This window comes from Rhinolophus hipposideros (assembly GCF_964194185.1).
Source record: "Rhinolophus hipposideros genome assembly, chromosome: 5".
Taxonomy (NCBI): Eukaryota; Metazoa; Chordata; class Mammalia; order Chiroptera; family Rhinolophidae; genus Rhinolophus; species Rhinolophus hipposideros.
The window spans coordinates 29,612,780-29,684,868 of record NC_138051.1 but is presented as its reverse complement, the minus strand read 5'-3'; the positions used below and the strand labels follow the sequence as shown (position 1 = coordinate 29,684,868).

Below are 72,089 nucleotides of genomic sequence, written 5' to 3'. Positions count from 1 at the left end.
CATCGAAGGAGCCCCAGTGCAAGTGAAGTGCAACTACTCATATTCTGGGAGTCCTGACCTCTTCTGGTATGTCCAGTACCCCAAACAAGGCCTCCAGTTACTCCTGAAACATTTCTCAAAAGAGAGCACCAAAGGTTTTACGGCTAACCTTGATAAGAGTGGGGCTTCCTTCCATCTAAAGAAACAAGCAGCTCAAGAAGAAGACTCAGCCATGTATTACTGTGTTCTGAGGGCCACAGTAACTGGTTTTACAAAGGAAGCAGAGCACAAACCCCTTGAGAGTTACAGCAAATACTTCATTGTAAGTTCTCTATGTCGCCCACAGGGGGGCATTCTCTCTCTAGACATTGGGTTTACCTCTTAGGTGCAATATCATCAGTTGTCAGTTAGCTAGAGATTAACCTCAAAAATTTGTCCAAGAAAATTCTCATAACCTATTTTGCCTAAATTAATTATTAAAACTGTAAGTATATTTATTCTGTCTAGTAGTCCCTGGAAAAATACTTTTGAAATAAAAAACTAGCACAGCATAAGAAGGCATTCTTTTCTGGGCCCAGAGGGACTCTCCAGGTTTAAGTGCTGCAGTCCCACCTCTCCAAGATTTATTTTCGCACACATCCAACCCAAATCATCTAGACTTATCTCCTAGCACTCTCTAATCCTTACATTGCTCCAGCCTACACTCTATTCCCTTTTTCTTTTTGTCAAAGGAAGAAACAAAAGTTTCTTCCTTGCTTCCCCACCTCTGGCTCTATTTTATGCCCAAAATATCTTAAAATCAATTTTTGAAGACCCTTATAAGATACCCTAGAGGATGTTTGCCCTTCATTTTGACTGCTCAGCATCAGGGGGCATTTTCTTGTAACAATAATAATTTTTGAGTCATTAGTAAACGTCAGGCCCTAAATAGCATTTTATTGTCTTGTCTATAACTTCAACAACTCTAGAAAGGTAGTATTATTATTACTCATCATCCATATTTTACAGTCTAGAGAGTACAGGCACAGAGGACATAAACAGCTACTGAATGGGTAGATCTGAACTTGATTGATGGCCTGACTGCAAAGTTTGTTCTCTCCCTGTACCCTCCTTTCTCCTGCTATAGAAACTGAAAATATCAGACACTCATTGTTAGGGGATAAATTGTGTTTCCTCCAAACTTATATGTTGAAGTTCTATCTCCCAGTACCTCAGAATGTGGCTGTATTTGGAGATAGTAGGGCCTTTACCGAGGTAATTAAGTTATAATGGGGTCATTAGGGTGGGTCCTAATTCAATACGACTGGTGCTCTTATAAGAGGAGGAGATTAGGTTATAAGGAGCACACATTCACAGAGACAACCATGTGAGGACATGGCCAGAAAATGGCCCTCTGTACGCCACAGAGAGAGAGAGGCCTCAGAAGAAATTAAATTTGCCATCATTTTGATCTTGTACATCTAGACTCCAGAATTGTGAGTGAGAAAATAAATTTTTGTTATTTGAGCTACCTAGTCTGTGATGTTTTGTCATGGCAGCTGTAGAAAACTAATACACTCATATATCCATCCTATTGTGCATATTAGTGGGACACATGATTTGGGCTCCAACAATTAGATATATCCTTCCCAAACTTTGACTCAGGAGTTACTTACACAAAATGACAGATTAACAGTTTCCATTTTGGGATTGGTGGTAATTGCAAAAAGCTGAAGATTACAGTTTCCAGGGCAGCACGGGCAGTGGGTTTGCAGCTGTTTACAATGCCTTATACTAGCAGCCTTGAAGGCACATCCTGCAGCATCGGGAGCTCAGAAGAGTCATTTTCTGGATTGTTCCTGACTCAATAGCTTTTGAGTCCAGTTCTCTGACCCTATTGGAAAATCTGAGGCAAACCAATATTAATTAATTTATTCCTTTTCTGCTTAATTCAACCAGAGTCAGTTTATGTTGTTCCCCGGTAACAACGACTTGTATATAATCTCATTGCAGCATAGCAATTTTAGGTGATTTTCTCATTCTTTTTCCTTTTCCTAAGATTCTTCTCCTCCCTTCAAAAGAGTAAAAATCAGTAAATGCCTGCTCATTCTGTACATCTGACCAAGAGTCAGTAACTAAAGAACGTTCAATGGCATGCTTAACTGCTTAACATCATCTGTTTTCACTACTGCTCTGTGAGCTTCTTAATGGCAGGAAACAAATCTGTGTTTCTCACCCTTGAATCCTCACATCAAAGTATCTTAGGCATTAGGATAATCAAATCTTCTTCCTCCTTTTTATCCATTAATTTATTCGATATACTTCCTATATTTTAAACCTCCTTAAAGAGCTATGATAATATTGTAGAAAGAGCAAAAAGAAAATATAGCTGATTTTGTTAGAGTGTAGTCCATGGATCTTTGGAGGTTTATGGATACATTTTTGGGGTATTGGAGGCGTTGGCAAACTATGACCCACAGGTCAAAGCTGCCTGTCACCTGTTTTTGTAAATAAAGTTTTACTGGAAAACATCCATGCCCATTTATTTATGCATTAACTATGGATGCTTTGTGATGTAAGAGCAGGGTTGAGTAGTTTCAATGGAGATCAAATGACTTCAAAACCTATTTACTATTTGACCCTTTATAGAAAAAAGTCTGCCAACCCCTGGGGGATAAGAATTACATGAGAAGTTTTAGATTTGGAGTTTTAGGTTTAATGACAACAAAATAAAACAATAAATGGAAGCCATGTTTTCATGGAAGAGGGTGTATTAATCATATTTATTGTTTCATTGTATCTACGTGCAATTCAGTCGTTGTAAGAGCAGCAGTAAATGTAATATATATATAATATATGAACTTTATATATATATGAACTTCATTAAATAATACAATTGTATAATGGTGACTTAAATGGGTATTTTTTAATAGGAAAAGTAAAAATACTAGTAACCACTAGTTACAATAATTCAGACAGTAATACATTAAGCTCCAAATCATCTCAATCAAGTGAATTACTGAACTACACACATCTATAGCTTTCTTATTGTTTTATCATAAAGTTTAACTATGGTTCAGAAAAAAATTGAGTGAATAACTTTCTCTGAAAAAATATATTGACTGTGTAGACTGCAGTTATTTTGGGGGGAGGCTTGTAAGTTAAATTACCCCACTTTCTATTCTGAAAATGACAAAAAGTCCTATTTCCAGTCTGATTATAGAGATGCATGTGCCCAAAATGGCTGAGAATAAACACAAGAAAGGCAAAAGCTGCAAAGCTAGGGCATGCTATAAGTTCTAAGAGAAAGTCTCAAAGTGGTGACAAGGAACGATTGGCTGGAATTTGGAATTCTTTTCAGTCATCTTTGTCTTGCTTCATGTTTAAGGATGCACATGAACTCAAGGTAATTGAAATTTCCCTTTTTGTCAATAGGTGTTTCTCTGTACAGCTTATCCACTTCTTTATCTGTAAACTGATCTCCCACTTTTGTCAGCAGCTCTCTCAGGTAATCTTCCTGAATGGTGCCAGTTGCTTCTTCATCAAAGCAAGCAAAAGCATTTCTGATGACATCTGGATCTGTGCCATTTAACTTCTCACCAAGCATCGTGAGGAACATGGTGAAATTGATGGGACCCGGAGCCTCATTCATCATGGCGTCTAAATACACATCGGTTGGATTTTTCCCCAGGGAGGCAAGCGTATCATACAAATCTTCTTTGTCAATGAAACCATCTCTGTTTTGATCAATCATGTTAAAGGCCTCTTTGAACTCCTGAATCTGTGACTGGTCAAACACGGTGAACACATTGGATGTTGCGTGCTGGGGGCGCTTCTTTGTGGTCTTGGTCTTTGCTCTTTTGCTCCACATGGTGAGGGTTAGATCCTTCTCTTTGCGCTCACTGCCGCTATCACCATCCCACTATAGCTTTCTTCTAATAAACCTACACTGACTTTCTAGTTTCTGCAAAAGACCATCCCTTATGTGAATATTTTAATTTGAATTTTATTGATTTTATGTTTTGTTTGCATTTCTGTTTGATTTGGTAATTATGTAAGACCTGTGAGCCGAAACAGTTTATATATTTAACTTAATTTTTGTGTTTATAAGGCATCATATTTTAAAAAACAGTCACAATGAGAATTGTCCCTTATAGGAACATCTGTATTTTGAGAAACACTGAATGCACCTGTTATCCAGGCCCTGGATCTGCCTCTGGAAGAAACTGGTGATGCCAGGGACCTAGGACATATGCTCTCATTTAGACTGTACTTCTTAAAAAGATAACTGTACCTACCTGACATGTCCACTCATTCATGTACTCAGTCATTCTTCAGATATTTTTTGAACATTTACTATGAACTAAGGGACTATATACAAGTATTTTCAGAAGTTGGCTACTGAGATTCATAAGATTAAGTTCCTGATCTCTGGGACACCAACTCTAGTTTGACAAACAGGATACAGTTGACTCTAATATGATGTAGTAGTGATAGAGATGATATGTATACAGGCATAGTAGGAAAAGAAATGGGCACTAACACAGCCTGAAGAGCTGAGTGAGTGCTTTCACAAGGAAGTGGCACGTAAATTGGTTCTTAAAGAATAAATAGAAGTTACCTAGGCAAAAAGGGAGAACATTCTAGCAGAGGGACTCTTTCTCTGCTTCCAGGGAACCAATGGGAGAATATGTCAAGAAGAGAACGCAGACCATGCTTTTTTACACTCTTAGTATACCCTAACTTAATACTTGGTATGAACAGACATTGGATGCTGAGACTAGGGAGACCTAAGGGAGCCATACTGCGCCGGATCTTACAGAGGGTGGCGGAGAAATTGCCCACTGTCTCAGCCTCAAGCACCATTGTGAAGTCTGCAGAAGATGTTTGATGCTTCATTCCTGGAGCTCTAGTCCTCACCCCAGACACCTATTTCCCTTCTATGTCTGTAATTTAAGCTCCATTCCAGGGTAAATATCAAACTCAGATGTAAAACAGGCTGCAGGACAGAGGGGAAAACACAAGAGGGCGCTGCTCACCTTGGGCGGTGGTTTGACACACATTTATCTTCCATTTCTGAATACATCTCTCTTTTTTTACATCCTGTGACATAATCTTTCAGGGTAGTTTGTCTTGCTTAGCACATGAGCCGAGATTTTCTAGAAGATTCCACCAAAGGATCAAGAAAGCAGAGGAGCAGTGCTCTCAGCTTTGGTTATTCCCAACCAAAACCTGCTGCTGCTTCTCCGCCAGCCATGCTGTCTGCTTCCTGCTTGGGACTTGCGATCTTGTTGATATTGAGTAAGTAACATTTATGGAAGATTTCTAAGGTGTTTTATTCCTTGGCTTTAGGATGACTTTTAACCCCTGCTCCCCCACACTGTTTTTTAGGGGACAGCTGTGGGGATTCAGTGAAACAGACAGAAGGCCCCGTTATCCTCCCCGAAGGGGCATTTCTGACCCTGAATTGCACTTACCAGACCAGTTATTCAGCTGTTCTTTACTGGTATGTCCAGTATCAAAACAAAGAGCCTAAGCTCCTCCTGAAAAGCTCATCGGATAAGAAGGTGAACATCAGTGGTTTTCACGCCGATCTTGTTAAGAAAGACAGCTCTTTTCACCTGCAGAAACCCGCAGTGGAAACGAGGGACTCAGCGGTGTACTACTGTGCCCTGGCAGACACAGTGAGGGAAGCTGCAGGGGGAGCTGAGCACAAACCCAGAGGGGCTCAGTGGGGCGGAAGGGGAGCAGTCGGGCTATATTAGGAGCCATCGCTGAGCCTCAGTGGCTATTATCAGGATACATATAGGTAGAATTTGCCAAGGAAGTAGGGACTATATGTTCCCAATACAAACAAAAATACTTGATAGGTCAAATATGTTGACCTATCAACATATTTGAGAGCGTAGGATACAGCATTTTCTGTTCTGCTACAGTATATATCTCATTAAAACAAATTCTGTTTTTACACAATTAGTAAATAAAGGTATGATGTCAACATGATGTGAAAGTGTCATTGATTCTCTGTGATTTTTCTAAGCACATTAATAGTTTGTGTCAAATCAAAGAACTGCCAGGGGCGAGTTTCTCATTAAAAAAAAAAAAAAAAAAAAAAAGCTTTAACTCTATTTTAGTGTAAGGAGAGTTTGTTTTTGGCTTCAAGAATTTCCAGGGTTTTCAAGGTAAGCTGCCTGGTGAAGTTGAGAGCAAGGATGAAAAGACTGTAGGGCCATTCCCATCTCTAGTCTTAAAAAATATTGATATATGAAGGACAATTACATTTAAATGTTTGATGAGTGTGGTCTTATTGGAAATACATGTATTCATGGACCTATATGTAGAGAGGTGAAACACAAAACCCAATGTTTAAGGCTGCAAAGAGTTTACTGGCTATAATGCAAGGGACAAATACCAATGGAGATTGAACTCTGCTGGTATTTTTAATAAGAGTTGTACTGTTTTTGATAATGCTCTGGTTACAAAGTTGTATATTTTAAGGGTGTTCCCTACCCCAGTTTCTACCATAATTATTGTGTGTGGTTTGGAAGAGCAGGAGGATTTTCAGAAATCCACGTATTTCTGTGTAGTTAGTTACAACAGAAATTCCTGTTTTTAGGCACTGAGTAGATTTTTTTCTGAATTTTTTGTTGTCACACACACACATTTTATGTGTATGTTTTCTCCCCACTGTTACTTAACATGGCACAGGCATTTGACAGATTTTGTGACTCAGGTGGCACGATGTGAAATCATTCATTAACAACAAAGTACTTCTCGTAACTTTACTGGATTCCATGCATGTTAGGAACAAAGATTGAGACTAAAAGTTTTGCCTTCGTATTAGAGAGTTAAAACTCGATGAATACTTTTCACCTTGATTCTCCTGGGAGAAAAGGAGGCATCTGTAAGATCAAAAGGTGCATGACTATGTTATCCCATATATTTACCATAGTGCATAATAAACTGTATTCTACAAGAGTCCCACATTTTCCATCAGAGAGGAATTAACTGAACAGAATTCCATTTCCCCCACTGTTTATTTCTAGTACTATAAGTTATAATTAGACAAAATAGGTGCTCAGAAGTCTAGCATTCCCTATCTTATCTATAGAGGAAGCATGTGACATGACAGGCAAGCTTGTCCTATATCTGCTAACTCTATTTCCTGTATGGGGGCAGAGCATCACACAGCCCATACCTCTTGAGCATGGGGTACAGAATTACGATCTGGATTTGAAATAGAATAGAGGACATTTCACTCAAGGGCAGAGCTACCAATATGCTGATTGCCAACGTGCTGAGGATAGTCGTAGCCTTTATCTGTCTTGGTAAGGATGGCCACAAACACAGGTCTTAAGCTCCTCTCAGTCCCAAAGGTTGTGGGGAGAAGCAGATAATTATTGTCTGATGAGGCTTAAAAGGGAGAATAATGGGCAATAGAACGGGAGTGCTGAGTCCTAAGCCACTTTATCACTTATACCCTCATGAGTACAAATAAGGGGTCAGTTTATTTCTTTTTCTCTTTCTGCAGGATCCAGCACGACCCAGAGTGTAAATCAAACCCAGTCTGCAATTTCTGTGGTGGAGAAGGAGGCTGCAACTTTGGGCTGTGTATATGAAGCTAAAAGTTACACTTATTATTTATTTTGGTACAAACAACCACCAAGTGGGGAAATGACCTTCCTTATTCATCAGGAGTCTTACAATGAGCAAAAGAAAACAGAGGGTCGATATTCTCTGAATTTCCAGAAATCAGCCAATTCCATCAACCTCACCATCACAGCCTCTCAGGTTGGAGACTCAGCAGTGTACTTCTGTGCTCTGAGAGACCACAATGATGTGGGTATATGTAGGAGCCCCCACAAAATCATCAACATGAGATAGGGCCCCAGGGGACTCTCTCACAGACAGGATGAAGCAGGGGCTGTGTCAGCACAGGTGGGGGTTTGGCATGGAAACCTTAGTTCAGTTCATATTTAATGTCTAGATATATCATTCATTAAAATCATACGAGGTCAGACAGTTAAGTTCATGAACTTTCCACTGTGTAAGTGTATCTTCTATTCTTTAGAATAGATTAAGATAGAATATGTAGCACATTAAAAATTATAAAATAAATGACCAAGACAAACAAACAATCAAAAAACTCATAGACAAAGACAACAATTTTACCATTTACCAGAGGGAAAGGAGGGAATGGGGAGGTAGAAAAAGGTAGGAAAGGGGGGGGTCAAATATATGGTGACGGAATAGAATTGACTTTGGGTGGTGAACACACAATGCTTTATATAGATGGTATATCATAGAATTGTACACCTGAAACCTATATAATTTTATTAACCAATGTCACTCCAATAAATTTAATTTAAAAATTATAAAACAAGAAAGGGCAACAGGAAAATCTATTCATCTTCTGTTGTTTTTATTGAGGTGGAAGAAATATCTCAGTAGACCAAATATCTCATTAGACTCCATTGATATGTTGTTAAATCTTCAGAATCATTCATACATTTATGATTCATTATTACGTGTATATCGAATACTTTAATCTACCTGCAATAAAAATGGCTATCATCGGGACCGGCCCGATGGCTCAGGCGGTTGGAACTCCATGCTCCTAACTCCGAAGGCTGCCAGTTCGATTCCCACATGGGCCAGTGGGCTCTCAACCACAAGGTTGCTGGTTCAACTCCTCAAGTCCCCAAAGGGATGGTAGGCTGTGCCCCCTGCAACTAGATATGGCAACTGGACCTGGAGCTGAGCTGCGCCCTCCACAACTAAGACTGAAAGGACAACAACTTGACATGGAAAAAAGTCCTGGAAGTACACACTGTTCTCCAATAAAGTCCTGTTCCCTTTCCTCAATAAAATCTTTATTTTTAAAAAATGGCTATCATTGATTTTTCTAAAAAATTAGTGTCATTACTCAATAAGGTAGAATAAAGTATTTAATTTATATTTCTTTCCATAATCATGCTAATGATCTCTTGCACAACAGAGTAGATTTGAAATGTTCCTCAAACTACCTCTCTGTCTGCTCTGTTTTTGTGACATGATCATGATTTTTAAAAAGCATCTAAATGTATTGCTCTCATCTAGAGGCTGCCTACAGAGGGAGATGTTTTAAGTGAGAATTTCTCTTAATCTGTTGAGACTTTTGTTTTTCCTTCTGCCCTCTCCTCCACACGCAGCAGCCAGGGCCAGAGTGACAGTTGCATGGCAACTAGGAACCAATTAGTATTGTCCAGTGTCTACTTCCTGTCCAAACATGTATTTTTTTCACAGATGTTACAATAGGTGCTCAGAAGCAAGTATTTTAATTTTTGTTTCGGTGTTTAAAAACCTCTGAGTTAGCTGTCAACATCTAAAAATCAGACATCACATTAAACACTGGATTTCTAGGTTCTCTATAAAAAACAGAACATCTGGGAACACAAGATCCTCTGGGATAGAGGTCAAAAGTTCTGTTTGAATACATAATGACTTTAACGTAGTCTCATTTTATTTAAAAAATCTATGCAATATGCAATAATTCACAATATGAATTAACCTAAAATTTAAAATTATTAGTTATAATATATTAGCTAAGCCACAAGACACACAAATCCGAATTAACATCTCACTTAACTACGGGTATTTTTACCCAGTGATTTCATCTATCACAGCATGTGTCTGACTTTGATAAACTCAAGTATCATTTCTTCATTAGTTCAAAACACAGGTTTACGGTAAGCATTGGGGAAACATTAGTTAGCAAGACAGACATGGTGTCTGCCTTTATTGGAGATAGCATTTTCCAGTGGTGTCCAGTATAGAATAGTAGGCAGAAAGAGCATTGCACTGAAGTTTTAAAGTTTAGTACACAAACAACCTGTGACCTTATCCAGAGAAGTTGTTAACTTCTCAGAATCTGTTTCCTCAACTGTAACGTGTAAAGGTTTAATTAGGAAGTTGCTGTTGAATAGCCCTTTCCAAAAATTTACTCGCCTCCTAGGAGCACTTAGTCCACTGTTTCTAAAACTTACTACCTCTCCTCCCACCTTTATTTAGGAAAGGACTATTGTTATAGAAATTGCTGTCATGCTCCACACATTGCATGATAACGTCCCAGTAGTAACAAGAAGCGAAAGGGGGCAGGCAGATAGGGGAGTGACTTGGGCAGTCACCTGTTTTCAACACGGAGCTACTACCGTTCTATGTAGCTGGGCAGGAAAGGGACATGAAGAAGGAGTGAAGAAAGGAGGTGGGAGGAGAGAACAGGTGCAGCCTCCTAAGTGAAAACGTCTTTATTTGAATTTGATGTTATGGTTTCTTTCACAAGGCATTAGACATGCTTTCTCTCCTCAGTTTTGCAGAATCAGGAAAATGCAGAAGATGCCCTTTTGGCAAGCATAAGGTCACATTGGACTTTGACTAGCTGGCTGGACCTCCAGAGGACACAGCTCCTCCTGTGAAGTTCTAAGGCAGGCTGAGAGACAGAATTTCTAGTCACAGGGATGCCCAAGTTCCCTTGTAAAATGAAGACAATTCACCGAGCACTAGAGAAACTAAGAACATTGTAACTGGGTGAGGTCCTTTGATATTATAGAGCTCTATCTAAAGTGGGGTTGCAAATGCCAAGGCTCAAAGGTACCAGGCACAGAATGTAAATGAGTAGGGGCGTCCAAATGTTTTTTAGAAAAGGTCTTAATCAGCACTGAGTCTCGGTATCAGAAGGATGAGAGAAAGTGAAGTTGTAAAACCAAAGTGTGGGGACAGAGCCCCAGAGAGCAGTTTCCAGGCTCTCGGCCTCACGTGGAGGGGTGCTGGCTCAGGTAGTAGATGGCCGTCAGCTGTGATTGGATGGCCATGTGGGGACAGAGCCCCAGAAAGCAGTTTCCAGGCTCTCGGCCTCATGTGGAGAGGTGCTGGCTCAGATAGTGGATGGCCGTCAGCTGTGGCTGGTTGGCCATCAGCTGTAGCCATTATGCCACTGGTCACTGATATAACTGCCGCGGTTACGGAGGGGAGCCGAGGAGAGTGAAGGAGGAGACTGAAGGAGAGTAAGGAGAGTCGAGGACAGTTGGTCGGTTGGCAGCAAAGCGGACAGCAGATCGCACGTCGTGTAAACCCAGCCTCCAGTGAGACCATAGTGGTATGACTTTCCTACCTATGGCTTTGTGGGTGTTCCTTTTTGGCCTCACCATGTCCTGCGTTCTTATGTGGGGAGCGGGAACAGAGACCCCGCAGGCCGCCCCGCCGGACACCCCGCACGACAGCCATCAGCTGTAACCAGTGAGCCATTGGCCACTAATATAACTGCTGTGGCTATGCTAGCAGCAAATGGGGGCTAGCAAGAAGATAGTGGCCGAGCTAGCAAGAGCGGATTATGGTTAGCACAGAAGATTGCAGCTAGGAAGTGAGGTGGGTTGGCAGAGAGAAGTGGACAGCAGGCTGCGGATAGGATGGCTCCTGCTTCCTGTGTTTCCAACCTAGCTGCTAGCAAGACTATAGTGGTATGACTCCCCTACCTATGGCTCTGTGGGTGTTCCTTTTTGGCCTCCCCATGTCCTGCGTTCTTATGTGGGGAGCGGGAGCTAAGACCCTGCAGACCGCCCCGCACGACACAAGGTCTCTCCCACGTACAGTGGGAGTTCTGCAAAGTTATTCAAAGATTAAAGCTTTGTCCTTGAGTCTCATCTAAGTCAGCCTGCAAGCTCATTAAATATGGACAGGCCAACACAGAAGCTATAATACAGGGAACCTCTGGCTAAGGGTGCTGGGAATGTGAAGCTGTCACAGTCTGCAGGACAGCTGGGACCCTGTGTATGAGGTGACGGATTGCGGCCATCACACTCCCACCCCTCATACTTCTTCACACTTCTTCTCCCTCGTTAGGTGTTCCTTGCAATTTGGTCACCCTCATACCCCACATCTCTGAACCTCTGATTTTGCACAGTCTCTCTACTGCAAAATTGCTCTAGTGCCCCTGGGTTAGAGTTTTGACTTAAATCAAGCAAAGCAAAGTAACACACATTTTGAAATTTTAAATAAATAAATAAAAAGCTACTGTTTGCTCAATGCACTGTACAGTTTCCTGAAGCACTTAAATTATACGACTTGTGTTCTGGACCTGATCCACTGTATTTTTTTTTAAAAGAGGAAATGAGCCTAGACATTAGGTATATATGACATGCAATACAAATAAACTCTGAGCCTGACCCTTATCTCACTTGACGGCTGCATGGAGCCGTTGCCTTTTGTCGGCCCCTAGTGCAAGCTGCCCACTGCCTACATCCTTCGCTGTGTTTGCCTTCAGTCTCAGCTTCTCCCAGACACTGGGACGCAGGTTCAACAGCTTAGTGCCCACCTACCACCCCCATGTTATCTTTAAAAACCTTTGCATTGGATTTCATAATGAAAGTTTCCTTTTCTTTGAAAAAGAGCAAAATTGCCCATCTGTGTCAGAAGTCCTTGGGGTGAACAGTACCCTCCTCTGAAATAGAGTGGAACCCCCTGTGTTTTAACACCATCATTACTCTGCAGTCCGCGTCAGCATTTCCAACAGAGAGAGCAAGATTAGCTGGAAGTGAAACAGTAACTCCATCAAAAGGGCTACACCTAAAGAAGCAAAAAAATCTTTGTGGTTTACAAGATTTGCAAAGATACTGCCCTTGTACTGCAATCATAAATTTACAGGTAGCATAAATGATGGAGGAACATATTAAGCTCATCAGAAGTATACAATAAGCAAAATCCATAGTATAGAAAAGTCTTCTATAGGACAAACCTCAATTTTTTTTTTAACAATAGACTACAAGGAATGAAATGGAATGAGAGGACCTATAGAATAAAAGAGGCTTAAAAAACATATCAGCCAATCACAATGTGTGGCTTTTAGGTGGATTCTGAATTGAATAAACTAAAATAATTGGCATTTGATGACATCTTAGATACTTGATTGTATTAAGAAGTTGTTAATTTTAAGTGTGATGATGGCATTGTGACTGTTTTTAAAAATCAAAATGTAGAGATATATACTAAAATAATCACAGACAAAATGAAATATCTGGGATTTAAAAAAATATATATGTATATATATATATACACATATATTTCTGAGGAAATGTAGGTGGGGGGGTATAAATGATACAAGATTGACCATAGATTGATAATTGATGAAACTGAGTGATGGATTTCATGTTCTATACTGTATACTTTGTAAACATTTGACATTATCCTTAATAAAACTAAAAATTTGAAATTGGCTAGATTCAAATCCTGTCATCTACACTGCAGATTGACTTTTGATGTATATTTTAACCTCTCTTAAATTTAGCACAAGTATGTAGCATATCATCTTGACATAGCAGGGACTCAGTGCATGATGACCGTTATTAATAGAAAAGATAGAGTTGGGTCTAGAGACTACATCAGATTTTCAATTATGTATTCTTTTTATAACACCAAACTACTCCTTGATATGTTTTTTTTTCAAGAAGGGAACCAAAGGTCACATACTGAAAAGGCAGGGACATCTTGATGCTGTTAGAAAAGTCATCTCATGCAGGGGACCTAGATGCCTTCTGGTAAATATCCCCATTTCAGCTGGACTCCACCCCATACTCACTCTCCTGATAAGCCCCAGGTCCTGACAGAGAAAGAGCAGATGACTGATGTTTAACATAAAAGTGTTGTTCTGGGGTGGGGGTGGGAGGAGAGTGGGGGTGGACAGGCAGGGCCACTTCAATTCTCCAATATATTGGAGATAAATTTCCCAATATATTTTTGAAAGTATTGCAGTTGTATCACTTGATTTTACAATGCACTTTCATAAGCATTATCTCACTGGTTCCTCACAGTAACATTGTGAGCAAGACAAGGTGCAGAGAATTAATCTAATTTTATAGATTAAAAACCAACAACAACTAAGGTTCAGGGAGGTGAAAAGACTTGAATTAGTGTACTCAGTTCTAAGGATAGAGACCATTCTTATCCAAGCTCTCTATACTGAATTACCTGCCTATGAGTTTATATCCTATCACTCCATAAAGGTTATACATTTTTCGAAGTGTGCTTACACTTTTATATCCCTCACAGCACTGGCCAAAGCACTTAGGGGACTCTATAGAGTTGAGTCGTTTTATTTCAACAAATATCCCCACTCAGCTCAAGGACTGATAACGGCGTACTACTTCTGCTCTGTGGCACTTCTGTGGCAAAAGCTGAATTGTTGGAAAAACACATCACTGCATCTCCAAAATATTTAGCTTTGGGGAATAGAGAGGAGGAAAGAACCCTTCTAAGGTCAGGGAGCCTTAATTTTACCTCCATATCCTAGTCTCCAAATTAAGAAAAGGTTCAAAGGAAGCCAGCCGAGGTAGTGGCAATGGGCTTCAAGAGCCGCAATTCAATCACAACTAAGAGAGTTTCCAATCAATATAATTCCAGAGACCACTCCTCAAAGAATTCAGCTTTCAGGCAACATGGAAAACCTTTTGATTCTAAAATTCAGTTTTATAAAATTTAAGATATAGTAATATGAAACTTAATTTTATTCCAAAGGCTAGATGATACTGAATCTTTCTGGAAGCTCATCAGAGAACTAATGTGATGAAATGAGGAGAGGGAGAAAGAAAGCAATGGGCATGTGTCTGGACACCCAAACCTGAAGGCAAATGCTGTCTTCTTCCCCAACATTCTGGACCCTTACACCCTGGGTGTGGGGACAAAGCCCCAAAAAAACAGTTTCCAGGCTCTCGGCCTCACAATAGAAAAGTGCTGGCTCGGGTAGTAAATGGCCATCAACTGTGATCAGATGGCCAGCAGCTGTGGCTAGTTGGCCATCAGCTGTAACCCATAAGCCATTGGCCACTAATATAACGGTTGTGGCTACGCTAGCAGAAAGAATGGGGGCTAGCAAGAGCAGATTGCAGAGAGGTGGATGCCGCCGGTGAGAATATATTGGTTTGACTCCCCTACTTATGGCTCCATGGGTGTTCCTTTTTGGCCTCACCATGTCCTGCGTTCTTATGTGGGGAGCGGGAGCAGAGACCCCGCCAGCCACCCCGCATGACAAATGGCGCAGTAAGCAGGGTCCCCCGCACAACACTGGGTGTTAGACACGTGAGAGTTGGAAGTTAAACATCTTGACAAACAAGCCTAAGAAAGGGAGAGGAAGATGAAATGACAAAAATAAATCGAAATACTGGAGCTGAGATATTCAAACAGGTATCACTCACCTAGTGATAAATGCATCAGCTATCTATTTCCAGTCTGATCCCTCGTTCCACATGCCTGGGCCTGGGCTACTGGGAGGATAGGCAGGGTTAGGGATAGGATCTGTTTTACTTATCTGCTCCTCACTCAACTGAAAGCAATTTGAGATAGGAATCACGTCTTATTAGGGTTCATGTGTTTTTTACAGAGCTTTACACATTGTAGATAACTCTTTAAATTTCCAGAAAGAATGCTTGAGTGTAGGGTTCCTGAATGTGCACAACAGAGAAGCACACTTAGGTGATCTGCTTAGCTAGAGACTCTTACAGCATGATAACTCTACTCAAGACCCTAATTTCATAAGAATTAAAGCAAAGTTAATTTTAGTTGGTGAGAAAATCTATTTAGGGTGAATAGTTATCATTTGAAGAAGATTATTCTTGTGTTCATCTGATTTAGTCATAGCCATTGTTCCTCTATTGCCAGCACTGCCTCTGACAGCCTGGGGAAGAAGATATCACAGCAGTCTGCAATAACAAGGGCCCAATGCCTTAAAATGGTTTATGTAAGCAGGGAGCAATGTTTCAACTTCATGCTATAATACAGTCATAATGTGCTTAAAGCCAACCGAATCCTAGAGAAGTAACAAGCTATGAAAATGGCCCTTTTACATTTTCTGCTGGGTTCGTTTCACTAGCACAAATAATTACAAAGGAAACTAGACAAACAAGCCAACAGACACTGAACAAGCAGTAACTTTAATTGAGATTCCTGAATTCCCTAATAAAATAAATAAACAGGAGACTGCTAACTACCACATACATGCCTCTGGAATGAAGAGAACCAGGCTAATAATATTAAGCATCTCAACCTGGCTTTCTAAGAGCAAATTCTTAGTTGGATTAAAACAATGACACAACAAGAATTAAAAAAAATAGCATTTCAAGAAGCAAGTTACTAAGTGAGGTTACATATCCCAGAGAAGGCTCTGGGTGTAAGGCTACTGCCATCCAAGTGTGGTCCAGGGACCCCTGAGAAGACCCTTTCAGGGACAGGGTACCAAATTCAGTGAGTGTCCTCTCTTGTGTGTGCAGATCAGTACTCAGCGAAAGATTCAAAGTGTCAAAGTGACCGCCCCTGCAGTTCTCTCTCTGTCTCTCTCTCTGCAAATCCCTCCTCTCTGGTACACTGCTCCACATTTTCTAGGTGCCTCTGGATCCCCAAACTCCTATTCTGTATCATCAGCACAGTGAGATAGCTGGGCTCTTTTTTCAAAGTCCTCCCTGCACTGATGTCTAGAAACTGACTCCAGAAAGCAGGCTGTGGCAATGTTAGGGCTCATCTTAATTGTGTTCCCCATCTCTGGGCTACTTGTAGTCCAACGTCCAAAATTAGTGTTTCCTTTATTTTGTCCAGTGTTCTAGTTAGAAGGTCAATTCCTATAGTACTCTACCTTTATTGGTGAAGCAGCAGTCACAGTAATTTATTTCAATTGTATTTTACAAATGTATCAGTCCATGATGGATTGGGGAAAAAACTGGTCTTTCAACCACAGATTGACAACTGCATTAGATAATGTTTCTTCTATGGCATGTTGATTCAATCCTGGGGGATGAATAGAACTAATTCAGGTAAAGGATTGGTGGAGACTATGTAGCACTTTCTAGGCAAAGTGCTGACCCATGGGATCCATGGGGACATATGCAAGGAAGATACCTTAGACTATGCCACTTAAAATTTGTGCCTAGGATTATTTGGGAAGTTATAGATCTCTGTACCATGCAGAAAATAATGGAAATAATACCTTTAAACATTTCCCCAAGCATACCAGTGAAACTGTACAGCGAATGTTTAGTGCTTTTTTTTTTATTAGTTTCAGGTGCACAAGACAAGGTAATACTTAGACGTTCATCACTTATATCCCTCACACTGTGAACCCCACTCCCTCCATCCACTATCCCTCCGACATTGCACCGAGCCATCACATTATATATATAAAATTATAGTTGGCATTCATTATTGTTCAGCTTCAGGTGTACAGTACATTGATCAAGCATCTACATCTTCCCTGAGGTGGTCTCCCAAATGGGACACGTGTCCATCAGAGAATCCTAGCCCGTTCTCCTGTATTTACCCCTCAAGCTGCTATTTGGAGAAATAGGGTCCGAGATGACCGTAGTGCAATTTGAAAGACAACCACCAGACGGCGCTGCTTCCCTCAGATGTGGTTCGCGTTCCTATTCAGGTGGTGGTTTGCCTCGCGTACCTTTGTAGCCACAAGACAGACTGTTGCTGTGCAGAACGAGTCTCCTCGTTTATGAGTGAGGAGTTTCTATAAGATCCCGCTGGTGACCAGCCCTATTGCATTTGATGTGTTCCAAAGAGTAAGGATCATTTTCTTCTGCCAACATGCTTTCTGCCACCTGTTCAGTTCTTGTGATCTTAATATTCAGTAAGTAACATTTTATTCTAAATCTTAATGATTTTTAATTTTCCTATAATCTTAGACAACCTTTACTTTTCTTCTTTGGTTGAAAACTCTTTTCATGCACATTTGTAACATAAAAACATAACTTTTTTTTTTAGGAGGGTCTAATGGAGACTCAGTGAACCAGACAGAAGGCTCTGTTATCCTCCCGGAGGGGGCATCTATGATCCTGAACTGCAATTACCAGACCACTTATTCAAGTCCTTTCCTTTTCTGGTATGTCCAGTACCTCAATAAAGCTCCCCAGCTCCTTCTGAAGAGCATGACAGAAAACCAGAGGATAGAGCATCAAGGTTTTGAGGCTAAGCTTGTGAAGAGTGACAGCTCCTTCCACCTGCAGAAATCTTCACTCCGAATGTCAGACGCCGCTGTGTACTACTGTGCTCTGAGTGACACAGTGAGGGGGACTGCAGGGGGAGCTGAGCACAAACCCAGAGGGGCGCAGGTGCTGCCTGGCTGTGGGCAGCCCTGGGAGACAGAGTTGTATTCTCTCCCTAAGCAGGGTTGAGTTTATTTAGCATTTCCTGAGGAAAATGAACCAAGCCCAGGTAATTCCTAGAACCCAGGAGGTTGGGAATTGCTCTGCAGGTAGGATAAGGGGGAATGTTAGTGTTAATGAGAACCCAAGCTTTGATCCCCACCAGTGCCTGGGCTCAGCCAGAAAGGCTCCTCTCTTCTCCAGACTGCAAACGTCTCACAGGAAACATTTCCAGGAAAACTGTCATGGGATTACTCTCAACCAAGGTATTTTAACCACTTAACTATTTAAACTCTCCAGTAACCTTGTGATTTTCATACAAACATTCACAAAAAAAACAAGGGATGCAGAATCTGGTCTTTAGTGTCCTGCATAAGTCTCCACAACTAAGACAAGCTTTGCCCGTCTCTGGCTCAGTTCTTGCTGCAGAAATTTCAAACCAACTTCCCATTAACACTTTATTCCATACAGCTCCTCAGGAATCTGCTGTGGAGGGACTCTCAGGTCAGGGCACCGAAGGACGCCCCCTCTTCCTGTCCACACTACACACTAGGTGAGGGGCCCCAGTCAGGAAAAACTGGATCCAGGGAGCGCTTACTCTGCACGCTCAATCTCCCCCACCATCATTGGGATCTTTAAATCCCAAGGATGTTGTCTGGTTTGGGCTTTAGGTTCTACGATAATTTTCATCTGAAAAGACGCCAGAATTTTGACCGATCTCAGCTCTTTAAGTATTAGTTTAAACGAAAATATTTCAATATTCTTATCTATTTCACTGTAAAACAAGAAAGATCTCTATGCACAGACCATGTGTATCTCTCACAAGAAGGACCCATGTTTGTCTATAGAGTAGGAAATATCGAGTATAAAGAATAGAAAAGTAGATTAGTCTGCTTGGGCTGCCATAACAAGATACCACAGGGGGAGTGTCTTAAACAACAGAAATTTATTCTCGCACAGGCTGGAAGTCCAAGATCAAAGTGCTAGCAAGATTGGTTCTTGCTGAGCATTTCTTTCTGACTGACAGACAGCTGCCTCTTTCATTGTCCTCACATGGCCTTTCCTCTGCATATATATATATTTCTGTCATGCTCTTCAGACATATATCTATATATATCTATATATATCTATATCTATATCTATATATATATATATATATATATATATATATATATATATATAGAGAGAGAGAGAGAGAGAGAGAGAGAGAGAGAGGTAGTATCTCTTTTTCTTCTTATGAGGTCGCCAGTCCTATTGGATTAGGGCTCCTCCATTATGATCTCACTTCATCTAATTACCTCCTTAGAGGCCCTATATAGTCACATTAGGGATTAGGGCTTTAGCATAGGAATTTTAGGCAGATACATTCAGTCCATAGGAGAAAGCTCTACAGCGTTTATTATTAACTAGGGAGCTAAGTGGATAATGTAATCCCATATTTCTGGATTCCAAATTTGAGCCATAGTAGCATTACGTAGGAGAACAGAGTCACCTGAACATTAGCTAAACATCAAATCCTAGAATGAACTCTCAATTCTATTAAGAAACAATGGAGAATTCTCTTGGATTCTTTCTACTGAACTTATGACTTCAGCTGAGCTGTAAATTGAGTTTATTGAGATGGGAGCAAGGAAACCCAGGATTCATTCCCTCCTTGCCTCCTTGGTTAGTTATTCTTCATTTGCCCTATCACCCATGTCCAGGCTTCCTCCCCGTCTCTGTCCTGTTCTGTGCCCTGATAGTCCAACCCCTGTAATCGGCATCATCCAGGCTTTTCTTGCTTTTTGGCATATTACTGTATTCAGCCACTGATAAAAACTTGCAAGATCTGAGGGTGGGAAGAGTATTTCTTCAAGTATTAAATCAATATTTCTTCTTTTGCCCCTTGCCTGCTAGGTTGTGGTGGTTCTGACAATGGTTGCCTCCCTCTCTGTTATGGACTAAATGTTTGTGCCCCAGTACCCCTTAGTTCATGTGTTGGATTGCTAACTCCCAATGTTATGGTGTTTGGAGGTAGCACTTTTGAGCGGTAATTAGGTTTAGATGATATCATGAGGGTGAACCCCCATGATGGAATTAGTATCCTTATTTTGTTAAGACTTTTTTTTAGGTCAGTATGATCCCAAGTATGATAAATACGAAGAAGGCCACACCTAGGCACATCACAATCAAAATCATGAAAAAAATAATAAAGATCAGATCTTAAAAAGTCAGAGGAAAAAGACAGATACATTACATGCATGCAGGAACAATAACAAAAATAATGACTGACTTTTTACCCCAAACAACGGAAACCAAAAGACAGTGAAACAACATAAGTAAAGTCCTGATAGAAAGCAAATCAAGACCTAGAATTCTATGGCCAGCAAAAATGTCCTTTAAAAATAAAGGCAAAATATATTTTCAGAGAGATGAAAGCGAAGATCACTTGTCTCCAGCTGACCTGTGGTACAAGAAATGCTAAAGGAAGGTCTTCATACTACAAGAAAATGACATCACATGGAAACGCCAATTCACAAAAAGAAACAAAGAATACCAGAAAAGATAGATATCTGGGTAAAAATTGTAAAGATTTATTGGTCGTTTTAATAACTATTTACTTTAAAAAGCTTGTTGTCTCTTTAAATCAAACTAAAAATAATGTGTTGTGAGTGTTTATATAGCATATTCAGATGGAACAAGAACATGTTTTATTCATGAAGGGAAGTGATGTTATTTGAAAGACAAAAATAAATTAAATGCATATTTTAATCTCAAAAGCTACTACTAAAAATAGCACAAAACAAGTAGAGATTATCTTTGAGATATCAGAGTAAGCAGAGATTTTTTTGGCAGGGTACAAAATATACTAGTCATAAAAGAAATATGCTAAGTAAGGCACAAACAAAATTTAAAATTTCTGCTCATCAAAGCACAATATTAAGAAAATCAATAAGCAATCTGGAGTCTGGAAAAAATATTCCAGAAGGATCTATCTGGAAAAGGTTTACTTTAAGAATATATAAAGAACTTTCATAAATCAATAATAAAAAGGATAACAAAATAGCAAAATACATAAATAGGATGGCTAAAAAGTACTTTAAATATGCTCCACATCATTAGTTATCAGGGAGATGAAAATTAAATACACATTCAGATTCCATTCATCCCCTCTAAGAGGGCTGAAAACAAACCCTCAGACCAACGGGACACTTGGTGAACTGCTGGTGGGAATGTCAAATGATGCAATCACTTTGGGGATTTGCTGTGGTCCAGCATACCTAGGTATTAGGCCCAAATACCTAAGTCCATTCATAGGTATTGACTCAAGAAAAGTGAAACACAGACCCACAAATGACCCATACAAAAATGTTTATAGCAGCCTTATTCATATTTGCCAGAAACTGAAAACAACCCAAATTTCTATCAGCAGCAGAATGTGTAAATAATTATGTATAAGGAATATCACACAGCAATAAAATAATGGACCACTGACTGATACACACAACACAAAATGAGTCTCTAAAACCTTATGTTGAGCAATAGTAAGCAGACCCTTCCCCCCAAATACTGTATGATTCCATTTGTATGAAATTCAAGAACAGAAAAAACTGAACCATGGTGATAGAAATCAAAAGGTGGTCTCCTCTGGGAAGGAGGGTTTGACTGGAGAGATGCATGGGGGACTTTCTGGGATTATGAAAATGTTCTCTATTTTGTTTGGGTGGTGATTATATAGGTATATGAAATTCTCAAACATTGAAAATAACATATAGGAACTGTGCATTTTATTGTGAATAAATTTTACTTCAATAAAAAGGAACCAAAATAAAACAAAGTAACCTATACACAGAGAAATGTGCACCTGCATAATTATAGAGCTAGATGAATTGTCACAAATTGGAACAACCCAGGTAAACAGCGCCTACATGCCAGGCCACTCCTGTCTCGACCACCCCCAAGTAACCACTATCCTGACATCTGACTGCACAGATTAGATTTCTCTGTTTTTGTACTTTATGTAAATAGAATCACTTAGCATGTTCTCTTGTATCTGGCTTTTATTTTTTTTTAAACAATTTTACCTCTGTGAGATTTATTCATATTATTATGGATAGCTGTTGATCTTTATATTCAGAGCTATATGATCTTCCATTTTCTTTAATTATTTTATTTGTATATATTTAGCCTCTCGGAGCATAGTAAGGTCCAGCTAGTCTTTGTTGATTGCATGTCTCAGGCTTTTGTCAGAGGGGTTGGGAGTATGTTGTAATTGTACCAAAACATAGCTGTTCTGTAACAATTAGGAAAGTATAAATAAATTTCTGCAACAACCACAGAATGCGTTTTATTTCATTTTGGTTCACTTTTGTATTGAGGTCTAATTTTTTTCCACAATGAAATGCACAGATCTTAAATGCTCAGTTCAATGTGTCTTGAGAATTATACAGTTAAAACAATATATAAATCATTTCCTTTACCTCAGAAGGCCCCTAGTGCCCCTTTCTAGTCAAATCTCTCCTCCTACAGACAACCATTTTCTGGTATTTTTATCACTGATATTTTATCATGCTGGACTTTAAAAAAATTCCATTTTCTCATAATGTATCAAGTATGTTAGATGTCACTAAATTAATATATTCATTTGGATAAGAGACAAATAGATGATTAAAAGCTGCACTCAATTGAATCACGCTCATAAATCAGCACACTGACACCAAGCAAATAGGACACCAAGTTCCATGCTGCTGAAACATGAAGCTATTGAGGTGTTGAAAGCCTTGGAGCTACAGTTGCTGCAGCAGTGGAATGAAGACACATTGGCAATTTTTGAATGGCTACATATTAGATATAAGAAAATAAGAATGCGTGGTCTGGTGAGTTTGGACTCATTTTGACTGTAGGGTGCAATATTGGAAGGCAAGATTTTTCTAGCACAGACTTAACTACTGATAGCTGTTAGACACGTGGAGCTGGACAAAGTTCATCAATCAGGAAACTTGCTGTGATAGCATTAAGCAGACAAAGTGCTTTATCCAGTGTAATTTTCCCCAGAAACCAATGCCTTAAAGTGTAGGGAGAAAAGTTAGGCTGATTGAGAGAGAATAGTTTTATCTTCCCATCTGGAAAAGAAATCTGTGAGCATATTTTGCTGTGGATTTTGGCTGGAGACAAAAACAAAACAAAACAAAACAAATAAACAAACCAAAACACTATACAAAAAGATGGATGACTATTTGTTCTTAGAAGTCACCATGATCATAATAAATATTATTTCTTATGAAATTTACAAGTCCATCTTAGATGTACTGTTTGAATACAGCAAATGGTTGTATCATTAATATCCTATAATTCAATTTAACTCATAACACATACGTGTCCAAATGTAATTGATTGTTCATCAAATTTAAAAAAAAACACTAAATAGGCAGGTTAGAATCTCCAACCATGTCAATAAGCCATGGCATGGCACAGGCAAACTGAGGTCAGCAAATTACACTTCCTGTTCTGGAGCAGAAGCATCTTACAGCTCAGTAATTGTGCACAAGCCCTGTCAGGCACAGGCCAGGCACTTAGACCTGAACTTGAGACAGAACAGAACACGTGTTGGGAGCACTTCCAACACGCTGCTCTCCCGCCTAAGAGTAGTCAGAGCCTCCATCTGCCTTGGTAAGGTTGGTAAGGATGGCCACAAATACAGAATCAGGCTCCTCTCAGCTCCCAAGTCTGGGGATAGAGGCAGGCTATTATTGTTTGGTGGGTTTTAGGAGAGTAGAGTAATGGGCAGGAGAATCAGAACTCTCAGACCTACTGTATTTTGTTGTGTATAATGTGCACCCATGTTTTTTGGCCCAAATATCAGGGGGTAAAAAGTCTTTCATTTCAATTTTTTAATTCAAAATTTTATTTGTTTACATTTAGGTACTTGTTTTTTGTATTACAAAGGAATTTTAACATTTATTTTTAACATATTATGGTACAAGAAATTTTAACAAATAATTACAAAACACAAGAACAGATATAAGGTACAAGAAATTTTATGTACCGGTAACAAATTTACCATATTTACACATCATAGAAAGCCAAGAACTTTTGTTGTTGCAAGTTCATCGTAAGTTCAACAAAACCAATTATCTTATTCCAGGGTATTATTTTGCATACGGATATCGTTATTGATTTTTAGAGTTACACTTTTAACTCATGAGCATAAATAAAGGAATTAAAAACATATATATAGATATAGAACTAGGACTACCCATGTATTATGCGCATCCTTATTTTTCCCTCACAAATTTGGGCAAAAATACATGGCAAAATACGGTACATTAGTTCTTTACAATCCTATGGATACCACCAGGAGAATCAGCCTCTCTCTCTCTCTCTCTCTCTCTCTCTCTCTCAATCCAGCATGGCTCAGAAGGTAACTCAAGCCAGACCTCTATGTTGGAAAGGAAGGCTGTGAACTTGAATTGTGTATATGAAGCTAGTAGTTATAGTTAATTATTTATTCTGGTACAAACAAACACCAAGTGGAGAAATGATTTTCTTTATTGATCAGGAGTCTTACAACAACCAAAATGCAACAGAGGGTCCAGTTCCATCAGCCTGACCATCACAGCCTTATAGCTCAGGGAATCAGCAATGTATTTCTGTGCTCCGAGGGAGGCTACAATGATGTGGGCACCTGTGGGAGCTCAAGGAAAACCTCAGATTGCATCATGAGGCATCCCCCAGCTCTGAACACCCTGGGCGAGAGTCTCAGTTTGGACAGGAAGAGGCAGGTGCTGTGTCAGCAGAGATGGGGGCTTTAGAAGCAGAATCTCCACTCTAAGGAAAATGTTAACTTTCTGGCTCAGAGAATATGTCTAAAAGTGCCATTCATCAAAAGCATCTTTATCTTCCATTCTTTATCTTGAAGTAGGTCATTTGGCAAAAGATTTTGGAAAAAAAACCCCACATTTTTATGGTGATTATATTAAAATGGAAGACAAAATACCTAAATGGCTTCCCTGTTTCAACCAGTACTGTCAAAGTTGATACTTGTCATACTGCATCCCAGATGTGCCCTGGTTTTGTAAAAAGAACTTTAGGGAGCTTCCTTTGAAGGATTTAGTACCTCCCAGAGATTGAAGCTGTGTCTGGTGCTCTTTCTTATTTGTACTTTTGTTATCTAGAAGCCCGTATGTCGCCTTCTGTTCACTGCCCACCTTTCCAGAGAAACTACATCCCATAGATAGAGTTACTTTTTTCCCATTTTTGAGCTTTATACAAATAGAATAACATAGTTTGGATTTTTGTATCTGAATTCTTCTCTTAGATAGAGATTCATCCATAGTTTAGTTTGTTTATTCTCATTGCTGTATGAATATGCCACGGTTTATTTAGCCATCTACCTAAATAGTTGTTTGAATTTTTATAGACTTTGGCTATTATTAAGAGTTTTGTCATGACTATTCTTATACGTGCTCTTTGGTGAACATATATACACATTGTTATCAGGCATGCGTGTTAGAGTTTCTGGGTCTAAGATTATACATATTTCTGGCTTTAATTCCTCCACTAGTGTAAGCCCCAATAAGAGTATTAATGACCTCAGTGTTGTAAATCAACAGAAAATTTTATTTCTCATCATAGCCGACTTCTCAGAAACTTTTGACACATGAATTGTGACCACTTACTCTTACTTAAAACTCTTTCTTCCTCAGGCTTCTCTGACAAACCACTCTCTGGGGGTTTTACCTACTTCTTGGGCTGTTTTCTCTTTGAATCCTGCACACACTCTCATCTCCCTTCCAACCATTAACTGTTGGAAATCAGCAAGGTTTAGCTTATGCCATCTCCTCTCCTTATGTTATTCTCTCTCTCTCTCTCTCTCTCTCTCTCTCTCTCTCTCTCTCTTTCTCTCTCTCTCTCTGTCTCTCTCTCTCTCTGTCTCTCTCTCTCTCATTTTTTCATTCCTATATGACTTATAGTATTTACATCTCTGTACCAGGCATTACCATCTACCTTCTCTTGCTTTCACTCAATTAAAAAATGTGAGATACTTATCTGTCATGTATAATACATAGATAAAAATAACAGAATGATCAACCATAAACATAGTAAAGTGAGAAAAACTGTCATTGCAATCGCACGTGACCCTCAAAATCCTCTAAACTCTAGGTACTCATTTCAAACTCTCTGAGCAATCTCTTGAATCTCCGCTCATTTGGCTTGAGGTAGACTGGAAATGCCACCACACAACAGCTTTACACTTGACCAGTGAGTCTAGAAAATCATAGCCATATTTTGCTCTTTCTTAGGATGAGAATGAGAGAAAGTTAAAGTAGAGGATGGAAGTCAGAGAGGAAAGTTCTATATGTACTGTATCTTGACCTTAAAAATCTACTTTGGGAGTCTGGAGATAACCTCATATATATTTTTTCCCCTCTAAGGAATTATGTGTAATGCTAAGACCACACAGCTCAACTCCTTGGGCAGTGCTGAAGGACACAAAGTGAACATACCCTGTTCTCACTCCCCGTTTGGAGAAAAAAGTACATCACCTGGAATTGACAGTTTTATAACCAGGGCTCGCAGGATTTGATCTCAGGTTTAACGACCAATGTAACCAATAAAATGGTTTCTCTGCCCTTAATTGTGAACAGAAAGCCCAGTGTCCTGATCCTGCACCAGGTCACCCTGGAAGACACCAATGTACATGCTTGCATTGTGAGAGACGCACAGTGGGGCAAACTGGGCCATACGTGTCCTCTGGTGGGGAGGGGGAAATAACCTCTGTTCAAAGAGGACATTACACAGAAAATGTAAGCTTAATAGAATAAGGTAGAAAAAATAAGAAGAAGGAAAGGAAAAAAAAATAAGGAAAAGGTACATGAAATCCAGAATGGACCAGAAAAGGAAAAACAGGCAGAAGGAGGAGCCTACATATGTGTCCTTTCTGCCATCTAACGTTCCCATCCTTGCTGAAGGTCCAATGTGAAGGGCATAAGTTCAACATTATTCCTCTGAGAAATGGCTGGGTTCTCTCAATTTTATCAACTACAGCACATGCATTTGAGGCATAAATGAATCATGACAGTTTGCTAGACAGGGACAATTATATTAATATTTCTTATTTTGATTTTTCCTTAGTTTGCTATATAGCCGTTAAGTTCTCTATTTTTATGATTATACAAGGTATAAGTTAATATTTAATTGTTTAAAGTATTGAAGAGACGTTAAGCATATAAACTAAAAAGTGAGACTTTGTTTGTTCTTCACAAGTTTTCAATTATTGTTAAATTTTTAGTGAGCATATTTCAACTGTTTTGATTCATTTACATACATATCCATAGTAAGCATATTATTTAAAACCATAAATCAATTTATATGTAAAGTACTGTGATTTGATTGAATAAGTCACAGAAATCTTTCTAAGTCAGAAAATTTGTCTTTTTTTCACAATTGTATAATATATCATAATATAGATCTACCATAATGTATTGAATGTTTATATTGATGAATATTTAATTTCTTTCACTTTTTTCCTGATGTGCACAATATACTATTTTATAAATATTTTCATAAGGGTATTTCTTAAGAAAAAAGTCCCAGCCAAGTGGAATTTTTGGTGTCCAATGGTATGTGAGTGACATTTGTAAATCTTTATTGGATATTAAAGTACCAATTTTCTGTCATTGTCACATACAGGGAATATTAATATTATGATTCCATATTCTTTGCAAAGTGTGAGTTAAGGGAAACCAGTCATTAAGGGCTGAAATGGCAAAAGGAGGGAGCAGTTATAGCAATCTGGAGAAAACAGCTGTAACTGTAGAGTAGAAATTTAGGTTTCTTCTTTTCTAATATAAGTATTTGTGCTATACATTTATCTTTATCTTTATGCACTGAATTAGCTACATTCTACAATTTTTTTTTAAGAGAGGCAAACAGTGGGGAAGCCGCCAAGAGCTCTGCTCCGGAGTCTGACTACCTGGGTTTGAATCCCAGCTCTGTCACCTAAAATTTAATATTTTTAAAAATTGTTTTCATTCAGCAGAGATAAGCCTGTCTCTGGCAATGATGGGCTGGGTCCCTAGATGGCAGTGTTTCCATTTCTGCCTCCCACTCTGCAGATCAGTAGGCTGTTTGTGTGTGACTTTTCTCTGATTGGGCAGATTCTGTAGAAATATTTGAACCTATGAGATAGCAAAGCAGATCCTTTATCTTGTGACCCTTGTCAATACTACAGACACAGGAGCAGTTCTCAGTGAGTATAAGTGACAGAAAGAATGGACAAATTCCTGAGTCTGCTCATCTTTTGGCTGCAACTGGACTGTGAGTTAGAGGGATCTGGAAATGGGCAAAGAACAGGCAGACCCAGGGACATTGCTTCCCAGGGAAGAGAGGGAAAGACAGAGACTTGTACCAGTTTGGTTTTCTGAGAGTTCCTGTGAAAATTTTTAAAAATAATAAATTTAAAAGTAATTTCCAAAGAAAATTAGCCACTAACCAGTCCCTCCCTATGTTCTCTTTCTGAACAGGCGTGAGCAGCAAACAGGAGGTAAATCAGAGTCCTGAAGTTCTGACTATCAAAGAGGGAGATAGCTTGTTTCTCAACTGCAGTTACACCGATAGCGCCATTTATTCTCTTCAGTGGTATAGGCAACACCCTGGAAAAGGGCTGACATTTCTGTCAATTCAGTCAAGCCAGGGAGTGCAAGAAACTGGAAGAATTAAAGCCTTCTTCGATAAAACGTCAAGACATAGTGCTTTACACATTGCATCTGCTCAGCTCAGCGACTCAGCCACCTACTTCTGTGCTGTGAGACACAGTGCACAGCAGCCACTTGTCACCAATACCCAAACTCTGCAACTGAGGCTCCAACCACATGTCCTATTCTTGAAGCTGAGGAACCTTTATCCATTAAAGGGTTGACTCTCTCTAAGACATTTCTCAGAGGAATAATATTCAACTTATGAACTTCACATTGGACCTTCAGCAAGAATGAAAATATTAGATCGGAGATGGCCTATTGTCAGCAACTTTCCAGTATTTAAAACTATATTCTGCCTGTCTAACTGGTTCCAATACTCTTTTGTAGTGTTATTGTCCATATTCATAGACAGAAACAATTAAAACTACAAAACCTGATGTAATGATCTGAAGTTAAATTGTGAATTCTTTGATTCTTAGATTTTCGTCAACGTCAAATTAAATAATACCTTTACTGAGATTAATATACATGCCATACAGTTCACTCTTTTAAAGTGAACAATTAAGTGGCATCCAGTACATTCACAATGTTGTGCAACCATCACCCCTCTCTAGTTTCAAAACCCCCTCTCATTAAGTAGTTACTCGACATTCTCCCCTTCCCCAGCCCCTGGCAACCACCAGTCTGCTTTGTCTCTAGGGATTTATTCCACCTCTCTAACTGGTTCCAATACTCTTTTGCAGTTATTATTGCCCACTGTTGCCACATCTGTGCACTCAATTCTATGTAAACTGTATTCCTTACCTTTGCTGGAGGTTGCCTTTCCTTATGTTCTTCCTTTTGTAAGAAATGGCTTTGCCCAATCATATCTATTAAGTTTTTATTAACTTCTTGCTGATCAGTTACAAAATTTTTACATTAATGGGAATAATACAAAAATTGTAATACAACAGTACAATGAGGACAATGTGGTGGGCAGAATTCTAAGATGGTACCCAAGATTTCTGCCGCCTGGTGTACATGCCATATGTATACTCTTATCCTCTTGAGTGTGGGCAGAACCTAGAAGACGATAGACGTCACTCCTGTGATTAAGTTATGTTATAGGCAAAGATGAAAGGATTTGCTGATGTAATTAAAATTCCTAATCAGTTTGACTTTGAGTTAATCAACAGAGAGGTTGGTAGGCCTGATCTAATCAAGTGGGCTCTTTAAAGAGGGCTTTTCCTGAGATCGGAGGCATTCTCCTAGTCTTGAGGAAGCAAGCTGCCATGAATTCTACCACTACAAGGAAATAAACTCTGCCAACAACCACATGAGTTTGGAAGAGGTCCCCATGCTTCAGACAAAACAGCAGTCTTAGTTGACTCCTTGATTGCAGCCTTGTGAGATCCAGCTCAGCTGTGCCCGGACTCCTGCCCTACACAAACTGTGAGATAAGTGGATGTTGTTCTAAGTCACACAGTTTGTGGTAATTTGTTACACAGCAATAGGAAACTAATACAGACTTAATAATCTGGTCAATGCATGTCATCAGTTTATAACATTTAGAATTTGTTACAGCATGAGAAAACTTGAAATGTAATGAACTTTTACAACACGTAGTAACTTGATAAACATTTCCCAACATATGACTATAATCCTAAAAATTTACATGGCACTATCAAGATTCACTGTGAATTAAAAAAATTTTTTTTAACTATTCCTAACATATTTTTTTAAAAAACAGTAGTTTCAGGTGTACAAAACAATGTAATAGTCAGACATTTCACCCCTCACAAAGTGATGACCCTCCTCCCCCAATCTACTACCCCTCTGACATCGTATATAGCTGTTACAATTCCACTGACTCTATTCCCTATACTGTACTGCACATCCTGTGACCATATGTATTTGTACATATACACATATATATAATTATAGTTGACATTCAGTATTATTCAGCTTCAGCTTCAGGTGTACAATGCAGTAGTCAGGCATCTACATCGTCCATGAAGAGGTCTTGAAGACTGAATTATCTTTCTCTTTTCTTTACAGGAAATACTACAAATGTATTGTCATATGAAGAGACAATTTAAAAGTATGAAGCCAAAAAACGTAGAAACAAAATGTATTATAGAAATGTGTAGGGAAATGAATAATAAAATATCATGTCACTTTCTAGATTTTATGATGTTTGTGGTATTTGATTTTTAAAAATGGTTTGTAATTTGTTGTGATTTTATTTCTCATTCTAAAAATTATTTTGTATCCAATTTTTATTCACACGTTTGTGTTCTTTCAAAAATCCCCCATTTTATAAGTTTCAGGGCCTATGAAACATAAATCCTCCTCTGTATATAATCATAATGCTTTAAATTTCAACTATAGGTGGGAAGTAAGCTGGTAGGGAAGGTTCACAAAAATTGTGAATATCTCCTTAGTTCTCTATTTGGCCCCTAGAGTGCGCTGTTGCCCAAATTGGAAATGGCTTTTCTGTAACGGATCATAAAAAGCTCACAAAAACCTTTCTTCCCTACAGCTAATAGAGATATTCTGACTGCAGGTTTTAGATAAGGATATATAAATAATCTCAGATGCCAGAGGTAGGCAGTTTTGTCAAGAGAGCATCTCTTCCTAACTATTCCTACAACATCTCTGAAAAGAAGATACATATTTAAATCCCCTGTCATTTCCTCCTCAACCTCAGAGCAACCTGGGTTCAAGTCCCCCAGTCATCAGATTTTGTTTGTTGATTTGTTTGTGGGGAATTGCTCAGAAAGGAGCTCGTTGCTTCTTCACTGCTGGGCCATGACCTTAATGTTCACCTTGATGATTGGGGTGCACCTGTTCCTGAGTGAATAACTCTCCATTATAGAACACTGTTCTGCTTTGACTCTGAATAGAGACTTTTTGTCTTCGCTGAGTTCATTGCTATAGCTTTGATGTTTCAGGAGGAAAAGGAGCCCAGTCGGTGACCCAACCTGATTGTCACATCACCATCTCTGAAGGAGCCCCTCTGGAGCAGAGGTGCAACTATTTTTCTCCATTTTCATCGTATCTCTTCTAGTATGTGCAACACCTCAACCAAGGACTCCAGCTTCTCCTGACGTACACGTCTGGAAATCGTCTTGTTTCAGGCCAGAGGATTTGAGGCTGAATTTAGAAAGAATGAAATCTTCCACCTCAGGAAACCTTCAGCTCATTGGAGTGACTTGGCTGAGTACTTCTGTGTTGTGAGTGATGCAATGACTGACACTGTAGGGGAGCTGAACACAAACTTCCAGAGACATTCCAGCTGAAAAGACTCTGGTTCTCAGCCTCGGTTATTTCCAGGAACCTGGCATGTTCTACGAAGGCAAACAATACAGAGAATACAGCATCCTACCGTGTTTCCCGGAAAATAAGACCTTAGCCGGACAATCAGCTCTAATGTGCCATAAAAAAGGCACTGTGAGGTCGCATTGTCCTATCCATTGTAATCTCTGTCCTTGTGGACACTTTTGGAGCTTCAAGTCAGTTCACAGGTAGAGCCCTAGAAAGGCAGGCTGGGCTTTCTAGGCTGAGCCAAAGTGTTAGTCAATTGGGCTTGTCTTAAACCAAGGACTACTGTGAGGCACCTAGTTATAAACAGTCATTGAAAGATTTGCGAAATTCTATGAGTGTGCAAATGAGGACCAGTAAGAGTAAAGAGGTAAAAAAATTGTGTGTGAAGAAAAATGGAATCATTATCAGCACATAAGAAACATGCTTCTTGCTGAATATCCTTTTCTATTAATAGCGTTGCCTTATGCCTCGATTCAAGTACTAGCAGTTGATAGCTGTGATGCATGTATCTATATTTACATTGTTATCATTATCTTGATCTATGTCATTATCATTATCTATGAGAAAAGACTCCTGGATCAAACAGAGTCATATGAAGCAAAAAGGAAGATGGAGAATTCTAAAGTATACATTTCAGAATTTGCTAAATATTTATTGCCTAAAATTTATAGATATCAAGAGAAATATGAACGTCCATTTCACACTTTCAAAATTATTTCCAAATTATTGAATGCCACCTTTTCTTTAATATTCTTTCTGTTTCTTTCCTGTAACTAGAAAACCAAAATGAGGAAAGAGAGAGAAAGTAAGGGGGGAAAAGGAGAATATGGAAGTAGAAATGTAATGAGAAGGGACAGTGGGAGGAAAAGAGGAAGACAGACGTATTAGAAAACAGGTTGACTGAACTGCAAGCCTGAACCACAGGACGATTTTACAGATAAGAATTAGAAAAACAAAACATTATACAGCAGCTAGGAAAATACATAAAAGCAATGTGTAAGTTGATCCTAATTTTCTTCTCACAATTTACAATCTTATTAGGTTCATTTCTTATAACAATATTTCCCACAAGTCTTGGTTATTCCAGGAAAGTCCCAATCCATATATTTTATATATTCCAATAATAGGAATTCATTAAGTAGATAATACATAACATTTTTGTTCTTATTACTTTGTATGACTGGAATGACTCTCATAGAATTAATTCATGGGTTAGTAAAGATCCTTTTGTAACTAACAAAGTTATTTGGATTAAAAACTGGATGTTCTTTGTATGATCCTCCCCAGACTGTAATTAGCATAGATCAGGGAGGAGGCCCCGCCCTTTCCTTCTCACACTGTAGTACATCCAGGATTATCAGACAGTGTCCCTCAAGTAATAGAATAAGGATCTTTGTTTCCCCTCTCTCTCTCTCACCGCTCTCCAGCACATTCTCTTTCGGGGAGAGGCTGGGGGCTGGGGCTTCCTGTCACAGCCAGGCAGGGTTTGTCGGGTGAGACTGATTGGTCGCAGGAGCAGTAACAGTTCCAGAGCCCTGTCGTGCCACTCACTACCGCAGGGTATAGTTAAATATACCTGAGGGTGAAAATGTCCCGAGCAGCAAAGCGAAGCATCATGAAGAGGCTGTTGGGCACTGTGCTGGCGCTTTTGTGCACCCAGATTTGCTGTAAGTTGGGGCTGTCTCAGATGGGCATCTGAAAGGAGTATTATTGAGGGAGGGAAGGAGAAAGGGAGGAAATGTCGCTGATGAATCTTGCAGACTTTCTACCCTTTTCCTAATTTATGAGGGCCTTTTCTGGGTTTTGTGGGTGTGAGAGTGACCATCGCCTGTGACTGTTTCTCCGTCTCTCATCAGGTGTGAGAGGGGTGCAGGTGGAGCAGAGTCCCACAGCCCTGAGTCTCCAGGAGGGAGCCAGTTCTATGCTGCGGTGCAAATTTTCCACCTCTGTGAACAATGTGCAGTGGTTTCGCCAAAATCCTGGGGGCGGTCTCATCAACCTGTTTTACATTCCTTCAGGGACAAAGGTGAATGGAAGATTAACCGCTATGACAGATCCTAGAGAACGCAACAGCTCATTGCATATTTCCTCTTCGCAGACCACAGACTCAGGCGTTTATTTCTGTGCTGTGGAGCCACAGTGTTCCCCAGGCACCTGCAGCCTGTACACAAACCCTCAGCTGGGCTCAGCTCCTCCTCCAAACACAATCACATCACAAAATCACCACACAGCCTTTACACAGCTTAATATTCCTAACCCCCATTGGTAGGGTTTTAACCACAGATACTTTTGGGCCTTACAGGTTGGAGACTTTGGTCTTTATCTTTCCTTCTCAGTCTTTTCCTCTTCCTGCACTATAAATGTCTCACTTGGAAGGAGCAGAGTAACTGATAAGAGGACAGAATTAATATAAATATTTAAGCCACAGTATGCTGGACCCCAAAAGAGTAAAATGTGAAAGGAATAAAAAGAACAGAAAAATTACTCCAATAAAGATGTTATTACACAATCATCCAGCTTAGTGGCTGTCTCCAGGATGTTCAGGTCAGCCTCACCACAATATGTCCCAAGACAAATGCAGGTACTTATATCCCATAGTACTAGAGCAGCACAGCAAACAAAGAAAAATTGCTGAATGTTTATATATTGACAAATCTCTGGAAAAACTTTAAAATGTGTATTCCATTCAGCTATGTCCCATTGGTGTTCTCAAAGTCTGTTTTATATCCTAGGATATGGTCTATCCTGGAGAATGTTCCCTCCAGGCTTGAGAAGAATGCGTATCCTGTTGCTATAGGATGGATGTCTGTTAGGTCTACTTGGTTTATAAGGTTCAAATTTCTGTTTCCTTGTTGATATTCTGCCTACTTGTTCTATTATTGAAAGTGAGATATTGAAGTCTCCAACTATTGTTGAAATATCTATTTCTCCCTTCAATTCTGTCCATTTTTGTCATGTATTTAGCAAAATGCATGTAAAATCATTTTATATAATTGCTCTTTAATTCAATTAAGAGATGAAAGGAGAGTAAATATGTAATTACACTGTGTTTTATAATTACCTAAATAATTATCTCTCATGTTAGGGACATATATGTTTATAACTGTTATATCTTTCTGATGGGTTGGACTTTTATCATCATAAATCCTTCCTTATCTCTAGTAACATTATTCGGTCTAAATTCTAATAATATTATAGCAGATCCAGCTCTCTCATGTTTGCTGTTTGCATGATATCTTTTCCCATCCTTTTAGTTTTCACCAATTTTTAAGTTTGAATTGAAAGTGTGTGTTCTGTAGATAGTATATAATTACAGATCAGTTTTTAAAACAGTTTGATAATCACTGCTTTTTGATTGAATTGTTTAATCCATTTACATTTAATGTTATTATTGATATAGTTGGATTTATGTCTGTCATTTTAGATTTGTTTTCTATATGTCCCATGTCTTTTTTGTTCCTTTGTTCTTACTTTACTGCTTCCTTTAGCATCAAGTGAGTATTTTTTAGTGTAATATTTTAATTCTTTTCATTATTTTTCACTATATTTCTCAGTTATTTTCTTAGTGGTTACTTTAGGGATTATGATATGTATCTTAACTTATTAGTATTAAAATTTTACTAACTTATTTGCTGTGACACATGGAAAAGTTACTCTTATGGAGTTCTATTTCCTCTTCATTTTTTGTGTGCTATAATTCTTATTTATATTACATCTATATATGTTATAAACCACCAATTTATTGTTATAATATTACTTTATATCTTTATAACTTCATGTCTTTTAAGAAGATGAGAGAGAAATATGAAAACAAGTATGTATTTATGGCATTTGTTGTATTAACCTTCTTATGTACCATTTCTGGTTCTCTTCATTTATTCCTGTGGATTCCATGTGGTGTCATTTCTTTGTTCCAATACAGTTTTGCAACTACCTTTGTACTTTTCTTGTCAAATATATTACATTTCTATATGTAATAGGCTCAACAATACAATTACGTACAAATCATTTTATATAATTGCTCTTTAATTCAGTTAAGAGAAGAAAGGAGAATAAATAATCAATTACACTGTATTTTATAATTACCTAAAGTAAATAATCATCTCTAATGATGTACTTTTGTGTGTGAGTGAGGATGCAGTTTACTGTCTGGGGTCATTTGCTTTTAGCCAAAGAACTTCCTTTATTATTTCTTGTAAAGCAGATCTGAGAGCAATAAATGCTCTCAGTTTGTTTTTATCTGGGAATGTCTTTCATAACCTTAATTTTTCAAAGATCCTTTTGTCAAGGATTTCTCATTGATGGTATTTTTTTTGTGTGTGTGCTTTCCTTCTAATAGTTTGGGTCCATTGTTTTTTGTTGAGAACTCAGTTTTTAATTTTATTAGAATTACCTTGTATGTAAAGATTTTTCTCTTTTGCTTTCAAGATTTTCTGTTTATCTTTCAACATTTTTTCTATGTGTCTGAGTGTGAATCTATTTGAATTTATTCCACGTAGACTTATTGAGCTTCTGAAATGAGTAGCTTGCTTTTTGTCAATTTGAAGTCGTTCTCAGCCATTATTTCTTGAAATATTTATTTCTGTTACTTTCTCTGTTACTACCTCAGAAAGGTAGTACCTTTCTGGTACTACCATTATGTATTTGTTGGTATTCTTAATGATGTCCCATATGTCTCTATGTCTGTGTTCATTTTTCGTCATTCCTTTTTCTCTCTGTTTTACAAATTGCATAATCTTTGTAGATCTACCTTCAAATTCACTGAGTCCTTATTCTGGGAGGATCTACAATTGAGCCCCTTAAGTGAATTTTTCATTTTGGTTATTATACTTTCCAACTCCAGAACTTCCATTTTGTTCCTTTCAAAAACGATTTCTACTTCTTTATGGATATTCTCTATTTGATGAGATGCTGTCAACATACATTCTTCTTTAAGCATGATTTCTTTTAGTTTTTAAAAACATATTTAAACTAGGTGCATTGAAAACTTTCTCCGCTAAGTCCAACCTCAGAAACCTTTCCATAGCAATTTCTGTTGTCCAATTTTTTTTTCCTGTTTAAGGGTCACACTTTCTGTTTCTTTTCATGTCTCATAATTTTTGTTGAAAATGGAACTTTATAGACAGTATATTGTATATAGTTTCGTATGGATGCTGTTATGGGTAGGCTTGTGCCTCTCCCACCCCAATTTGTATGTTGAAGTCCTAACCCCTAGTATTTTAGAATGTGACCTTCTTTGGAAATAAGGTCATTACCAATGTAATTAGTTAAGATTAGGTTATTAGGATGGGTCCTAATCCAATATGACTGATGTCCTTATAAAAAGAGGTAATTTAGACACAGAGATGACACGCAAGGAAAATATCACATGAAGATGAAGGCAGAGATGGGAGTGATGTTTCTACAGCCGAGGAGCACAGAAGATTGCTACCAAACCATCACAAGCTGAGGAATGGAACAGATTCTTTCTAAGAGCTCTCAGAAGGAATCATCTTTTCTGATTCATTGATCTTGGACTTCTGGCCTTCAGAACTGTGAGAGAATAAGTTTCTGTTATTTAAGCTTTCTAATTTGTAGTACTTTGTTACAGCAACTGTAGAAAATGAATAAAGGTGCTATAATAAATTCATGATAGCTGTATTTGTGGTGGCCAAATATGGAAACCACCCAAATGTTCTTCATTGGATGAATGGATAAATATAATAGGGTGCATTAATATAGTGGAATACTATGTAGTAATAAAAAGGAATGGACTATTGATACATGCAACAACTTGGATGGATCTCAAGGGTATTATGCTGACTGAAAAAATCAATTTCAGAAGGCTACATAACGTACGATTTCACTTATTAAATTATTATGATTCCATGTATAATACATGATTCCATGTACACAACATTTTCAAAAGGACAAAATAATAGGGATGGAAAAACCATCAGTGGTTGCCAGAGGTTATCAGGGTTGTAAGAATGGGGAAAATGTGCAATGGGAGTTTCTTTAGGAAAATGGAACAGTATCTTGACTGTAGTGAAACTATACATGTGATGAAGTTTCTTAGAGTTATACATCAAAAACAGTGCATGTAAAAACTGGTGAATCAGAGTAATATCTGTAGTTTAATAGCATTGTATTAATCCTAGTTTTGATCATTCTACTATGATCACTGTATCACAGATGTTATCATTGGAGAAAATTGGGTGAAATGTACAAGAGAATTCTGCAATGTTTTGCAACTTTTATGTGAGTCTAAAATTATTTCAAAATAAAAAGTAAGCAGGTGAGGCAACCAGATTCCTAAACACTGCTAATTGGAGTATAAACTGGACAACGACTTCAGCAGTTTCTCATAGAATTAAACATACATCTAACACAACCCAACGATTCTACTTCTAAGCATTTACCCAAGGGAAATGAAAACATATGTCTACAAAATTTTTATAAAATATTCATAGCAGCTTTATTCATAACAGGAATAAACTAGAGAAAATATCTACAAGTTACAGATCAAATAGTGACACACACATGTCCACAGACACACACACACACACACACACACACACACTGTTGTGTTAGTTAGCTATAAAATGGACAGGACCACCAATACCCATAACAGCATGGATATACCTCAGTAACATAATGCCTAGCAAGATTCCAGATAGAAAACATACTGTTTCATTAGATTTATATGAACTTCTAAAATAAGCAAACTAATCTATCGTGAAATACTGCAGAACAATCATTACCTCTGTGAGTTGTGAACTTTTTGGGTGGGCACAGGGATTTGGACGGAGTGAAAGAAATATTCTATAGCTTGAAAGGGGTGTGGCTTAAAAGTCTGCAATTTTCAAACTCCTCTGAGTCTATACTTATGACCCATTTATTACACTATATAATTATACTTTAATAAAAAATAAAGTACAAAAATTAATCAAACAAGAACAAAAACAAGGCAATAAATGGGGAAATCCAATGCTACTTTTGATGAGATGAAAAATAGACCAATATTTGACAAAATAATAGAAAATAGTTAATATAGTAGACTGAACAATGACTCTCAAAGATGCCCATCACATAATCTCTGGAATATGTGAATATGTTATCTTATATGACAAAAGGAACTTTGCATATGTGATTATTTAAGGATCTTGACTTGGGAAGATTATTGTGGATTATTCAAGTGGGCCCAATGTAATCGGAAAGGTCCTTATAAGAAATTAAAAATAAGATACATAGTTAGATGCATTTGTGAACCATATAACTAAGAAATGGGAGGAAACATTTGCCCATCATATGTCTGTAAGGGGCAAATATTCAAAGTACATGAAGAACTCAGAACTCAATAAAAAAAATCTGATTTAAAAATGAGCAAAGGATCTGAACAGACATTTTTCTAAAAAGAAGACATACAAATAGCCGACAGGTGCATGAGAAGGTATCTTGAAAATATATCTGCACCCCTCCCCCCGCTCCATGTTCATTGTAGTATTATTTATAATAGCCTGTCAGTCCCGCGCACAAGGGCAGCGAGAGTACGAGAAGGGGCTGCTTTGGGTTAAGTTTTAAGAAAGAAACATACAGAGACTTAATGCAGTTAAATCTCAGAAGGCCAGGGGTCTCACAGTTCTGAAAGACTGGAGCCCAGAACAAAGCCGACTGGAGGTTTTTATTGATAAGTATGCAAGGGAGTAGCCTTGTTTTTCTGGCACAGTCTGTGGGACTCATTTATCACTTTATAGAAACAACCCAAACCAATTATGTTGATCTTCCAACAGCCGAAGCAGAAAGTCCTTGAGGTGAGGTATGCAACTCTTTTAAGGGACATATATAACATGTTGAAATTATTTCACAGAGCTGAGCACAGAGAGTTTAATCTTATCACTCTCAAGACTTTTTTCCCAATTAGGTGAGAGGGAAAAGTCAGAGCCAGCAGCCACTTTTCCCAGGCAGCGGGGAGGGGAGACAAGGCCCCTTCCCAAATCTTTCTAAGGTAGCTTATCAGGGGTCTCCATAGGGTTCCCCTGACATGAGTTGTCCTTCCCCCCCCACCCCCCGCTCCGGCCCCGTGGGGGATCTTACTTGTCTTTTTCCGCAAACACTCTTTTGGAGACTAAATAGAGAGAAATACACAGTCCCAGAGATGCACAGTCTCACAGACTATTCTTTCCTTAAGGAAAGGCATGGGGGGACAGTCTGCTAGGCTGTTGTGTGACAACAATAGCCAGGACATGGGATCAACCTAAATGTCCATCAACAAATTAATGAATAAAGGTAAAGTGAGATATACATATATATCTCCATTATATACATATATATGTATATATGTATACATGTATATATGTATATATACATATATACATGTATGTATATATGTATACATATGTATATATACATGAATATATGTATACATATACACACATATATATGTATATAATGGAATATTACTCAGCCATAAAAAGAAGGAAATCCTGATATTTTTGACAACATGGACGGACCTTGAGGGCCGTGAAATAAGTCAGATAGAGAAAGACAAATACTGTTTGATCTCACTTAAATGTGGAACATAAAGAGAAAAAAAATAAACCTCATTTTATTTTGCCAGAAGTGGAGTTTGGGGATTGGGAGAAATGGGTGAAGGTGGTATAAAAGTACACACTGACAGTTATAAGATAAGTAAGTTCTGGGGATGTAACGTATAACACAGTAACAATAGTTTAAAAATTATATACGTATATGAATTCCCCTGGTTCTCAAATTTTGTTTTGCTTTTTTTTTTCTAGTAGTTTGAAAAGTTGGATAAGAAATTTGGAATAGCAGGTATATCTGATTGGAGTAGCTTTCTTTGTGCTGAAATATTCAAGATTAAAACAGAATATAATGCTAGGTTGCAATGCATGGTGGTCAGCATCAGAGGATAGCCATGTTCAAGGATGTAGAAGGGAGAAAGAATAGGAAAGATCTGGGAACCTCAGTTGTGATTCTGTGGTTTTGTATGGTACATGAGTTTGGGGATTTCTATAAAGGAACCAAGGAACGTCTGAGGACAGTTTGCCATAGAATAACTCAATGTTTTTTTCATTTAGCTTTCTTTAGGAGGTGGTCAAACAAACTAAATTATTTCAGTTTGATAATTTGACATAAATTCCTTCACTAAATGAATTTTCAGGATAAAATGGAAAAGAATCTTTATGCTTTCAAAGTCCAGAAAAATATTTTTATTTGGGAAAACATTTATAGTATTAGTAGTTTTGATTTTCATTGATAAGCTTTATGCTTGTCCTTGACCAGGGAGAATCACTTATCATTAAATCACAAAAAAAGGCAAAAAAACATTTAAGATAGGCCAAATCTCCCAACCTGGAGGTCACAACATATTCACAATTGACCCAGCCACAATTCACATTTCAGAGGCAGCCACTCTGTGCAGCTGAGGCAGTACTCCCAGGAACACAGAGGAGGACCATTTCAATCAAGAGGGAAATCCTAGGTCATGCTGCTCCCCTGGCTGCTGTGGGCATTCTTGGTCTCTTCTGCTTGGTTACAAATAATTGCAAAGCAGGGCATCATCGGCTACCTGTCAGCACTGAGAGGTGAAACGGCACAGAAGAGTAGGTGTCTCCACTCATTATAAACTCTCTTCCCTGTACCACTCATTGAAGATTGACAGCTATATTCCACATTATCATGTCACAGCACACAAAACTTCAGCTACTAACTTTTGTGGTGTTGACATGCACTAAGAGCTTGCAGTCTGTGGCTAATACATTCCGTAGGGGCCCATTATAGTGCTGTGTCACAGACAGAGCTGGCATGCTCATCTTCAGTCTCCTTTACAAATAAGAATAATAATAAAAAAACACCCCAGGCACAGATAACAAGTGAGACTGAACACTTTGGACCAATGGGACAGAAAATGTGACCTCATGACCATTCTAGACACATGATCAAATGAGTATAATTCTGTTGTGGAGACAAGACTGAAGATCCCGATCCTCTTCAGAGTCTAATAGATAAAAACCAACGTCAGATTTTAGAAGAATAGGTTTAATTTCTGCTATAATTTCATAAAAACACAAACAACTAAGTATATTTTCAAAGTCAGAAGGACTGATTTTTCTTATCATCTGATTTTGAAGTAACTTCATTTATAGTAAAACTTAAGCAGAGTCCTAGAACCCAGTAAGGAAGAAGAAAGAGGTGCAGTAATTATTTTGGATAGGATAGCGTTTCATGAAGAGATCGAAAGCTCTGTGAGCTTTTAAAAATTTTTCATTGGATTCTGGAAGAAGAAATGTTAAGTATAGGCTAAATGAACGACCAGTAAGCACATTATACAAAAGGTTCACAGCCCATAATAAATTCTACTTTAACTGGGCCCCCGAAGTTGTTCCTCTAAAAAATATCAATATGTGTCAGCTGGTTCAATCTTCAGTTCCACTCAGCTCTGACGTTTCGTACTAATTGCTTTTTCCATGTCCCTTTTCATTGACGAACATAATTACTAGAGAAAGACAAGTAGACAAAGCAAAGGTTTGGGGTGAGCCAGACCCTTTTCTCATCTGTGCATAGGTCATGTGGTCGATGAACATAAGAAACCCTACTTCCTGTTTGAGGAAGTAGCATCAGAACCCAGGAACTAACCTATGTATGTGCTGCCAGGCACTCAGAGACACAGAACTCTCAGCTTGGGGCACAACTAGACACATTTGTGCAGGACTATATGTGCCACATGCTGCTTTCCAGCCTGCTGTGGGTATCCACAACCTTCATCTTCTCTGGTAGGGATGGTTCCAACTGTGGGTAAGAATGTTAAGGATGAAAGGATGGCACACAGGCACATGGTACTTCACATGGACTTGAGGAGGCAAGGAGTGGAGAAAAGCAAGCAGATTATTATTTCCATTTGGTTCGTCTTTGGTCCTACTTTAGTGTAATTCTTACAATATTTTATTCTCTACATTATCTTTGTTTCCTGATTTTTCCCACAGGATCCAGTGTGGCCCAGAAAGTTACTCAACACCCACCAGCCGTATCCACGCAAGAGGGGGTGGCAATCACCCTAAACTGTTGGTATGAAACAAGTGAGACTGACTACTTTATTGTTTTTTGGTACAAGCAGCTTGCAAGTGGAGAGATCAGTTTCCTTCTTTATCAGGATTCTTCCAGGCAGAATGAAAAGAAAGGCCACTATTTTACAAACTTAGAGAAAGCAGCTAAATATATCAGCTTCACCATTGCACCCTTACAGCTGGAAGATTCAGCAAAGTACTTCTGTGCTTTCTGGGAACTCACAGTGTTTGAAGTGACGGTAAAAGCTGAACAAAAACCCCAGAGCTCCATAAGAGCGTCCCTCTGCTGCAGAAGCCAAGCTGAAATGCATACCTTAGATCCCAGAGAAGAAATGGCTATGATTGTGGTTACTTAATCTGTGGTCGGGATCAGAAGATTTAATTCTAAGTAAAACCTCCTCCTATGTCATTTGGAAACAGGTGTCCAGAGTAACTTTCCTCTAATATGTTCTCAGTCTGAAAGACGCTCACATCACCGATGTGGGTCTTGTTATCTGCAACTGTCATGAAAATCATTTCCTTCACGCTTTTTTTCTTAGGCGTTGTGTCAGAGTACTGTCAGAAAAGCAGAACCACCATGAGTGATGTAGAATAAGAGATTAATCATAAGGATTAGAGTCATGAGATTGTTGGAGCTGGTGGAGGAGTCTCTACAAAGCTATTGTGTCTTTGCATAAGTATTGAGCTGGATTTACTATAAGTCAGCTAGAGTGACAGTTATGAAGGTAAGTTGAATGTGGACAAAAGCATGGACAAACTGTGCTTTGCAAAGAGTTACTAGAACCCATTGGTACAACTGCAACCCAAAAACCCAAACTAAAACTTGTCTGTCTCTCGTCTGCTTTAATCCCGTAAGTGGTGGGCGACCTTCAGGAGAAGTGGGTGTCATTTGCCATCGTGCTACGTTCACATTTGGCCCAAGACAAAGAGAAGCTGAAGGAAGAGATCGGGCTGGGGGTGGAGGAGTTGTGAATCAACAGTCAGATGAGCCAGCAGATCAGCAGCCACATATGAGAGTAGCCACAGTGCCTGAAGCCCTGCACCAACCTGCAGAACTTAAAAACATGGCTGCTGCATCACTACTACCTTCGAAATCTTGCACAAGTCTCTTTCATGCGAACCCTAACCCAGAATAATACAGGAAAGCAAATTCTGGGAAATATGTTTCCAGATGGTTAAGTTAGTGCAGTACAAAGTTACCACAATATGCTACCAAAACCAAGCTAACCCTCTCCCACGAAGAGGACACAAAGTTCATTTATCCACTTTTGGTGATGCTATTTCCGCTTCTAGCTGAGTCACACTCTCCTATTGTATTCTGTAGCTTAGCTACTGTGATATAATGAGATACTGCATAAGATTAACTTTTATTAGTGCATCGTATGTTACTACATGCAGCCAAAAGGGAGAGAGAAGTTAAACATGGTTAATAACCACATAAATATATTCATATTAAAATGAAATTTTTTTATAACTTTTATAGTCTTTGTTTCTGCAAAAGGTCACCTGATTGTAGCTGGTATTTATAACTATCTCTTTCATTTCTCATTCCATGATCTCTGCTCATAGCAAGTTCCTCCACTCACTGCTGTATGCGACTTTCTATAAAACAAGCTCCTTATTCAGGGTCAATGCCTCGTGGAACACCATAGAGTTGAATAAAGAATTCTGCAAGTCCACCACTGTGGGTGTGGCAGAAGCACTGCAGGCATCAAAGGCAAATCCATATTCAGAGTATCTTTATAATTGGAAAGACAAATCTTGCCAATACCCAGAAAAAATTGATACATGTGTTGAGCAAAACATCATTAAGAATGAAGCCATACTTTTCATCAGAGGCAATAGATATTATTTCCTAAACACCCCAAGCATGTTGCCAGGTCAATACCTTTGCCCCTTGCTTCTGCCCTCTCTGCCTGTAATGTAATCCCCCAGATATCTGCAGGCTATTCCTTTGAACTTCCTTTATGTCTTTACTCAAAAGTCATCACTTTGTGAAGCCTTTATCTAAATCTCTATTTTCCTGCCTTGAGAATCAGACTCTAGCTTATCCCAAGTGTCAAGAAAACAGTTCTTTCCTGAAGCACTGCCACCTGGTTTTCAGCGAAAATATTTTGTGACACTTACACTGTATTCTCTGCTGCCCTCAAGTACTCATGGATTAATTGTAGGAAGCCTAGTTGCTTGGGAGTTACCCTCACTGAATCAGTCAGTAAACTGCCCACTGCAGTAATCACGCGGGAGAGGATGCAGGAGGACTGCTTGGGTTTTGATCTTTTGCCCGCCCAGATGTGAAAGTAATTGACTTCAAAATGGCAAGTTTTATACACATGGGCTGATTTGGGTTGTAGAGCGAAAGGATGTCTTGGAAATAAAGCTTGGCATTTTGCACGTGGTAAGAGTGTTTTTGCTATTTAGTGAAATTGTGTTTACTGCTTTGTCCTTTAATGTAGTACAGAACTATCCTAAGAATTGGGAAAAGAGTCAATGATGGAAAAAAATAAACCATTGTAGTGAACACTGCTTGTTAGATATACCATCCATGTTAGAATATACCACCCAATCTCCCAATATAACATTTAAATGCATGAATTTCCTATTAATAGTAAGAAACATGATAGACCATGGATACTTAAGATAACAAATGACATATTGTATGTAAATTACAAAATACACCTCCGGAAAACATTGAGCTTTATCTTGTGAATAGTCTCCACCACAATTTCAGATTATGTATCCCAGCCCCTCAGTATTTTACACATCGTATATGTCTGGTTGAGTGCATAAGATAGGGAAGCTATTGTACCGGGTGATTTGCATGTATCTTCTCATTTAATTTTTTTTTAATTGGGGAAGGGGAACAGAACTTTATTGGGGAACCATGCGTACTTCCAGGACTTTTTTCCAAGTCAAGTTGTTGTCCTTTCAATCTTAGTTGTGGAGGGCGCAGCTCAGCTCTAGGTCCAGTTGCCGTTTCTAGTTGCAGGGGGCACAGCCCACCATCCCTTGCAGAAGTCTTACTGGCAACCTTGTGGTTGAGAGGATGCGCTCCAACCAACTGAGCCATCCGAGAGCTCAGTGGCAGCTCAGTTCAAAGTGCTGTGTTCAATCTTATTTGCAGGGGGTGGGCCCACCATCCCTTGCGGGACTTGAGGAGTTGAACCGGCAACCTTGTGGTTGAGAGCCCACAGGCCCATGTGGGAATCAAACCGGGAGCCTTAGGAGTTAGGAGCACAGAGCTCCAATCGCCTGAGCCTCCGGGCCGGCCCTCATTTAATTTTTGTTGGAATCCTTCAATGTTGGTTTCATCCTCCTTTGTGGAGGCAGTATAGCAAAGCGCTTGAGACCATAGCTGTGGGCTGGACTTCCTGATCTACCACTGATTAGTTGTGCAAATTACTTAATAATTTTTATGCTTCAGTTTCCTCATCCCTACAAAGTAGGTGTTGATAGTATCTACCACCCCGGGTTATTATGAGAACTAAATGAGATGATAAACGCCAATGCTTAGCCCAGTGCTGAATAGAAAGACACTGGCTCCGTATAGAAAACGATATTGAATATAAGAGTTCATCACCTTGCCTGGTGTCACAGAGTAACAGTTAGAGTGGAGCCTCCCCTCCATACCCTGCTTAGGGCAGAGCCTTTCCTCACCCCAAGAGTAACTCTTTATATTGCATTGTCTATATCGTGCTTCTCACTATTTAAAAATATCTTATTTTTTAAAAATCGGTTTATTTTTTTCTCCTCCCACTGCACTGGAGGACTTTTCTATCCTCACGACTGCATCTTCTCTGCCTGAACAATGCCTAGCACACAGGAGGCACAATCAATATGTGCCTCAAAGATGAATCAAAGATGAAGCTGGACTAATCTTTGTGTTACATATTTAGAATTATCTACCGTGCAAGTCACTTGAGGTAAGATGTAATTTATGCAAAATACCTAGTGGTCAATTGGCTTGGTCTCTGTTTCAGGTACAGTGCGTGGCTGTAGCTTGTAGAATTCTGTCCTACAAACTGGAGGAATTCTCCCTCTGTGGGGGGTACGCCTTCCTTGTTGTGGACACTGCTCCTCCAGTAGGTGGGTGAATTGATCAGTGGATCAGCATTTTCATTAGAAACAAGCTTCACACCAAGTGGGTTTTCTGAACGGTGCAGTCATGCCCTTACTCTTCTGTCACTGAGTCATCTGACTGCTGTGGTCTGGAGAAAACAGGGGCTTGACTTGGAGTAGCTTCTGTTGGTCTAAGAGCTCATCCCTAATCTTAGCTCCTACACTTCTAAATTAGGAGACATTAATGAGGCAATTCAGGATTTTCTTTTAAAGTATAACTCCATCTGTTTTCTTGGGAAAGAAATCTAGAAGTTAGCCTCTGAGACACCATCCAATCCTGTTCCAGTTTTCAGAACATGATTTAAGTTTTCGTATGTGGAAAGCACTGTTCTCTACTATTAGCGCCTACCCCGTGCTGTTTCCTTTGTTTATTTCAGTTGTTCACCGAAAGAAGTATTGAAGTCAATTAATACCATCAATTTCCCAGAAGTTAGATATATATCCTGAACAATCTTAATTACAGCTATCTTGCACTATTAAATTTTCCCTGGACATGTCTTATTCATCCAACTATAGTTTGAGCTCACAGGGAACAGAGAATATTACTTTAATAATTTTCAGAGATTCTAGAAAAATTCTAGACCCAAAATCACTATTCAAACAAGTCAAGTGTATATTGAATCAAAGTAACATTATATCTTGACTGTGACACAGGTGAAATAGACATAATTCTGATTTACTTCTAAACAACTTTATTGAGGTATAATTTACACTCCATAAAATTCATTCACTTTGAATTTACAGTTAAATGAATTTTTTAGTAAAATAATTGAGTTATGAAACCATTACTAAATCCAGCTTTAACATTTTTTTATCACCCCAAAAAGATCCTTCATGCCCTAATACAGTTAATCTTTATTTCTACCCCTGGCCCAAGGAAGCCACTTTATATCTTTATATATATGTATATATAAATACATGTACGTTCCTTTTCTGAACATGTCATGTAAATGGAATCATTTAATATGTGCTTTCTTGTGTCTGGCTTCTTTTCCTTAACAAATGATTTTGAGATTCACCTATATTTTAGCATTTACTAGTATTTAACTTCTTTTTATTGCCAAATAGAGTCCTTTGATGGATATACCCCCATTTTGTTTATCCATCAACCATCTATTGGACATTTGAGCTGTTCCCACTTTTTTTTGACTATTAGGAAGAAAAATCACAAAGTAGACTCCCATTCTTTTTAGAACATACCTTCTCTAACTTTAAACCATTTACTATGCATCACAAATGTGTGTGGCATGGCAGATTCCAAACATGGTAGACTCCATAGCCAGATGATATACTCAGAAGATGCAATTCTTATTATATCAGATAATTGACCTTGAGTTCATTACTTAATCTCTTTGAGTTTTAGTTTCTTGTTTTAAATTGCATGATTTTGTATAAGAATAATGTACACAAAGCAAAAGATTGTTTAGCACATAGTATGTATATATATTTATAATTTGGTGTGATTTGAAAGCTTAAAAAATTTGTTTTGCAAATTCCTAACTGAAGTTCTTTTCCTATCACAGACTGCCATCCCACCTGCAACTCTCTAAACTTAATAGCAGTTCACGATTAGGCAGCCCATTTCAGAAAGATTGTCATCTCTTTGTGTTGTGAACTTATGGGGGGAATTTCCTCAATGTTTATGAAGTTGGCCTCAAGAAAGCAGCATTTCATCCTTCCTTTTGAACCACAGGTAACGGAATCTAGGGCAGAATGGATTGGTGTGTTTCTAGGACATTTGCATAGTTTGTCTCTCTGATTGGCTAGGCAACCAGGTACAGAATCCTGTTTTATGAAGCAGAATATTGTACAGATCTAGGTTGCAGAATGTTATTCTGCTAAGGATACTTGGGAGGATAAATGGAGAAGTATCTTTTGCAAGCCTCACTGATAATCCTATGCCTTCATCTTGACAGTAAGTCCTTGGGTTGCTGAAGATATTCTGAACAGTCTGAGATGGTTGATGGGGAAGGAGGAGCATGGGGAATGAGGCCCCTCGAGGTTTCACTGGGGAATATGTGAAGAAAATAAAAACTGTAGAGATACCAGTTTCTCTGTTTGACCCTGTCTTTCTCAACAGGAGTGAGCAGAGCATCGAACGTGGAACAGAGTCCTCAATCACTGCATGTTCAGGAACGAAAGAGCCCCAACTTCATCTGCCGTTTCCCTTCCAGTTCTTTTAATGCTTTATACTGGTACAGATGGGAACCTGCAAAAAGCCCCAAGATCTTGTTTGTAATTAGTTTAAATGGGGATGAAAAGCAGGAAGGACAAGTTAAAACAACTCTTGATACTAAGAATGGTTACAGCTACTTGGACATCAAAGGATCCCAGCCTGAAGACTCAGCCACATACCTCTGTGCCTTTGACACACTGCTCTTCAGGTACCTGCAGCCCATACTCAAACCCATGGCTGGTGCTACTCTGGTAACTGTGTGAACGAAAAGCCATGTGTTTGGTAGAAAAGGCAAATTCAATGAATTACAGTGTTTTATATGATCATGGAGGAAGTGCAAACACAGATAAACAATCATTCTAGTCACTGTAGGTCCCTCAACTAATTGGACCCTTAGTGAACATTACTAAGCTCAACTCCCACCAATATATTAGCCACACAGTCAGATCCCTTGCCTCCTCTTTTGGCATGATTCCAAATGAACTAGATGAGTACTCAAATTTATCCAAACTACTCTGGTTAAACTGGGGTAATGATTATGCCTCATGTTGCTGCTTTCTAAGAGCTAATCTTTTGAACATATTTCTTGACATGCAGGAATGGAACGTGTGGATATGCCCTCTTCTCATACACCTGGCATGGAATTGTATGTTTCACACCAGGACAGGCAATGCTGCCGCATTTCACTTATTGGGGATTTTGGTTTTGGTTTTGTTCAACCTGCTCCCTACATGGACATTCATTTCTTCTTTTATGTGGCTATTTGCATTTTAAAATATCACTTGTGATACTGAATGAAGCATTGATAGTAGAAGTTCACTACTAAACTTGATCTATCCTCCAGTTTCTACTGTGATTGTCATGTTGAATAAGTAATTGAACTGTATGATCTAAGTGTCTTCATTTGCATTTTCCAGGTATATGATGCAGGCTGAGTATCTGGTTCTGTGATCGTTTTGAGATTTCAAAACTATCTATCAGTTTGATACCCCATTAGTACTCTAGGCACCATTAATTCTGGAGCTTCTGTGTGTTTTGACAACATGATTTAACTAACGTCTGGGTCTCTTCATCTAACAGAGTTTCAGGTTTCCTAACAGCTACATTATACTACTTATCCAGCTCCAGTTCAGCTTGCTAAATTAGATTGTTATTGCTCTCTCTCTCTCAATTTAAAATTTTATTACTGTCATTATCATATGTTTAGGAAACAATAATATATATTTTTAAAACAATATTGAATTGCATGCAAATCCCTTAGACTGGACCCCATTGATGAGATACAAATCGGATGATTTTTTTAAAAATAAAAATCATTCATAAGATAGTATTGAATCTGTTTGACCATCAGACTTGGAATGGTTGAGTCTGTTATGTTATTTGAATATGTGTAGAAGTAGAAGTGTATAGTAGAGGACTGAGTGTGGAGAACCTATGGTTCACTGCACACTAGTGTTGGTGAAGTAAAGCAACACAAAAGAAGAGCCATCACTGTTCCTACTGCTGGTGTTATTTCTGCTCCACGTGACGTCTGCGGGCTCAACTGGACTGAAACACCCCAATTAGCTCAACTATCTGGAGCCTCAGTGGGAATGTCTGGAAGTCTGGGCTCAGCTGGCACACTGAGATGGCTGGGCTCACCTCCCCCTGAGGTATTCTCAGGGCCTGTTCCTTCCCACATGGCCTCTGCTTGTGATCTCTCTAGAAGGGAAGCTGTACATCTTACTTGGTATTTCAAGACTTCCAAATCATAAAAATGGAAGCGCTAGACCATCTTAATGTTTAGTCTCAGAATTGCCACATGTTACTTCTTAGACATTCTCTTTATTAAAGTTAGTGATGGTGCCAACCCAGTTTCAGTGTGGAAGGGGCACACAAGGGCATGGGACACAGAAAGTGTGGAGCATGGGAAGCATCTTTGGCCACTACTACCACTAGAGCTAGTTGAATAAACACAGTCCTTATGACAGACGGGTCCCAGGATGCTAATGAAGCACAACACACGTCCAGTAATTTTCAAAGTCTCGTCATTTTTGCCACTCAAGGAGCATTCGTATCTATTTACTTATTTCTCTGCTCCATGCTGGCTATTTTCCTAATTCAACCATTTAACCCCTCTCACTTGGATGATTGCAATGGCCTCCTTCATATTGTGATTGATAAGAAAAATATATGCTTGATTATTCAGATTACCAAAATATTTTTCTCATTTATATTTGGTTTTATTCCAAGGCTTCTGACTCAGAGCTATTAAAGCCCCTTGAATTTACTGTAAGAAGAACAATAAAGGTAACTTTTATATATTAATGAGGTGACCTTTGCAAAGCCCTTAGGTAACCTAAGTATGGGGGCTTGTTGCCAGAAGACTCAGTCATGTAATTGGAGGGTTGGAACTTTAAACCCACTCTCCCACAAGGAAGGGAAGGGGACTGGAGATTAAGTTTAATTGCCAATGGCCAATGATTTAATCAATCATGCCTATCTAATATACCCTCCATAAACCCACCAAAACAGGGTTTGTTACCCCAAAATGAGTTCACACTGGTCCTATCCTGTTTAATGAGATACTGAGTTGCTTTTCAGAGAAAATAGACCAAAATTTCAAGTCATGCAGTTGAAGCATGGTCAGAGGAGAGAATCTTGACATCTAGCTGCACACAGAACCAAAAACTGGCATACTACACCCCCTCCCACACCCACACAGACCCAAAGACCAGGACAGAATTAGAACTTAAACAATGGAATTCTTTCAGAAGTCAAGGGTCCACTGTCCAGGAAGTTCTGGTGTTGACACTTCTTTACCATAAATAGCCATTGTAAAAGAATAATGTTTTGTTGTTTTCAGCCATCAAATTAGTGGTAATTTGTTATGGTAAACCCAGGAAATTCCTGTAGTCTCCCAAAAGTAACATTTATAAATAGCTACAAACACCTCTTGTTTCTTTACACTCATGGAAGGGTGCATTTAAATTGGGTTTTGGAATATTTTAAGTTCAAACTTTCATATATTTTATGTGCAAACACCCATATTTTGAAATCATTAAACAAGTGTTCCAGTGTCCACTATTTACCAGGTATTATAGTAGCTTCTGGGAACATGATGATAAGCAGTAGGCAAACATGAGTGCCTACCACATGTCAGGGACATTACTTGTGACACATCAGTAAACACAACAGACCAAACTCCTCGTTTTAATGGATGCTACATTTTAGGGGAGTGCTGTTCGATAAAACTTTCTGAGGTAGTGGAAATGTTCCATGTCTGCACTGTCCAAAAGCCACTAGCCATATGTGGCTATTGAACACTTGAAATGTGGCTAGTATAACTGAGAAACTAAACTGAAAACTTCATTTAATTTTAATTAATTTAAATTTAAGTAGTCTCATGTGACTAATAGCTACATACAGGACAACGCAGTTCTTGAGCATGATGCAGTTCATGCCCTCGAGATACATGTGGCCAGCTCAGACAGTTAGCAGGTTGTTATAATACAGGGCGGTAAGTGCTGTGATAAGAGAGACTGCATTTCTATGGAACCAGAGAAAGCTATTCTACCCAAGTATTTTGTTTTAAGGAAGACTTCTTAGAGAAATTAGTATCTGATAAATTAGATTTCTTTTCAAATCATATTGATTTTTTTTATATTTTTAAAATTAATTTATTTATTTATTAGTTTCAGGTGTACAAAACAAGGTAATACTTATACGTTCATCATTTATATCCCTCATACTGTGAACCCCCCTCCCCCCATCCACTATCCCTCCGACCTCACACTGAACCATCACATTATATATATAAAATTATAGTTGGCATTCATTAATGTTTAGCTTCTGGTGTACAATGCCATGATCAGGTATCCACAGTATCCCTGAGGTGGTCTCCCAAATAGGACGCATGTCCATCGGATACCGAACAAAATCTTTACAACATTATAGAATACCTTCCCCAAATTAATTTTCAAAAAAACCCTGAGGCCATCTTGTGGTTACCAGCTGCTTCCAAATCCCTTCACCTTTCCCCTTATCCCCAACCCCCTCCCACACACCCATCTAACCACTCTCGGTTTTTTCTCTGCGTCCCCAAAACTGTCTCTGATTAGTTCATTCACATAGTCTTTTCTTTAGATTCCATATATAAGTGAGATCATATGGTACTTGTCTTTCTCTTTCTGACTTATTTCACTTAACATAATGTTCTCTAGATCCATCCATGTTGCTGCAAATGATAAGATTTCTTTCTTCTTTATGGCTGCGTAATACTCCATTGTATAAATGTACCACAGCTTCTTAATCCAGTCATCTACCGATGGGCATTTTGGTTGTTTCCATATCTTGGCTATTGTGTAAAGTGCTGCAATAAACATAGGTGTGCATACAGATTTTTGAATTGGAGTTTTGGATTTCTCCGGGTAGATGCCTAGGAGTGGAATTACTGGATCATAGGGTAGTTCCATTTTCAGATTCCTGAGATACCTCCATATTGTTTTCCATAGTGGCTGCACTAATCTGCAGTCCCACCAACAGTGCACTAGCGTTCCCTTTTCTCCACATCCGCGCCAGCATTTGTTGTTTGTTGATTTATTGATAATAGCCATTTTGACTGGACATATTGATTTTTAAAATTCCTGATATGTGGGAAAGTAACAGATGGGACAGTGTAGATGAGCTCTACTTTGGATAACTTACGATCAGTGTAATCTGTCTGATAAGAGAGAAATAGGGAAATTTTATCTTCCATTTTGACATCATGGGTGGCCTAACAATAAATTAGAAATCTTTTCCACATTTTCCCCAATGCCTGTGACTTAATATGTCCCGTTAGCACATGCACCAACACACACTACATGATTCTGGGTGAAAGTGGAAATGACAAATTAAACTTTTTATTTCATTTTGATGCCCTAGTTTTAAATCACACAATCCAGGTTTAAAAGACAAATGACCCCGCCAACAATATCGTTAAATTCTTTCCTTCTAAATCTTGACAAATATACGTATGTCGCTTCAATTAGAAAACACTGTATAAGGAATGGGTTATAAAATCAGCTATTTTTCAGTCCCGTCACCAGGGGGCAGCATCTGCAAACATAGACCCGCCTCTGTAGGTGGGTGAGTAAAATAGTTTGAAGTCTGATTGGTTGTCTCAAATTACAGTCATCACTTTCCCTCTTTCTTTCCAAAAGACAGTGGTAGACCACATTTCTTTGTATCTGGAAGAAGCTTGTACAAAGGAACCCACTTAGCAGCAGTCAGATTTGGCAACTCTTTCTGAACAGGAAGAAGAGGGAGATGCTACTCACAGTACCAGTGTTGTTGTTATGGATGCACGCGTCACGTGAGTGTGAGATTTCCCCCATTGCTTCCAGAGAATTCAACATAGTGGAATATTATGTGCAGGCATCGGCAGCAATGAGTTTTCTGATTGAGAGCAAAAGATTTGGGAGAGAAAAATGAAAAAGGAGGGAAATAAAAGGGGTTAGGAAGGTAAACATGTAAAGGAGAAAAGTAGACAAGAATGAGAGAGACCATTGTTGTTCAGAGAATAGAGACCTAATCAGACTTTTTCTGATGCCTCCCCCTTTTTTTTTCCTGAACAGAAGTGAATGGACAACAGCTAGGGCAATTTCCTCAGTTCCTGCTCCTACAAGAAGGAGAGAACTTCACCACATACTGCAATTCCTCAACCACTCTACAAGTCCTACAGTGGTATAAGCAAAGCCCTGGGGGAAGTCCTGTTCTCTTGATGATGCTGGCCAAATCTGGAGACGTGTTGAAGCAGGAAAGACTGATAGCTCGGTTTGGAGATACTAGAAAGGACAGCTCCCTGCACATCGTGGGGACCCAGACTGCAGATGGAGGAACCTATTTCTGTGCAGGGGCACAGTGTTCTCAAAACACCTGCAGCCTGTCCCCAAACCTTGCTGTGGGGCTCCAGGAGCAGCTCCTCCTATCTCTCCTCAGAGCAGGAGTCAGAGAAAGCTGAAATCACAATGTCTATGAAGAAATTAAATTTTAATGAAAATAATTTCCAGGCTCAGGTGATTTCTTTGGAGAATTCTACCAAACATTTAAAGAATTAGCATGAATTCTACACAATTGCTTCCAGAAAATACAAAGATGAAAATAATTTCTAACTCATTTTATGAAGCTTGTATTGCCTTGAAACAAAAATCAAAGACCATAAAAAAAAAAGAAAACTATGGGGAAATTTCCCTCCTTAATAGAGACACAAAATTTCTTAATAAAATATTTGCAGAAGGAATTCATCAATATATAAAAAGAATAATCAACAAACACAAATAGATTCTTTTTCAGGGATGCAAGGCAGCTTAAATATGTGAAATCAATTGATGAAATCGACCATATTAACAGGCTAAAAAAGAAAAAGCATATGATAATATTAATCTATGCAGACAAAAAAATAATGCAACACACTAAATGATTTTCAAATTAAGTTGCCACCAAAAATAAATAAGAGATAAGAATTTTATAAGAAGCCAAATAAGGGTACACACACATGAACAGGGGAAAGAAAATATCTTGAGCATAAAGAGGAGGAGAAACTTTCTGAAAATAATTTATTTTTAATTAGAATAAAAGTTTAGAAAAATTGCATCATCGATGTAATAAGTAAATGATGGCTGTAAAACATAAAGCAAAATTCTAAAAATAGTGAAAAACTGAAATGAGAGAGAAGAATGAAATGAGCATATGGACATAGGTGATACAATAAATACTGAAACGATAAAATTTGGAAAATGCTTGTACTCTGTGTGAAGGGTTGTTGTCATGCAGCAGCCTACCCGTCTGTCCCCTCATCTCTACCCCTAAAGAAAGGAGAGTCTGTGAGACTGATCCTTTCAGGGACTTTGCTTCACCTTTGTGCTTACACCTTATGTCTCCCTGTTTGGCCCCAAAGGATGGCTGATTAGTCAATGACCTCAAGGGAGGAACAACCTAAGACAGGCACAGTCACCTAGGGGCATCTGGAGAACTCACGGGGTTGATAGAGGTGGGCATAGAGCCCGACCTTCCCCCGGCTAAGGCAGAATCTCTGCCTCTGTGGCTATATTCCATCCCACAACCTGCTTGGGAAGAGACTCAATGATGTGATAATATCAGTTCTCCATCTATTCGTATCAGTAAGTTTCAGCATAAAGGTTTTGTCCTTTGGGGAGGTACATACAACAAGTACTAAGACATCCTAGGACTTTCGGTTCCAGCCGCCTAAAGGCAAGGGTGATTGGTTTGAATCAGTTTCCAAGTATAATGCATGAAATTCACAGACCGTGGAGAAAACAATGTTACTTCCTTGCGTGTACATCAATAAAAACCACAAGGTGGCTCGATTCGGGGCTCTCAGTCCTTGAGGCTTGAGTCCCCAGGACCCAATAAGTACAGAATGCAGTGGATGAGGAGAATGCAGCCCTTCTCTATTGCAATGTGCCACCTTTCTCCTTACTTTTCACTGAATGCATCTCATTATAACATCTGAGTACAAACCACGTGCTGATATCTCATTTATCTGTCAGAAGCATTACAGAATATGATAGAACAAAAACACCCAGGCTTTCTGTATTCTATTTGATATATGAGAGTGTAAAAATCAATTTTTTTCCCTGTGGATGGGTATAGAGGGAATAGATTGGAATTCTCTGTTCAGTTTTCCTGTAAACCTGAAACTGCTCTAAATTTAAGTCTATTAACTTTTAAAAAATTAATTTTCAAATAGGAACTAAAAAGAAAAAAGAAAATTCAATTTTATGAGCTCCATCTCATAGAAAATAATTGCTATGAGCAGCTCAATCATTTCCTGCTTTCCTGCTTTGCCTGCTCTCTTCAATTTTCTTGTGTTGGTGCTTCCCAATGCAGCATGTATTATACAAGACTGTTTGCATATATTATGCAATTTAATTATAGTTATAACATGGAAATTAGGTTAATCCATGCTAAGTAAAGCTACGTAATAAGTCATGGAAGAGAGTAGGTTTATGGATTGGATAAACATATGTGCAACTCTCAATTCTGACATCAACTGAATTACAGTAAAAAAGTTTATCAATATTTTAACCTCAGTTTTATCATCTGTATACTGGCATATTAATACTAATAATCCACTCAGAAGTCATTGTAATGATTAAATCAGAAAATATCTTTCAAGAGTTTAACTCAGATTCAACACAGTATAAACACTTAATGAATTCATACAGGTAAAGAAATAGAGGCCTAGAAAACAATGGTTTTGTCCATGATCAACACACCTAATACATTATGGAGAGTAAACTGAGTTCTGAATATTTCTGGATATAATTTTAAGCCACCTATTTTCAATTTATAATATCACTGGTGTATTCTCTTGTATACATTTATCAGGAGTAAAAGATGGGCAGGGTAGAAGAAAGGTAGAGGGAAAGACAAAAAGCAGAGAGAAATATTTTGAAACAGCAGAACCCATATCGGTTCAGATCTCCAATGACACAGATAGATAACCTCTCTGTTGCCTGTTGAATACTGGGCTTCAGACTTGATCAAGAGAACCTGGCACAACATTCTCTAATTTTGATTGATTTGTTGCCCTAGACCTGGTCCACATCTCTCTACAGGGTTATAAATATTGTGTTCTTTACAGCTGCTTCTTTTACTGATGAAATGGAAAATCTTTTCTTCTCTCTCCTGACACAGCCCTGATTATTAACTGGGATCACAATATCTTTTCTCCTATTACTATATCAACTATATGCAAAGTTTTCTCTTTATTCTCAAGACTGTATGTAAGCCAGTTAGTAAGAGAGGAATGAGGCTAGTTAGATTTTTTCCATTATTCAATGGGTGAGACTCTATGTGAAGGGGGACACTGGAAGCTTTCTCGCCCATACCTCCTGGGTTGTGTGAGCTTCAGTTCATTAAAACCTCAGCCTATACCAGCTCCTCGAGACTTTTATCTCTCCTACTGTCACCTTCACTAGCAGCAGGCTCTTTCCTGGCAGATCTTAACATGGAAATTTAAAATATGGGAATGGGATTGATGATGGTGAAGTGTGTTTCGACTTTTCTGGATAACGACCCAGCTGGGCCTTTTGCTGTGTGCCTATTGAGAAGGAAAGGGAAGCGTAGTGATGAGTTTCAAGAAATCATCTAAATAGGTGAATGGAGGCACAATCCAGTTTATATATGCAGTCTCAGGACATAAACCATGGAATAAGTAATTTAACCCCATTCTATTGAATAGTAATCAACTACGTGAATGGGTTAAATAAATGGTTTGAAGTGGCCTCGCTGGTGAATGGCAATGATACAGCTTTAATTTAAGTATGTCTGACTTCAACATCAAATCATGTAGGCAGTATTTATCATTCCTCCACCAAATCACTTTGTGTTAAGTTGTTTTTATTAAATATTCTATCTTTTCTGATGAGTCCTAAGTTACCTTGCAGAGTTTTGTGGCTCTAAGAAGAGGCTTACACAGGCAGAACTGGCACATTGAACTTGGTTTCTCTCCACCAACCCTCATCAGCGCTGGTTGTAGCCAAAGAAGGAGTCAGTGAGAGAAGCATTGTTGAAAGAAAATCTTGTGGTCAACTGTAATTATATATATAATTCTTACTATTATATAAATAATAAGAAGTGGAGTACAGCATAGGAATAGAGACAGTGCAAATGTAATGGTTGTATGTGATGTCAGAGGGGTAGTAGATTGGGGGAGGGGGTTACCACTTTGTGAGGAATATAAATGATAAATGTCTAACTATTACATTGTTTTGTACACCTGAAACTAATAGGAAAAACAAAAGAAGAAGCAAGGAAATTACATTTCTATCTCTCCACATGAGGGTAGTATTTCAAAAGGCAAAATCCTTCCTCAAGTCAAAGCAGAGTTAGAGGTTTGAGGAAGAGGAGGGTAGAGAGTGAATGATTCGATTGGCTGCCACACCGAGGCCTCTCCCTTTTTACTAGATCAGCATGGGTGGCGAGTGTTACTCTAGCCCAGATGAGCCATTTTCAGGAGGTTTTCAGCCAAGAGCAGCTGAAGTCAGTGTCCAGGGCTGCCTAGTGATAGGAAGAAAAGATGTTCCTGAAATTCTTGGTATTGATCTTTTGGATTCAACTGCCATGTAAGTTTGAGAAGTTCCCAATTAAATTAAGAGGAAATCCTGAGGCGATGGAAAACCCTTGAGGACAGTTTATTTTATGGTAGAGTGAAAGCAAAAATTAAAGAAGGAAGGACAAAAGGGAGAGAATGAGGGAGGACGAAGGGAGGAAAAAACATTTCAGGTTGGCAAAAAGTCCCTAATTCCCTTCTCAGTGTCTTCTACTTTGTTTCTGAACAGGGCAGAGGAGCCAACAGCTGGAGCAGAGGCCTCGGTTTCTAAGCATCCAGTAGGGAGAAAATGTCACTGTGTACTGCAACTCCTCAAGCACTTTTCCCGCCTTTCAATGGTACAGAACAGTAGCCTGGGAAAGGTCCTGTCCTCTTAGCGACATTAACTAAGGGTGGAGACATGAAGGTTCAGAACAGACTAAGGGCTAGGTTTGATGAAGCAAGAAAGGACACCTCCCTGCTCATCACTGCAGCCCAGCCTGGGGATGTGGGCACCTACCTCTGTGCAGGGCTCAGTGCTTTGGGGGCACCTGCTGCCTGCACACAAAGCCTCTGCTGCAGGCCCCAGTCACACTGCTGTGGCATTCCTCCATCTCCTCCTCACATACTTCTTGGCATGAACAATGATTAGGACCTCACCCCCTCACAGAACCGCTTCTGCTGCCTTTGCAGAACATGTCCCACAAGCACTAGAGAACAAGATTCCTCTGCTATAAGACAAACTTCTGGAAATGTAGCTCTCTATTTGAACTGGTAAAAATATGGGTCTATAGCTCCTCAGGGTAAGCAGTGGGAGGAAGAAGAGATTCCACATGGAGGGACAAATGGAAGAAATCAGACTGAGGGTATCATAGTTCTCATTGGTCATTCTGTTTTCCTAAAGACCACTGCATTGTACAACTGAAACACCATTATATGTCAACTATACTTAATAGAAATTTAAAAATAATTAGAGGAAAGTGACTACTTCTTTTTGAAAGAAAAATGACCAATGTATACCCCAATAACAATGCAATTGTGATTCTAAAGAAATATCTCAACTTGGTGTTTCTGAAATGGCTTAAACATTAACTACAGTAGCTTTTATTTGCACCGAATAGAGGGATTATTCATTAGGAATTTGCACCAACTGGACAAAAAGTTAACCAAGTATACTTTGGAAGTGCTGAAAAGGCAGCGTGAAAAAGTTAGACGACCTTTTATCTTTTCACCAACAATTCATGGCTCTTGCATCACGGCAATGCACCAGTTCACACAGCACTGTCTGTGAGGGAATTTTTAGCCAGTAAACAAATAACTGTATTGGAACACCCTCCCTACTTACCTGATCAGGCCCCCAGTGGCTTCTTTATTTACCCAAACATAAAGGAAATATTGAAAGGAAGACATTTTGGTGACATTCAGGGCATCAAAGATAATACAATGACAGCTCTGATGGCTATCCAGAAAGACTTCTAAAATTGCTTTCAAGTGTGGACTACGTGCTGGCATCGGTGCATAGCTTCCCAAGGGGAATGCTTCGAAGGTGACCATAGTGATATTCAGCAATAAGGTATGTAGCACTTTTTCTAGGATGAGTTCGCGAACTTGTCAGATCTTGTATGTTCCACTTCTTAGTATACCAGATAATTCACCTTGAGTTAATTAATCTCTTTGATCTTTAGTTTTCTGGTTGTAAAGTACATAAATTTGTATAAGAATAACATACACATACAAAAAGATTATTTAGCACATAATATATGTGCACATTCATAATTTGGGGAGATTTGAAAACTTAAAACATTTCTTTTGCAAATTCATGTAAAAGATCCTAAACGAAGTGCTTTTCCCATCACAGACTGCCATCCCACCTGCAACTCTTTAAACTTAATAGTTCACGATTAGGCAGCCCACTTTAGAAAGATTGTCATCTCTTTGTGTTGTGAACTTATGGGGGATTTCCTCAAGGTTTATGAAGTTGGCCTCAAAAAAGCAGCATTTCATCCTTCCTTTTGAACCACAGGTAACGGAATCTAGGGCAGAATTGATTGGTGTGTTTCTAGGACATTTGCATAGTTTGTCGCTCTGATTGGCTGGGCAACCAGGTGCAGAATCCTGTTTTCTGAAGCAGAATATTCCCCATATTTAGGTTGCAGAACATTACTCTGCTGAGGATACTTGGGGAGGATAAATGGAGAAGTATCTTTTGCCAGCCTCGCTGATAATCCTATGTCTTCATCTTGACAGTAAGTCTTTGTGTTGCTGAAGACATTCCAAACAGTCTGGGGTGGTTGATGGGGAAGGAGGAGCACGGGGAATGAGGCACCTCTAGGTTTTATTGGGGAATGTGTGAAGAAATGAAAACTGTAGAGAGACCTGTTTCTCTGTTTGACCCTGTAATTGTCAACAGGAGTGCGCAGCGCATTGAATGTGGAGCAGAGTCCTCAGTCCCTGCATGTTCAGGAAGGAAAGAGCCCCAACTTCACCTGCCGTTTCCCTTCAAGCTCTTTTGATGGTTTACACTGGTACAGATGGAAACCTGCAAAAAGCCCCCAGATCCTGTTTGTAATTCGATTAAATGGGGATGAGAAGGAGGAAGGACGAGTTAAAGCCACTCTGGATACTAAGAATGGTTACAGCTACTTGTTCATCAAAGGATCCCAGCCTGAAGACTCAGCCACATACCTCTGCGCCGTTGGCACAGTGCTCTTCAGGCGCCTGCAGCCCATACGCAAACCTGTGTCTGGTGCTACTCTGGTAACTGTGTGAACAAAAAGCCATGTGTTTGGTGGAAAAGACAAATTCAATGAAATACAGTGTTTTCAATAATCAAGGAGGAACTGCAAACACAGATAAACAAGCATTCTAGTTATTGTAGGTCCCTCAGCTAATTGGACCCTTAGTGAACACTACTAAGCTCGACTCCCACCAATGTATTAGCCGCACAGTCAGATCCCTTGCCTCCTCTTTTGACATGATTCCAAATGAACTAGATGGGTACTCAAATTTATCCAAACTACTCTGGGTAAAGTAGGGTAATGTTTACCCCTCATTGTTGCTACTTTCTAAGAGCTAATATTTCTAACATATTACTTGACATGCAGGAATGGAACGTGTGGATATGGCCTCTTCTCACACACCTGGCATGGAATCCTGCATGTTTCATACCGGAATAGGCAATCCTGCATCATTTAACTCATTGGGGATTTCGGTTTTGGTTTAGTTCAACCTGCTCCCTACATGAACATCTGTATTTCATTTCTTCTAATATGTGGCTATTTGTATTTTAAAAAATCACTTGTGATACTGAAAGAAGCATTGATAGGAGAAGTTCACTACTAAACGTGATCTATCCTCCAGTTTCTTCCATGATGGTGATATTGAATAAGTAACTGACCTCTATGATTTATGTTTGTGCATTTGTAATTTCCAGATATATGAGGAGGGCCGCGTATCTGGTGCTATTCTCATTTTGAGATTTCCAAACTATCTATCAGTTTAATACCCCATTGGTACTCTAGATGGCACTAATTCTGGAGTTTTGTGGGGTTTGGTAACATGATTTAATTAACTTCTGTGCCTCTTCATCTAATAGACAGAGTTTCAGCTTTCCCGACATCTACATTAAACTACTTATCCAGCTCCTATTCAGCTTCCTAAATTATGTTGTTGTGGCTCTCTCTCTTTCTCTCTTGAAATAAAACTTATATTACTGCCATTATCACATGTTTAGGAAAAAATAATACATATTTTGAAAACAATATTGAATTGCATACAAATCCCTTAGACTGGACCGCATTTCAGAGATACAAAGGGGATGATGTTTTTAAATAAAAAATCATTCATTAGATAGTATGGACTCTGTTTGACCATCTGACTTGAAATGGTTGAATCTGTTATGTTATTTGAATATGTGTAGAAGTAGAAGCGTATAACACAGAACTGAGAGAGGAGAGCGTATGTTTCACTGCACAGTAGTGTTGGTGAAGTGAAACAACACAAAAGAAGAGCCGTCACTGTGCCTGCTGCTGGTCTACTTCCCAAATCGGGTCTCCATCACTACTGGATGAGAGATCAATGGCAGAAATTCTAATATTTCCTGTAATGATCCTATGGCTTTAGCCAACACTGAACAGGTAGAAACAAAAGTCACAGAACAAAAGCAAGGACAAAGTTTGACTCATTTGTGCATTGCCGCAACAAAATGTTGCACAGCCTTTTCATGTCATAGTGTAACTGAAACCCAAATTTATATACCTGACTCTTTGAAAGACCAAAACACACGTGTCAAAGTTTGGAGTAAGGAAAAGTTTATTGGTCGAGAATATGCCAACTGAGAAAATGGGAGACCTCATTGTGCCTTCAACCCATGTTGTTCGCTGACTAGGTTCAGAGAGCATCAACACCGGATCTTCCTCAACAAAGGACCCTTGGTTTCTGAAAGGGTTTCGGTGTTCAAGTTCTGGTTCTGTCCTGGTCCTTTGGTTCTGTGTATGTATGTGTGTATGTAGGGGGGAGGAGGGCAAGACTTTGCTTCTGGATGAAGCTGGAGATCAAGTTCTCTCCTCTGAGCACGCTTCAGCTGCATGATTTACAGTGTTGGTCTGTTGTCTCTGAAAAAAAGCTGAGTATCTTGTTAAACACGATAGGACCATTTTGAGCTTGTTCTGTGGTTACAATAGGACATCTAGAAATTGATTACATTTATACAGCACTCCCATATAGACTTCTACATGAAACTAGCCCATGACTCCAACTCTCATGGGACGCCTGCTTTACGATGTGAGGGATAAAGCTCTTTCCACACATGTAACCATTCCTCGGTATAGTTTATAATATGGAAAATAATATAATATGGAAAATCTACTATTGGGAACATGGGAAAATTGCAAGTCTGGAACGCAGAGTCCTACAAAAAACAATCCACATCTTTTAAAAGCCATGTGTAACCAAGAACATAGACCAAAATTCTCAGTCTCTTTAGTTTCTCAAATTAATCTGAAATAAAAAAGTTTGTTAAATTTTGATAATTTAGAGATACAGGAATGCCCTTGTAAACAGCCCCAGATTTTTTTTTTTTTTTTTAGACTTTAGTCAGAAGGAATGATTAAAGAGTGAAATATAAAAATCACTTGAAGAAGAAAAACTTAAATCTCCCTGTTTGCTGCAGGGCCCCAACATGAACATCAGCCACCTGCTTCTGTGCCGTGGAGGCCCAGGTTCTCGTTACAGCTGAGCAGTGCTACCATGTCTTCTGTGCTGCAGCAGGAGGGCTAAGACTGCATTTGAAAAGAAGTTTGGTGAAATGGGTACATGTATCAGGTTGAATTATTAGAGACAGACAGGAAAAATACAATCTTATTTTTGCCAATTTGTCACCAATCCTCAATAAGATTCATCTTCTGAGGACTTCAGTGTCATTGTGGTTTGCTGCATGAAAAACCACTGCAAAACTCTATGGCTTTACACAACTGCCACTTTACTATCTCATGATATTTCTGCTCCATGTGATGTCTGGTGGCTCAACTGGACTGAAACACCCCAAAAGCTCAAATACTGGAGCCTCAGTGGGTATATGTGGAAGTCTGGGCTCAGCTGGCACACTGAGATGGCTGGGCTCACCTCCCCCTGAGGTATTCTCAGGGTCTGTTCCTTCCCACATGGCCTCTGCACATGTTCTCTCTAGAAGGGAAGCTGTACATCTTGGTGGCTCAAGACTTCCAAATCATAAAAATGGAAGCTGCCAGGCCATCTTAACGTTTAGTCTCAGAATTGCCACATGTTATTTCTTACACATTCCTTTTATTAAAGTTAGTGATGGTGCCAACCGAATTTCAGTGTGGAAGGGGCACTCAAGGGCATGTGATACAGAAATAATGGAGCATGGGAAGCATCTTTGGCCACTACTACCACTAGAGCTAGTTGAATAAACACATTCCTTATGACAGACAGGTCCCAGGATGCTAATGAAGCACAACACACGTTCAATAATTTTCAAAGTCCTGTCAGTTTTATCTCTCAAAGAGCACTCATATCTATTTCCTTATTCTCTACTCCCTACTGGCTAGTTATTCTCTACTCCCTGCTGGCTATTTACCTAATTCAAGTGTTCAGCACCTCTCCCTTGGATGATTGCAATGGCCTTTTGTGACATTGTGATTTATAAGAAAAATACATGCTTGATTATTCAGATGATCAAAATATATTCTTATTTATATGTAGGCTTCTTCTAGCTCCTGGTTCACAGCTCCTAAAACCCCTTGAATGTCTTGTGAGAAGAACAATACAGGTAAGTTTTGTATATTAATGAGGTGACTTTTGGAAAGCCCTTAAGTAACCTAAGGATGGGGTCTTGTTGCCAGAAGACTCACTCACATGATTAGAGGTTGGAACTTTCAATCCCCCCTCCCCTAAGGAAGGGAAAGGGATTGGAGATTGAGTCTAATTGACAACAGACAATGATTTAACAGTGACTTAATCAATATTGGCTATGAAATGTACCCCACCATAAAATAAACAGACCCAGCTCAGAACAGTGTAACCCTTTGTAACCCCAGACCCAGCTCAGAACAATCTTATCCTGTTTAATGAGATACTGAGCTGCTTTTCAGAGAAAACAGATGAAAACCACAAGTCATGCAGCTGAAGCATGGTCAGAGGAGAGAACCTTGAATTCTAGCTGCACCCACATTCAAAGTCTTGCACACAACCATCCACCCCACCCCACCATCATAGACTCAAAGGACCAGGACAGAAATCGAACTTAAACAATGGAACCCTTTCAGAAGCCAAGTGCTCATTGTCCAGGAAGACCTAGTGTTGACACCATTTTACCGTAAATATCCAAATTATTCCAAAGTCCTCCAATTCAAACGTGCCCCTCCCCCCTCAGCACTTTCGCAAAACGGTTTTCCCTATCACATTAAAAACCCTTGATCTGGTCCAACGAGCAAGATAGATTTCAGGCATTTCAGTTCTTGCATCTTCTTGGTTGGCACTTTATCGATCATAAAACTTTCCTTCCTCCAATCTCTGATGTTTCCAGGTTCAGCCTTTCCAATCATCGGGCACACCAACTCTGTCTCAATAACAGGTTCAGAGAAATTCCAGGTTGGTGAACATGTGGAGGTTTGGGGAGTGTGATGCCTGGAAAGCGCATGGAAGCTTCACACCTTTTCCCCATACTTTGACCTATGCATCCCTTCCATCTGGCTCTTCCTGAGTTATACGTTTTTATATTAAACTGATAATCTTGTAAGTAAAATGTTTCTCTGAGTTCTGTGAACCACTCTAGCAAATTAATCAAACCTGAAGTTGGGGTCTTGGGAACCTCTGATATATTTGGTCAGAAGTACAGGTAACAACATGGGGTTGGGCTTGCATCTGACTTATAGGGTGGGGGTGAGGTGGGTGGGTAGTTGAGGGGGCCATCTAGTCAACTGAACCCTTAACCTGTGGAATACATTTTATTGCAACATTTCAGAGACATTAGAGTTCCTATAATGGGTTGCATGCTGGGCCCCCAAAATGTATGTTTACCTTAACCCACAGAAACAGTGAATGCTAATTTATTTGGACAAAGAGACTTTGCAAAAGGAATTAAGTTAAGCATATTAAGATAAAATGACCTTGGATTATCCAGGTGTGTCCTAAATCTAATGAGAAGTATCCTCTTCAGAGACACACAGATGAGAATGTCTTGTGAGGCCTTCTCAATGGAGGTAGATTGATTGGACTTATGTAGCCATAAGCCAAGGAACACGTGGACACACCAGAAGCTGGAAGAGGCAAAGAAGGACTCTCCCCTAGGGTACTCAGAGGGAGTGTGGCCTGCTGACACTTTGAGTTCTGACTTCTGACTTCCAGCATTGTAAAAAAATTAAGTTTTGTTGTTTTGAGTCATCAAATTAGTGGATATTTGTTATGGTAGATCCAGGAAACTAATATAGTCTCCCAAAAGCAACATTTATAAATAGCTACAAACACCCCTTGTTTTTTACACTCAGGGAAGGGGGAATTAAAATGGGTTTTGGAATATTTTAAGTTCAACTCTCACATATTTTATGTGCAAACACACCTATTTTTAAATCATTCGGCAAGTGTTTAAGTGTTCACTATTTACCAGGTATTAGAGTAGTTTCTGGGAAAATGATGATAAGCAGTAGACAAATATTTATTGAGTGCCTACCACATGTCAGGGACATTACTTGTGATACATCAGGAAACACAACAGGCCAAACTCCTTGTTTTAATAGATGCTACATTTTAAAGGAATGCTGTTCAATAAAGCTTTCTCAGGTAGTGGAAATATCTGCACTGTCCAATAGCCACTAGCCAAATGTGGTACTGAGCACTTGAAATGTGGATAGTGTAACTGAGAAATTAAATTAAAAATTTTATCTAACTTTAATTAAATTTAAGTAGCGTCATGTGACTAATAGGAGACAGCACAGTTCTTGAGCATGATACAGTTCATGCCCTCAAGATACATGTGGCCAGCTCAGACCATTAGCAGGGAGTTATAATACTGGTGGTAAGTGCTGTGATAAATGAGACTGAATTTCTGTGGAGCCAGAGAAACCTATTCTACACAAGTATTTTGTTTTAAGGAAGACTTCTTAGAGAAATTAACATCTGATTAATTCGATTTCTTTTCAAGTTACATTGATTTAAAAAAACCCTGATATGTGGGAATGTAACAGAGTGGGTCTGTATATATTAGCTCTATATTGGATAACTTACAACAAGGGTAATCTGTCTGAGAACAGAGAAACACGTACATTTTATCTTCCATTTTGAGATCATGGGTGGCCTAACAATAAATTATGAGTCATTTCCACAGTTTTCAAAATGTCTGTGACTTAATATGTTCCGTTAGCACATGCACCAACACACACTACATGATTCTGGATGAAACTGGAAATGACAAATAAAACTTTTCATTTCCTTTTGATTCTCTAGTTTTAAACCACAGAATCCAGTTTTAAAAGACAAATGATCCCCCAACAATATCAGGAAATTCTTTTTTTCTAAACCTTGACAAATATATTTACTATCACTTCAATTCGAAAGCTCTGTATAAGGAATGGGTTACAATTTCAGGTATTTTTCAGTCCAGTCACTAGGGGGCAGCATCTGCAAACATAGACCCTCCACTGAAGGTGGGTGAGTAAAATAGTGCGAAATCTGATTGGTTGTCTCAAATTGCAGTCACCTCTTTCCCTCTTCTTTGCAAAAGATAGTGGTAAACACATTTCTCTGGGTCTGGAAGAAGTTATACAAAGGAACCCACCTAGGAGCAGTCAGATTTGGCAACTCTTTCTGAAGAGGAAGAACAGGGAGATGCCACTCATAGTACCAGTGTTGTTCTTATGGATGCACGTGTCACGTGAGTTTGAGATTTCTCTGAAGGTTTCCAGATATTTCCACATTGTGGAATATTATCTGCAGGTATCGGCAGGGATGAGATTTTCTGGTTCAGACAAAAAATTTGGGAGGGGGGAAATGAAAAAGAAGGAAGATAAATGGGGTTGGGAAGGAAAACATGGAAAAGAAAATTAGACAAGATTGAGAAGAGACCATTGTAGCTCAGAGAATATAGACCTAATCAGAAATTTTCTGATGCCTCCTTTTCTTTACCCTGAACAGATATGAATGGACAAGAACTAAAGCAATTTCCTCAGTTCCTGCTCCTACAAGAAGGAGAGAACTTCACATCATACTGCAATTCCTCAATCACTCTCAACAGCATACAGTGGTATAAGCAAAGCCCTGGGGGAAGTCCTGTTCTCTTGATGTTGCTGGTTAAATCTGGAGACGTGTTGAAGCAGGAAAGACTGAGAGCTGGGTTTGGAGAGACTAGAAAGGACAGCTCTCTGCACATCGTGGGGGCTCAGACTGCAGATGAAGGAACCTATTTCTGCGCAGGGGCACAGTGTTCTCAAAACACCTGCAGCCTGTCCCCAAACCTTGCTGTGGGGCTCCAGAAACAACTCCTTATCTCTTCTCAGAGCAGAAGTCAGAAAATTCTGAAATCACAATGTCTATGAAGAAATTAAATTTTAATGAAAAAAATTCTCCAGGATCAGATGATTTCTTTGGAGAGTTCTACCAAACATTTGAGAATTAGCATGAATTCTGCATAATTGCTTCCAGAAAATACAAAGATGAAAATAATTTCGAACTCATTTTACAAAGCCCGTATTGCCCTGACACAAAAATCAAAGACCATACATAAAAGAAAACTACAGGGAAATTTCCCTCGTGAATAGAGACACAAAATTTCTTAGCAAAATATTTGCAGGTAGAATTCATCAATATGTACAAAGAATAATACAACAAACACAAAAGCATTGTTTTTCAGGGAGGCCGGGCAGCTTAAATATGTGAAAATCAATTGATGGAATCCACTATATTAACAGGCTAAAAAAGAAAAATTACGTGATCATATTAATCTATGCAGAAAAATGATTTGCAACACCCTGAATGATTTTCAAATTAACTTGCCACCATAAGTAGATAAGTCATAAGAATTTTGTAAGAGACAAAGTAAGGGTATACACATATGAACATGGGAAAGGAAATATCTTGAGTACAAAGAGGAGGAGAACTTTCTGAAAATAATTTATTTTAGTAATTAGAACAAAAGTTTAGAAAAATTGCATCATCAATGTAATAAGTAAATGGTGGCTGTAAAACATGAAGCAAAATTCTAAATATAGTGAAAAACTGAAATGAAAGAGAAGAATGAAATGAGCCTATGGAGATAGGTGAATAATAAATACTGAAACAATAAAAATTGGAAAGCACTTGTACTATGTGTTATGGGTAAACATATTCTTTTCAATAAATGGCATTTAATAATTTGTCATATTGAAAAAAATATATCTTGTCCTTTACATCACATGTAAATAGCAGTTCAGATAGAGTAAAAATCTGAACATAAGAATAAAATAAAGAATGTAAAGTGTGTAGAAGAAAATACAGAACTTGTTCATTACTTTCTGTTAGATGAATATTTCTGAAACAGGATACAAAAAAATCTAAGCATGAAATTTGGAATATATTAAAATTGCATTGAAAATTAAGTTATTTCAAGAGTTAAAAGGGATAGCCAGTAATAGAAGATATTTGGAGGAAGTATTGTCAAAGGGTTCATTCTGATTATAAACCACAAGACCTTCAAATCAAGAAGACCAGCAAACCAATAGAAAAGGCAAAAGTTTAAGTAGGTAGTTTACTATAGAAGATATTCAAATGGCCAATGAACATACCACTTCTATAAAGCACAAAAGCAGACATAATTAATCTATAGTGTTGGAAGTTCGAATAGTGCTACTTATGGGATAGAATCATAAAGATCATGAAGGGAGCTCTGAAGTGTTGGTGATATTCTGTTTTTTGATCTAGAGTGTGTCAATGTTCTGAAAATTTAAAAAGCTATATACTTACATTTATACTTTCTTTTATATATAGTATACTCCAATAGAATGTTATAAATGATTTAATAGCCTCACATTAATTATAATGTGATATGTGAACTGAAACCAAAGTTTAAGGTGTTTTCATTCTAGTTTTTCTTTTTGTGTCTACAATATTTGACTAAGAACATGTTTGTTAAAACAGACATGACTCAGACATGCGTAAACTCTGGCCCTCTTTTAAAATGTCATAGCTGAGAAATGTCTTTTTCTTCTGTTGGGGATACAAATGTAGCACTTTTGACCCTTGATATGTAGTATCAAGGATCCTAGCTATTGATATTTTGAATTATTAGAAAAAGTAGAAAAGTCTATTGATAGAAAAGGATGATGAATTGTTAGGACAGTTACATCTTTATTAATTATATAAAGATGTAATAATTCATCGAAATAGTTTCTATTCATGGCAAACAATCCTCCAGCACCGTAGGTGACTTTATTGGTGCAGTAGCTCCTTCTGGTCCTCTGAGCTCAAAGGGGAACAAGATCCCATTGGAAGAGCAGCCCCCACACAGGGGATGAGCTGAGAGTGAGCTCATCAGCACTGGTGATATCTCTCACCAGAGTATATGGTGACTCCAGCCCGCAAAAGTCCAGGGAAGGCATGTATTTTATCTAAGAACATTGCCAATGAAAACAACATCAGGATTCTGAAGGTAGGGATGAAGTGGTAAATGTACTATTTGTGCGGGATGAGCAGTACCTGTCATAGTGTAAACATTAAGGGTTCCCACTGCCTGTGGCAGAGTATGTGGTCAATAAGATTTGTTGGCCACCATCTTTGCCATAACTAACATTACCCCAGAATCCAGTGCACGGTGCCAATGTGCTGTGATAGTGGGTATGGGGTTCATGCACCCTTGGCTTTGGCTGGCTGATGAAATGGAAGAGAGAGAGGAATGTGCTGGTTAATGCCATTTATAGAACATCTTGGGAACGTTCATCTTTAGGTACCATATCAGATAAGGAAGCACGAGAAAAGAAGAGAAGAATGATGCTCAGAAAGACAGCACAGGGGTCAGATACTTAAATTATCCATAGAAAAGTAAGAGAGAAGATTCACAGT

The 72,089-nt window shown here is 38.8% G+C and overlaps 1 protein-coding gene and 1 gene segment (V, D, J or C); one reads left to right on the top strand and one right to left on the bottom strand.

The window, feature by feature from the left end:
• Window positions 1-3,319: 3,319 nt before the first annotated feature.
• On the bottom strand, window positions 3,320-3,829 carry LOC308498168 (myosin regulatory light polypeptide 9-like; the record flags this gene model as incomplete). 2 transcript variants are annotated; one of them, XM_081049674.1, is made up of 2 exons in its annotated part: window positions 3,320-3,475; window positions 3,629-3,829. In XM_081049674.1, the coding sequence occupies 2 exons, from the start codon at window positions 3,827-3,829 to the stop codon at window positions 3,320-3,322; spliced, it is 357 nt and encodes a 118-aa protein (XP_080905800.1). The 2 variants fall into 2 exon arrangements, with proteins under 2 accessions (XP_080905800.1, XP_080905799.1); XM_081049673.1 differs by having other exon boundaries at window positions 3,320-3,829.
• Window positions 3,830-33,619: 29,790 nt separating this feature from the next.
• LOC308498378 (T cell receptor alpha variable 22-like) lies at window positions 33,620-35,469 on the top strand. The segment is given in 3 exons: window positions 33,620-33,774; window positions 33,964-34,133; window positions 34,840-35,469.
• The last annotated feature ends 36,620 nt before the right edge of the window (window positions 35,470-72,089 follow it).